At 45.1% G+C, this 72,089-nt stretch overlaps 3 protein-coding genes across 8 annotated transcripts in view; 1 reads left to right on the forward strand and 2 right to left on the reverse strand.

The window, feature by feature from the left end:
- Positions 1-13,344: 13,344 nt before the first annotated feature.
- Positions 13,345-19,875, reverse strand: TXNL4A (thioredoxin like 4A). 2 transcript variants are annotated; one of them, XM_083187801.1, is made up of 5 exons: positions 19,651-19,875; positions 19,276-19,462; positions 18,310-18,483; positions 17,713-17,816; positions 13,345-13,803 (listed from the first exon to the last, which is right to left on the reverse strand). In XM_083187801.1, the coding sequence occupies exons 3-5, from the start codon at positions 18,460-18,462 to the stop codon at positions 13,632-13,634; spliced, it is 429 nt and encodes a 142-aa protein (XP_083043927.1). In that variant the 5' UTR covers positions 18,463-18,483; positions 19,276-19,462; positions 19,651-19,875; the 3' UTR covers positions 13,345-13,631. The 2 variants fall into 2 exon arrangements, with proteins under 2 accessions (XP_083043927.1, XP_083043926.1); XM_083187800.1 differs by lacking the exons at positions 19,276-19,462; positions 19,651-19,875 and adding an exon at positions 18,980-19,126.
- LOC146080462 (glyoxylate/hydroxypyruvate reductase B-like) lies at positions 19,156-48,503 on the forward strand. Of its 4 annotated transcripts, none has more exons than XM_083187797.1 (6): positions 19,156-20,000; positions 34,023-34,417; positions 37,921-38,095; positions 40,478-40,653; positions 42,706-42,802; positions 46,025-48,503. In XM_083187797.1, the coding sequence occupies exons 2-6, from the start codon at positions 34,042-34,044 to the stop codon at positions 46,179-46,181; spliced, it is 981 nt and encodes a 326-aa protein (XP_083043923.1). In that variant the 5' UTR covers positions 19,156-20,000; positions 34,023-34,041; the 3' UTR covers positions 46,182-48,503. The 4 variants fall into 4 exon arrangements, with proteins under 4 accessions (XP_083043923.1, XP_083043924.1, XP_083043922.1 ...); XM_083187798.1 differs by having other exon boundaries at positions 19,156-19,361; XM_083187796.1 differs by lacking the exon at positions 19,156-20,000 and adding an exon at positions 25,478-25,670.
- Positions 48,504-66,403: 17,900 nt separating this feature from the next.
- The window catches only part of LOC146079521 (glyoxylate/hydroxypyruvate reductase B-like), a 36,103-nt gene continuing 30,417 nt past the window's right edge, over positions 66,404-72,089 (reverse strand). For both annotated transcript variants that reach the window (XM_083186261.1, XM_083186262.1), the window contains exons 4-6: positions 70,248-70,426; positions 67,612-67,708; positions 66,404-66,735 (exon numbers count right to left, since the gene is read on the reverse strand). In XM_083186261.1, the coding sequence (XP_083042387.1) occupies positions 66,579-66,735; positions 67,612-67,708; positions 70,248-70,426 (433 nt within the window). In that variant the 3' untranslated portion in view covers positions 66,404-66,578. The remainder of the gene's footprint in view (positions 66,736-67,611; positions 67,709-70,247; positions 70,427-72,089) is intronic.

Consider the following 72,089-nt stretch of genomic DNA (forward strand, 5'->3'; position numbering starts at 1 on the left):
GTGGCCACTTCTACCCCTAAGGAGAATGAGTTGGATAACGTAACATCGCTTGTGCTGTGTGTGAGCGAGGGTGTCAGAGTAACAAATCCCTGAGATCAGCTAATCTTGGCCCAGGTGGAAGAGCTGATGTGCTCAACTGCAGTGTGAGCTCAAGATATTGATGCTGCCGATACTTGAGTGTGTCTTAGAACCTTATTCCGGTTGTCTCACAAGGCTGCGAATTTTGCAGTCCGCCAGAGGCTGCATGCCACCCGCACTGCCGCTCATCCCCCCTCTGCACACCGCAATCCCCCACACAGCTGTGAATGGATGATTTGCATAATTATCCATTTGCAGCCTTGGGTGCAGGGGAGGAATCATTCGATGGTCATTGACCATCGATCGATTTCTCCAGCGCTCGCAGATCTGAGACACCTCTGTGGTGTCTCAGATCTCCGAGTGCCCTGTGTGGGAAACAGGTGGGCAGCTGACATCCCCTGAATGGCCAACGCTGGGCTTTCCCGTGGGCTATGCCTTCACCACCCCATGCCCGCCGCCCGCACTGCTAGGTGTGAGAGGGATGGCGAACATGCAGTTCGCCGTGCCCGCTCGCACGAGCATCTGCACATGCACAGAAATGAGCCTGCGCATGAGCAGACGCTGAACATCAGTCCCTCCTGCGAAGACAGAGAGTGAGAGACATAGGCTACAGAGAGTTGTGAATTTCAACTTACGCATGGCACTCAGAGAGACTGCAAATGCAGAGCTGCAATGAGCTGGATGTGATACACATACATCCATGCAGAGGGGAGGAGAAAGAGCAGAGACAAATTACTGCATTACCCTGGGTGACGAAAATCCCAGCCCTGGCCAATGGCATACTTATAATGCAGGATGAAATAAAGTGAGTGGGTACATTGTGTTGCAATTAAATAATGAGACTGATGATATCATTTATGTTTAATTATATGAAGTATATTTTAACTCTATTTACTTTCTGTGTACTCCCCTTCCACATCCACACACTGCTGTATTCTTATTTTCCATTGGTGAAAGCTCTGCTGTAGCTCATTATTTGTCAGCTGTCTCAACAGTTCTGTTGTTTTCTTCTTTACCTTTGAGCATTGGTGAACCCAATGTGGCCAATAGTAATGACTAGATCGCCAAAGGTACCAATGCCCGAAAAAGTGGCATTTCATCTGAAAAACTGCAGTGGTCTTGTGGGAGTCCCCCCCGACATCATGAAGTGACGTGGCCTAGAAGAAAGCCCACCCCCCTCCAAAGTTAGAACACACCAGGGGCATGCCCAGCATCCCAGAGATGCTAGACTGTCTCCAGAGACATGCACCTGCAATGTGAACTCCTTCTCAGTGAATGTCACAATGCAGGACAATGGGCCTTATTCTAGTTCACTCTCTCTGACAAAATGCTTCTTAGATGGACAAAACCATGTGCACTGCAGGGGGGCAGATGTAAAATGTGCAGAGAGAATTATTTGGGTGGGTTATTTTGTTTCTGTGCAGGGAAAATACTGACTGCTTTATTTTTACACTGCAATATAGATCTCACTTTGAAGTAAAACCCCACCCAAATCTAATTCTCTCTGCACAAGTAACATCTGCCCCCCCCCCCCCCTGCCGTGCACATGGTTTTGTCCATCTAAGAAGGATTTTGTCAGAGAGAGTGAACTAGAATAAGGCCCAATGTGACACGGTAGCACCCGGCTCCTAACACCCCCCCCACACACACACACACACACACACACACACTTACGCACACCAGCCTTGTGACAGCTGTGCCCTTGATTACAGATTTGACTCTTGAGAAAATAAATAAGTCACACGGCGCTAGGTCTGGTGAGTATGGATACAATTCTAGCACTGCTGTCTGTTTCTCAGCCAAAAACTGCTTCAGAGACAGAGAGAGAGAGAGCTGTGTGGGCTGGTGCATTGTCCTGATAGAGAATGAGCCGATTTTTCTCCAACTCTGGGAAGTCAGTGTTTGGGGGTGACACCTGATGTTTTTTGGGAGTGTCCAAATAAAAGCAGGTGTGCCCAGGCATTTTAAGGGAGGGTCTGTGCTGTCAGTGCCATCCACAATCAGCCTGTATTTGTTTCACACTTATGGGGCATACACACGGGGCAATTTTAGCCCATTTTCATATGATCTGACTAGTGGCGGGATGTTGTAACATCCGCAGCCCCCCTTCTCCGGGCATCGCATTATTAATAACGGCATATGCTGTAACGGCATATGCGATAAGAGCTGTCCCTTGCGATGCGGTGCCGGCACTGGACTTCTAGGTCTGTGACCCGGGAGTCCATCTGCGCATGTGCAGAGTGACGTGCCGGCCGCAGGGCATGCTGGGAGGGATCCGTGACGGATCCCTCAAACAGCGCTGCGGTAGGAAGCCCATAGGCTTCTGCAGGGAATTGCCAGCTTTTGCTGACAATTCCCTCTGCAGCGCTGCGGAGGCACAGTACAGCATACAGAAATGCGGTAAAAACCCCGATAACGGGGTTTTTACTGCATGTCTGTGATAGAGAATCGCTCCCTAGATGAGAAAATGACTCTCCATCACTCCATGTATAGGGGCCATAGCAACAGTGATGCGTGGGCGTGGCCCTGCGTGTTACTATTGCAGGGTTATTAACCCCTTACCGACGCAGCCTGTTTTTGCCTTCCTGACAGAGGCCTTTTTTTTAAATCTGACATGTATCACTTAAGTGGGGATAACTTTTTTTGCTTTTACTTATCCCAGTGATTTTGAGATTGTTTTCCCGTGACACATTGTAATTTTAAATTAGTGGTAAATTTTGCTATTTGCAAAATGTAAAATTTTCTGCTTGTGAGACAAATAATCATACCACTCAAAATAGTTAATAACTAACATAAACCATATCTAAACTTTATTATTACATCATTATTTCAACCTCCTTTAATTTTTTTGGACACTAGGGGGCAGCAGAGTCTAAATTTTACACATCACACATTAAACGTTGCTTTTGGCTGTTCACGTTTGAACAGCCAATCGCAGCGATCGCCCATGACGGGGGGCATCGCTGCCCCCCCTGGGCAATGAGGGAGGATGTCTGCTGTCAGGGACATCAGACATCGTCCCTCTGTCACCGTGTCTGTAGACGCGGTGACAATTCAAAGGCATGACGTACATTTATGCCATGTGTCGGGAAGTACATCCCGACCATGACGTAAATGTACGTCAAATGTCGGGAAGGGGTTAAGATCCTGCATGTAGGATAAATCTAGTCAGATCGCCAGTCAGGGCAAGTGTTCTCACTGGAGTACACTGGCCCTGACAGATCGCTCAGCACAGTGACCCCATGTGTGGGCCCCATAACATTTGCACAGAATGGAAAAATAATTGTGTATGTGTGTGTGTATGTATGTATATATAAAAACCTGCATTGCATTGATTTGTAACAGTTATGGGGCGGGATTCTCTAATAACCCCCAGTGCACATCGCTGGCATTCGCATTGTTAATAATCGCATATGCAGTAACATAAGCGATTATTAACTCAAATGCGATGGCCTGCGATGTGCTGTGGGTCTCCCCTCCCTGCCTGCACCCTTACACGGCTGTAAGGGCTCCGTTTCCTCCTCCCTGCACTCGGAAGTGGTGCAGGCAGGAGGAGATCACTGGTCCGGGCAGCACAGCAGGAGGCTGCCCGGACACAGGTGAGGGGGGTGCGTCGCAAATCAGCGGGGGGTACGCGGGGCGGCGGGGGACGCGAAGGGAAGCCCATAGGCTTCCATGGGGTTATGCCATCTAGAACTGGCGTAACCCCCCGCAGTGAAGCCCCGGCGGAGGGACTTTGCTGCATATGAAAATGCCGTAACAACCCCAAAAACTGGGTTTTTACGGCACTTTTAGTTTGGTGAATCTCGCCCATGGTTTTAGTAGGCAGACCATATTTTCAATCATATAATATCAGTTACATCCTTCCTATTCTGTTTTTTTTTTTTTTTTTTTTTACAACCGCAAGTTTCCAGGGATGTTGCACAAATATAACATTTCTAGAACAAATATACTTAGGGTATTACAATATCATGGTACTTGGTATAAAGTTACATCATTGTCCACAGAGAACTTGCCAGAGGCATTGGAGTGCAGGCAGTTAGAATGGACACATTAGTAGCATAGCTCTGTGCACATTCCTCAGTGACTGTCTGTGTGTAACAATGAGGTATGGAGTTCCTGGCCCGGGTGTGACCGGCCTCCTCCTGGCAGCTCCGCATTGCTGCTGCCGACGTTGCCTAGGCAGTTGGACGCAGCATTGTTCCTGTGTTTGCAGACGCGGCACAGCTGATAAGGGAGTGGGAGCTGCTGGTTTGGCAGCCAGTGTCCCTGCTCATCGGGTAACAGGTAACTGCACCATGGCAGACAGCGATCCCAAGACGCCACAGGACCTCTCTGATTTTGTAAGTGTGTTGTCATGATCTCTTATACTATTCATTACACTGTGTGTTTTATCAAATAACAGGGTTACATAAAGTGTGTATCAATTGGTCATTGATAAAATATAAATTGGCCTTCAGTATTCTATGAGAATGATCAGCAGATTGTTAGTCACGATTTGCATGTGGCACTTCAGCTGTAGTCAGCTGAACAATTCCTTTAAACAAACAAACCCTGTCACCTGAATTTTCCTAATTGGCCTGTGGGCATGTTTGCCAACTTGATGGCATTTGCAAGAACCAGCAGTATAACTGGGCAAAGGGTCTAGCAATGTTTCCTAATTCTGTCCCCTGTGATCTCTGTAACCCAATTCAGTAATTTAAAGTAACATTAAAATAACTTTGACACACTTAGAAATCATCATCCACATTTATACAGCCGAAATTAATACAACTTTCAAGGTCAAAGTTGTAAGCATTAACATGATTATCTGATTCTAGTTAGGAATATAACTGAAATTAATACATCAATAGCAAATGTTTTCATAGGGAAACCATAGAGAATATGCACTTTTATTATTGCATATTGTTCATTATGTAGCTGTTCTGTAGTTTGGGATGATCCTTTGACCCTTTTTGATAGATTATCTATCTGTTGTGAGCTTTATTACTACAGGATTGATGTATGTTGTTTTTCTTAGGGATCTTTAAAGCTCTGACAGTGATCTTTGTTGCTTGCCTTGCAGGCTGAGAGTCTATTAAAGAACCTTCAGGAGAAATTCCAGACCATGTCAGATCAGTTAACACAGAGAAATATCCTTTTGCATGACAATGTTAATCATTATTATATCTACAGTATACACCCGGGGATTTATTTTATTGTAAAGAATATTCTTTTGTAATACAGGTAAAATACTGATTATCCGGCATCGTTGGGTCCAATACTGAGACAGATTACCAATTTTGCTGGATTATCCCCCAGCTTGTCTCCTGCTCGTACGGGGTCCAATCCTCTGCAATGTGACTCCCCCCCAACAACCTCCTGTCCCTCTAAGCCACGGGTGTCAAACACAAGGCCCCACAGACCTCGTCATGTGGCCCGCGCAGCCGCCGCCAGCCTTCACCTTTTATTCTCTTTTTTGAGAGTTTTTTTTTGCACTGCCGGCGGCCATGTTCCTGTGGTCTTTTAAGATGTCTGCGGCCACAGGAACATGGCCGCCGGCCGCCGGCCTCCACGGCTACGTGGAGGAGGGCCCGGCAGCCTGTTCCCTCTTATCGAGGCAGTGGCAGACGCTGGGTGGGGACGTCATGACGATGACGCCTCCCACCCACGCGTCTGCAGAGAGGAAGGAAGGCAGGCCGAGTCGGGGGGCCGCAGCAGGACAGGCCGCGGTGCAGAGAGTGGAATTGAAATTACTGGAGCCGCAGCAGTAAAGGAGCCTGAGGGATAAAATACAGTAAGTTACATACAAAAAAACAATATATCTGGTGGTGGTGTCATGGCATTAATTTTATATTATACAGGGGGAGCAGCCTGTGGTGTCATTATTATTGTACATCATTATGCCATGACACCACAGGCTGCTCCCCCTGTATAATAATAATAACATGACACCACAGGCTGCTACCCCTGTATAATATAAAAGTAATGCCATGACACCACAGGCTGCTCCTTCTGTATAATAATAATGCAATGACACCACAGGCTGCTCCCCCTGTATAATAATTTGTGTCATGGCATTACTATTGTTATATTATACAGCGGGAGCAGCCTGTGGTGTCATTGCATTACTATTGTTATATTATACAGCGGGAGCAGCCTGTGCTGTCATTGCATTATTATTATACAGCGGGAGCAGCCTGTGCTGTCATTGCATTATTATTATACAGCGGGAGCAGCCTGTGGTGTCTTGCATTATTATTATACAGCGGGAGCAGCCTGTGGTGTAATTGCATTATTATTATACAGCGGCCCTTTGAGGGTGACCAAACTGCTGATGCGGCCCCCCGATGAATTTGAGTTTGACAACCCTGCTGTAAGCCCTCCCACAACCCCTTCTACATCTAAAGGTGCATACACATGGGGGAGATATATTGCTCAGCAATATATCATATCTTCCAACATGACCCTCTCCAGGAGGGACACAATGCTCTGTTCCTGTACTTCCCTAGTAATGCTATGATTACCATCACCTGTTTTAAACAGGTTAATTGATAAGAAAGGTGCTTCTACACAAGTGATGGTAATCCTAAATTAAGAAAGAAGTACAGGAACAGAGCATTGTGTCTCTCCTGGAGCGGGTCATGTTGGGAGGTATGATATATTGCTCAGTGTCTCCTTTTCATTAGCGACCAGAGATGGTGCCGCAGAGGTAAACAGCTGGTTGCAGGAGCAAGCTCCTGCGACCAGCGATTAGAAAGGGGCTGAAAACGATTTATCGCCGGTGAACACTCCAATCGCTGGCAATATGGTCGCCAGCGATCATATTCCCAGCGATTGCAGCCCCTATCGCAGCCGTGTGTACACGGATTAACACCCGCCATATCCTACCTCCACCCTGGCACCTGATGTGTCCAGATTAAAGGAGATTCCAGACCATCAGGTGCTGGAAATTCGTTTTTCTACTTGTATCATGAATCACAGTAGCTCTGATCCCACAATACATAGAAGATGTCTACATTTTATTGTTTTATACATTCTTTGGTGCCAATATCATGGGCACATTTTGTTAATGATGGAATGCAGTCATCTGTCAATAGGTTGACCACTATTGATAGACAGGCAAAAGCACTGGCGTAACTAAGCCACCGCAGCCCCCGCCGTGGTGGGGAGGCGCAGAGTAACTATGGGCGCCGGGGGGGCTGCGGTGCTATAGTTACCCGCTGCGCTGCTGCCCGGCCGCATCTTCGGTCACTGTCCCATCACTCGCTCCCGGTGCCGGCTCCTGCTGATAATGAAAAGTGACACTTAGAAAATGGCTGCCCCCGTATTGCAGACAGTTTTGGCAGCCATTTTCTAAGAGTCACTTTTCATTATCAGCAGGAGCCGGCGCCGGGAGCGAGTGACGGGACAGTGACCACAGACAGATGCGGCCGGGCAGCAGCGCAGCGGAGACTGGAACAGCGGGAGACTGGACGGGACAGTGACCGCAGATGCGGCTCTGTCAGGTATGGAGGCGGGGACGCCGAAATTTTTTGGGCGGGGGGGCGCAAATTATATAGTTACGCCACTGGGCAAAAGGTTGAATCATGAAAAAGGTTGACATAAGCAATAGTTTGACACGAAATAGGTAGACATGAGTTTAAAAAAAAAAAAAAATTTTAAAAGGTGGTTTACCATAATTTACTATCCATGTGGGTATAGAGTGAGGTTATAATAGTTTGCCGAGCATTGTGTTGACACCCAAAAAACATTTAAAACTCATGTCATCCTTTTCCATGTTGACCTATTGTGTGTGTTGACCTATTGCTTGTGTCGACCTTTTGACCATGGCAACCTAATACATGTCGTCCTTTTGCCTGTCGACCCATACCTGTTAATGACAGAGCATGTTCTATGTTTTTTAAGTTCTATAGAATAAGAGCACAGCATGTCCACTTTCAAAAACATAGTAAGCATACAAGAATATCAATATACTTCTGGTAACTGCGGTGTCTCATCTGCTGTTCCATAGCTCCTCTGGGTGTTGGGGAAATAATCTCCATTCATCGTGGCAATAACAGGAACCAGTCACAGGTAATGGTATAGTCAGATATTTCTAACACATGGAACTGAAATTTTAATTATGAACAGTTTCTTATATAGCGCAGACATATTCCGCAGCGCTTTACAGAGTATAGTTGAACATTCACATCAGTCCCTGCCCCAGTGGAGCTTACAATCTATATTCCCTACCACATATACACGCACACAGACATTCTAGGGTTCATTTTTTTGTTGTTGGAAGCCAATTAACCTACCAGTATATTTTTGGAATGTGGGAGGAAACCGGAGTACCCGGAGGAAACCCACGCAAGCACGGGGAGAATATACAAACTCCGCACAGTCAGGGCCATGGTGGGTATCGAACCCTTGACGTCAGCGCTGTGAGACAGTAATGCTAACCATTACACCGTCCGTACTGCACAAATCAAAATCATTAGTTGTACATAGATAACCATGAGAAGGTCTATGGCCACCTCCACCCTTAAGGCCCCCATACACTAGCCGATTTTGGTCAGATTTCAGCCAGATCAGTCAGATCTGGCCGAAATCGGACCAAAATCGCCTAGTTTTGATGTCCCCTCAGATCCGATGCGCGGTCCCGTGCGCATCGGATCTGCGTCGGGTGGTCGGACCTGCTGCACGTCCGACCACCCGACTTGGGACCTAGTGGGGCGGCGCTGCGGTGGAGGGAGCAGGGGGGGCTGGGGACGCGGCGCGGCTGCGGGGGACACAGGCGGCATAGAGCCGGGCAGGGGGAGCCGGCCGGGAGCTGTCAGTAACGAATAAAAAAAAAAAAGCCCATACAATGAATGGGCGGCCTGTGATTGGCTGAGCGCTCTCTCAGCCAGTCAGCAATTGGCTGAGAGAGCGCTCAGCAGCCAATCACAGGCTGCCCATTCATTGTATGGGCTTTTTTTTTTTTATCCATTACCGACAGCTCCCGGCCGGCTCCCCCTGCCCGGCTCTATGCCGCCTGTGTCCCCCGCAGCGTCCCCAGCCCCCCCTGCTCCCTCTACCGCCTCGCACAGACGCTGTCCCCCGCAGCGGGGGACACAGACGTGTCCCCCGCAGCGTCCCCAGCCCCCCAGCTCCCACCTCTGTAGCCCCCCCCCCCCTGCTCCCCGGGTTTTTTTACATGTGATAAATCGAGACGATTTATCACATGTAAAAAATGGCACATCAAGTGCCAATCTAATCAAGCTCCCCCGGGGAGCAGCCGGGGAAGTTCAGGGGGAAGTCGGGGGCGACTTGTCCTAAGGACAAGTCGCCCTAGTGTATGGGGGCTTTTATATCTGCCAGTCACTTCTTACATTGCACGCAGAAAATTAAATGTGTATGTACTGCAACAGGAACTCTAAAGAAGGATTGCAAGTTGAGAGTAAAGCAACTAAATTTGTTCTGGGACAATGCATGTTGCTGTAAAGAGGATACATTATGCGTGGTAAATACTGGTTACTTTTGCATGTAGCCCGCAAATTTTGAACTTGAGTTTGGACTCACCCTATCAAAATCTAGGAGGTATATTTATTAAAGCTTCTAAAAATGAAAAGTGATATTGACAAGGCATAAGGCAATAGAGAAACAATATAATTAGAATGGTTGCTATGGGCAACATCACCTATTTTTCAATTTAAGAAGCTGCAGTAAATTTACCCCTAGGTCTCTCTGCAGGTTACATCTGCCCACCTGCAGTGCAACATGTTTTTACCAAAGTGCAGTTATTTGCTCTTTTTGCTTTGTTCCCACCTCAGCATAAGCCTTATTGCGTCCACAATGCAATTCTTTGAAATGGTGACTTACAGAAATTCTATGAAGAGAACACATAATAACATGGTAATACAACACATAGTTGTGACAGATCCACATAGAGGCCTTTATTTTCCTTAACATATTACTGGAAGAAATGGGCTCAAATATTGATGGACTGCAAAAGGATGTCAGTGACCTGATGACACAAGCAGGCATAGAAAATACAGATGACGTGGTGGTAAGAATACTTTCGTTATTAGCAATATCATACAGAGGCGATTAAATATATAGATGTATTGTGTAATAGTGTAACTTTAACAACCTCATACAAGCAACCCCCCACCTCAAACGTGTGTATAATCTGTGACATATCACCCTAGTTTTGGGATCACAATATTGTAACCTAGGTTTTAAAAAGGACAAATGTAACACAAAAACTTGCCCAGGTAAAAATGACTGTACGATCGGCATGGGCATCTTCAATGCATGGGAGTATAGTCTCTAGAACGTGCTTAGCCCTTACATTGCAAGATGGTAACTGGGCGGTAGATAGTACACAGACCGGCAGTAAGTCAACAAGTGGAAAAGATTGACCGTTAAATGATAGACATGGACTTCAGTCAAAAGGGTTTAGGGTTTTACCCATTTTCTGGCTTTTAGGAGCAAATACATGATCCCATACTTTACCAGATTGTTGCTCCAACCAGAATGATTGCACAGAATCTTAGTTTATATCCAGCTTTAGGGCTCATCGATGAGCGATAAAGTGGATATAGATAAAGTACCAGTAGTTTTTCTCCTTTCAAGTCTTAGCACATAGACCCCAGGTTGGGAACCACTGTTGCTGAGCTAAAAAAAAAAAAATTGCTACCACTTACACCCAACTCCATCAAAATCAGGTGAAAAGTGCCTAAATTGTATAAACGTATGGGCACCTTTAGTACTTATTCCAGAAATTATGTTTGATTCTTCAAAGCAACGAAAAATATCCCCACACTGAAATGAAGAATTAAATGCTAACATATATTTTGTTTTTGTTTCAGCACTGACTTTAAATGTGGACACCGCTCAAGAGGAACAGCGGATTTGTTTGTTGTATTTAAGAGTTTTCTACGTTAAAACATTTCTATATAATGTAATGGTGTCCTAAATCTCCACATTGCCATGCAAACAATAGATCAGTTAGAAGGCCTACAGATATTTTGCCTAAGGGCCCTTTCTCACACTCACACACACACACCGGATCTGAGCGGCCGGCAATAAAAAAATATGTTTTATTTTGCCAGTCAGTCAAAACCGGGATGTGTGAAAGGGCCCTTGGGGTGCTACCAGTGTTAAATACATTACACAAAATGGTTCTTAAAACATAGCTGTAATGTATAATAAAACATTTAGACAGTGGGACATCTCAGTTTTAATGACTTTCATTTTTCACACTTTATTCTTTGTGTTTATTATTTCACTGAAAACATTAATAAAAGATTATATTTTCATTTGTGAGCCATGGATGACACTTTATTTAGTATAATAGGACATAAATCCTTTGAATTGTCAATAGGCAGCACCCTGTAGTAATTGACATATTACAATTTTGTAACATTTGATTGATTGTATAAAATCCATGTACAGCCATGGTCAAAAGTTTTGAGAATGACAAACATAAGTTTTCATAATTTCCATTGCAGTTTGTTTATGGCAATTTACATATCCTGCAGAATACCATAAAGAACAATCAGATGACTTGCAATGTCCCTCTTTGCCGTGACAATGAACTTAGGGGCAGATGTATCATAGCAGCGCTTATCGCGCCGCTATGATACTTCCTGCTTCGCCTCAATAGCGAGGCGAAGCAGGAAGGGACATCGACAAGATGTATTAACATCTTGTCTGCCGAAGCGGGGGAGCGCTAACTCCCCCCTTCGGCGATGTCCCTTTCTGAAGATAGCGCATCAGTTAATACTGATGCGCTATCTCCTGTCCCCCGGCCGGCAGCACTGGGCATGCGCGGGATCTCGCTGTTCACGCGAGATCCCCAGCGCAGCCCACAGCTGACAGCAGGGACAGCGCTGTCCCTGCTGTTTAGATAGGGCTTCGCCAGCCTGATGCTGGCGAAGCCAAATCCGGCTTCGTGCGGAACGGTCAGCGATGCTGACCGTTCATACATTCGGCCTGCTATCATTTTGATAGCAGCGCCGATATGGACAGGGGCGCATAGCGCCCCTGTCCAATACCGCACGCTAGCTCCATCATACATGGGGGAGAAGCGGTATCAGTGCACATAACGTGCGCTGAAACTTTTCTCCCCCATAACGACGGATAATACATCTGCCCCAGTATCCCAAAACCATTTCAACTGCATTCCAGCCCTGTAAAAACAGGACCAGCTGACACCCTGTCAGTGATTCATTAGTACAGGTGAGTGTGTTGATGAGGACACGGCTGAAGATCAGTCGGTCATGCTGAGAGGGTGACCTGGCACTTTTGCTGAGCAACCTGCCTCAGCACACATCGCGGGTGTACCACAATGCTTTGTGCTGAGCAGGGCTTTGCCTAGATTAAAATTTTTAGTAGGCTTTACCTGCGGGTGGGGGGAGGGGGGGGGGGGGGGGGGAGGGGTATGGACATGTGGGACCGCGTATCGCTGTAGGGCATACCCACGGAATGATCAGTGCTCCATTTCTAATCAATCCCGGCCCTGATTCTGGTTACAGTTATTTTTCTACCAGTTATATGAACCTATTGCATAGACCAATCCAGTGACACTACATCATTTGTAAGTGATGTAAACAAGAATAAATATCCATACAATGCATGAACATATCCAGTTATGTTTTCCCCGATATGTTGACAGATGCGTTAACCAGATGTATAGTTGTTTATGTTCTCAAAGCAGTTGGTTTTGCCTTGTGTTGTGAAACCACGGCTTATATTTCAGTTTCCAATGTGCTAATCGCACAACCAAATGGTTTAGCATGCTTAGTAGATTGCTTTTTGTGCTACCAGTTAATGCGGCAGATGTTCTAAGCCTTAAGATGGATACACACCAAGCAATTTATACGGCAGATGTTCTAATTAGCCATAAGATGGACACGCACCAGGCAATATATATAGTTTGATTCTGCAGACCAACATATCAGACATTGGGTCGTCAAATTGGCTGTGCAGCAAGCCCAAAAGGATGACCCGGCAAATGATGGCATGAATTGGAATGCGGACATGAATTATATATTGTTTAGTGTGTGTGGATTGTTACATTGGCAGATCTGCTGGCTGGGCACACACACACATCATTAAGTGTGTACCCAGTTTAGAAGTGACAACGTGGAGAGAAACTACCAATCAGCTCATAAGTCATTTTTCAAACAGTGTATTGTGGCAGTTAGGGGCTGAATAGCTGGTACTTTCTCTCTCTCTCTCTCTCTACAGCTTAGTACTTAACCCCCTAAAACTGTCTTTGGTAATTGTTTAATTGACAAGAACTGACATACACCATTTTCATAGACAACTACAAAATTCCATATTTAATAACATACACACTACAGATGAGACAATTCTTACATAAATAAGGTGGTTAAGGCTTGAACCCTTGCTTTTGGAGTCACTCAGATCAGGAAGCTTGTAAAGCTCATAACATGTCTTATGTGTCCAAAGGTATGAACTGTAAAATTGTTCACGCCCGCTGAACTAACAGCTCGTGATGTCACAGTACGGCTTACAGCCCAAGTGGATGTATGCAAGATATATAAAAACAGGCACGTTGTCATCACTCCACAAGACCATCAGTATCTGTACTTTGTGGAGTAGTCCTTAGGAGACACCACTAAACCTCTGCCTTTTCTGGCACCTCTGTAAACAGTTTCCACAATATCAATCATCTCCTGCTTGTCTTCCATTGCCCAGTTTATCTTGTTATTGTTACCAGTGCCCAAATCAATCATAATATGCTTGTTCCTGTGGGAAGAAGAGAAAAGACTTTAAATACAATCTTGAGCAGTACTCATGGTGTGTACACAGTGTCAGATGTGCCATGCAATGCAATCAGATCGCATCGCACGGCATGCATGCAATGGCATACAATTTTGACTATATAGTGCAGATCTGCATTATATAGTCAATGCAACCAAGACTTTCTGCCGTGCGATACGGGAGTGCACATCAGAATCGTAAGGGTTAAAACCATTGTCGATGCCGACACAATGTTGACTATATCGTCAACATCGGAAGGCAAATTGTACCGTTGTACAATTGACATTGTTATGTAATCAATCTAGCAGTCAAAGATTGAGATCATAAAAAAAACACAGTACAAGCTCACAAATAACTACACCAAATAAAATTGAAATGAAAGTGCACAGTTTCATACCGAAAATGGTGGTAAAACATTACTCTGTATTGTCTCACTGTAACTGAACTCTCTACATTAGGCATGTCAAAACTATGGCCCTCCAGCTGTTGTGAAACTACACATCCCAGAATGCCTTGCCATAGTTTTAGCATTAACCAATCGCAAACTGTGGCAAGGCATGATGGGATGTGTAGTTTAACAACAGCTGGTGGGCCAGTTTGTACATGCCTGCTCTACATGAAAATGGCCCAAGCAGGAAAAGTCTGAATGTAATTGTTCCCCTCTATATTAATAAACAGAAGTGCAAAAACTGTATACTGTAATCCACAGAAGACAAATGCTTTGGCAGAATACTATCAAATTCCACTCTCATCACCCACCTGCATGTTTGCCCAGCATCAGTGATTTTACTTTAAATAGACAGCTTATTTCCACTGCTGAATATGTAATTGGAGGTTTCTCATACAGTCACACAATTCATTCAACTTAATAGAGGCAGTTATAATGTTTACAAAACCAGGAAGTGCTCATGCAAACACAGCAAAGGTGATACATCTTATTACTATAATTATATACACAATAAAAACAATGCATATTTTATGTTCACCTACTCGAATTATAATCGTGCAGGTAGTGGAAGCAGCTCATTTTTGAACACGTGCTGGTGAGAAAATAAATAACCGCTTCCGTGAAGTAAATTATGACTAGCTTCTAAAAGACTTTTCTCATTGCTACCCTTCTGATAATGGAATACTAAAGGTCCCCATACACCAGAACTATATTGTACCCATTCGTACAATCTTGATTGGTTGTATGACAGATTGTGTGCACACAATCGTGCAATACGCGGTCCCGCTGGTTGGGGGTTTGGTCCTCTGATCAGACATGCTACATCAGATGGGATTAGGAGCCGATTGCATGTGCTTTTAAGTACATGCAATCGGTCGATTGATGGCTCATACAACCAGTGTCATTTGAGTGGCAGTTTAGGTGCATACAATAGATTGTGAGAGGACCGGTCGTATGCAGCAGCTGGATTGTATGACGGATCGTATAAGGGATTGTGAGTACATTGTGTGTCTGAAAATCACCAAGGACTGCCGGGGAGTTGCAGGGAAAGTTAGACACAATCATGATTGTAAGACAGGTCTTTCTGATGCATGGCCACCGTTACACACTAATGGTTCAGAGGTGTCCTCACACACTACAGATGCACTAAAACAGCCCTTTCTTGGCACACCAAGTCCAGTTTTACTGCTAGCGCCAGGCACCTTTTACAGGTTTCTCATCTGAAAGCTTTGTTTCAATGTGATGAGACTAGGATTTAATATATATGTATACCAAATCCTATGTGGGACTAAGGGCCAGATGTACTAAGCTTTAAAAGTGATAAACTGTCAGCCAATCAGTTCTTTACTGCCATGTCACAGGCGGTGTTTAAAAAAAAACAAAAAAACAAAAAAACAGGTAGGAGCTGATTGGTTGGTGGTTTAGCACTCAATTTTATCACTTTTCAAGGCTTAGTACATAATTGTTATATGAAGTGCAACAATGCAGTGGACACATTTTTTTTTACTATGGCAAGTACCATTGTGCTTTGCATACAGACTCAATAGCACACAGATATACAAATGTCACATAAATGAATCAGTGCAGACTCCTTATACATGATACAGGGTGAGATGTATCAAGCTTCAAAAAGTGAGAAAGTAGAGTGAAAACAGACAGCCCATCAGCTCCTACCTGTTATTTTTCAAACCCAGTGGTGACATGGCAGGTACTGTAGGAGCTGATTGGCTGACTGTTTATCACTCTTCATTTTAAATCACTTTTAAAAGCTTGATACATCTGTCGCATTGTCATAAGGTCAATACCAACATTTTGACAGTTATGGAGACATGCTCACAATGTAGACATCTGAAATGTTGAAGTGCAAAATCCTGACATCAGGGTTAGGAATAAGGAAGGGAGAGAGGGAGAAGGCTACTCAGCAGAACTCATATCTCTGCTGGAACAGCTGCACGTGTCTGCCAGGACCTGGATGCAGCCAATGGAGATACTGCTGAGAACAGTTGAGTCACCCCTATACCACCAGGGTCTGTTTAAATAATGAGAATGTCTGCATAACCAAGCACAATCACATAAATCAAACAGTTGGTCAGATTGCTGTTGCCTAAGATCACCAACAACTATTGCAAGCACCCATCTAGAATTCCAGACATAACTTTGTGGGCCCCACAGCAACATTTTTAACAGACTTTTCCCAATGCTTCTAATGAGACACCTATCCACAGCAGTTAATTGTATGCCCCATAATAGTGCCCTAACTCATTTTGTGAACCAAAGAAGTGCCTTGGTTAATGTTATGTCCCATAGTACTGCATTAGTGCGTGTTATGTCACATTCTAGGGCTGCCAGTAAACATTATGTTGCACAGAACCCTTAACTCACTTTATGAAATAAAGTGCCCCCAGTTAATATTATGCCACACTACAGTGCCTCCACTTCATATTGTGCCACATTACAATTCCACAAATAATACTACTATATCATTATAATGCCCTCCAGTTCAAGTCCAAAAGCAAAAGTTTTGAAGGGCCACTATATGCTGAAAAAAAAAGTATACAACATGTAACTTTGACAGGGAAGGTTGATCCCCTCATCTGTGAGCCCCACAGCAGCTGCACTCCCTGCACCTATGGTAGCTACGCCTTGCATCCATTCAAGTCTCACAACCATCCTCCATACTGCCACAAGGCTCACCTGTCTTATTTGACAACCATTTTATTTATATCTGGACTGGTTGCCAAATTCACCAGAACCCAAACCAGATGACTTACCATCAAGTCCTCAATAACATTACCCTTATATATAAAAAAAGATCTCGAAAAAAATCACCATTCCAATACTGAAAAAAAACATTACTGCACTTGAAAATGAGGTCATTTAAAATAAAAAAAAAAAAAAAAAAAAAAAAAATTACTTCAATATGCAATTTCATGGAAATGTCTTATCCACTATAATTTGCAAAATTTACATACAGTAATAACAATTACTAGTAATGGGGTTTTCTGTATACAAGCCGCATTATGCTAGAATACAGAATGGCCTGACTGACAAACTGCCGTTGCCATAAAGGTTCAGGTGATCATTTTGGTGTCATTTTAAATGCATACATACAATAAATTTAAAGTACTAATTTTATGGACAGCGCTACACGGGCTTATGCACACGCATAGTTTTACCCTTGTGAATGTCAACCGCAAATACAAAGTTCCCATACAAATCAAAGTGTGCTTTATTTATACTGTATTTATTGACACTTATATGTGATTTTTGTAGTTCTTTTGAGTAAAGACCTCTAATAAACTATTTTTTGTTTACTTGCCATCTTCAGTGATATAGAAGCCACATGATTATACACAGGCCCAGGAGCCTGATTTAGAGATGGAAGCAGATTGTACAGCAGCAAAGAAGCAGCTGCTGTACACAAATAGTTAGTGTGGGATGCTTACCTGAAGAAGAACATCACAGTACATGGATCATATAACTCGTACATTTTGTTAAAATCGGGTACTTCTGTTATGTCCACTAGATATATCACAGCAAAGTTTTTTACCTGAAAGAAGAAAACAAACAAAAAATACAATTTAGATTCTTTTGCACTTTGCTTATATTTTCAGTTCTGTGGATACACAGAAGCTGCACTGCACATGTGCAGATCTGGGGCTGTGATGACGCTACTAGTGCCTCAAACACTGCAGCGCGAGTAACATGCTGCTGCTGACGACAATAAGCAGCAATCCAAGAAATGGGAGTGTGTCAGCTGTACGAAAACCAGTATTGCAAAAATAAAATAAAGCAGGGGTAAACATTAAGCACTAAAAATACTAATAATCAGAATAATTATAATAAATGCTACAATTTAACATGGTCGACTTACTCAAGGTCAACATTGAGAGATCAACAAAACTTAAGGTCGACATGTGTTTTTTACGTTGTCTATGTCAACATGGACACCATATAAATGCATTGCGATGCAGCCCATAACGGGTGCGATCATCGCACCGTGTATGGGCACCTTAATTGTTGCATCCTCAAGCCAGGCTCACCTTTTCGGCTATACAGTACAAAACTTCATCCATCTTCATACATGTTGGATCCCAGTCATGTCCAAAGCGGATAACTAACACACGATCTTCCTCGGAAAGGATGGCCTGGTCAACCTGCCAGCCATTGTGCAAGTGAGGAAGCATGTACGACATTTTGGCACGTTTATGTTAATCCTAATAAATGGGAGAAGACAAAGAAAATGCATCAAACCTTACAAGATTGTATGTACCCCATAGTGCCACATTCAGCAATATTAACCTATAATAATTTTTCCCACAGAAACGTTCACCAGTTTCACAGAATACCCATGCTCTGGTTATAGATGTTTCCACCTGATGAGAAGCTTTCTTGGAATTAAATCACTCAGCATATGGGGATACTTCACCACTAAGTGGGAGACCTTAACACACAGTATAAGCCATTCAAATGACCAAACATAAGGTTCAATTGTGTATAACTAAAAGTGCTACTAGTAACCTGGGAAGAAGTTATTTGTTGAAGACAAATCACCGAGCAACAGGAATAACAATGGGTTATATATATACCAGCACATGCTGGCGTTAGGGACCGCTGAGCGACGTCCCCTGATGGAGGGAAAGCGCTAATGTACTCGCAGGCTACGTTCTTGATACAATGCGGCATAAACCTCCAACACCTAACACAACTTACCCACACACAGCAAGAGAAAATTAGCTCGCCCGCCGTCCAGCCTGAGGGATACCGAAAAGAATGGGAATCTGGTAAAGCGACGGCGCACAGGAAACTACGACAACTTCCAGGATTTGAAAGAATCCGCCGCCGCCATGTTTGACTAGGGCAACTGAAACACCACGCCCTCTTCCTGACAGAAATATTATCAACTCTATTATACAGACTACAATCACTCACAGTCCCGCTACATTGCAAACATAACAATATTTTATGAAACTCCTATAAGAACATTGCTTACTAGACATGGGACTCACCTAATCAAAGGTGGCGGAAACATCATCCGGCGCACTGGAAGCAGCTACTACATAGTGACATAGGGCCATTAGAGAGTGAGATACTGGTAAGAAGAGACCCAGAACATCAGCTACTACCATTTCGGTAGTGTCTAGATCCCCTTCATTTTTTGACAATTTTCCCATCATGTCCTGGGTCCACGTATACCTGGAGGGGGAATATTATAAATCTCAAACACAGCCTGTATTATCATATGGAAGCTAGAAGCTGACTGGAAATTACTTTATCACTCGCCACTTTATCTCTCTCTCTCTCTCTCTTTTCAAGTCCTAGTACATAGTCATCATAAAGAGATAACCTGATATACATTGTAGCATGGTGCCAGCGTGTCTTGCCTTATGCCGTGTTACATTTGTGGCCCCGCAAGTTCGCACTGGATGGTAAAACATGTACAGTAGTCCCACAGTCGCTGAGCCACCACCTCTGCGTTCCAAAGCCTGTCATATGCAGCAATCAATTTCAGGGATGAATAAGAATTGAACGACGCAGTACTGCCAGCAGCAGCATATAGTACATTGTTGTGCATTGCCGCTACCTATAGGGTTATGTGCCTGACTGGTGGCAAGCCCTGGCAGGGAAGACGCTGGCACCACACGCTATGCTGGCATGGCGCATGCCCAGTGATGTCAGGGGGGAGGATAAGGCTGAGAGTGTGCGGGTGAAGTCTGTATACCAGCCTGAGAGGGTGAGTGTGACACAGCTGCAGGATTAAATTATAGTTGTGTGTGTTTTATGACAATGGATTGTATGTATTTAATCTTGGAAAAAGATAAAGTGCCAGCCTATCAGCGCCTAACTGCCATGTGACCGGCTGTTTGACAAACTAACAGCTAGCTAAGAGCTGATTGGTTGGTATTTTATCTCTCTCCAGGTCTTAGTACATTTGTCTTAATGTGTCTATGGATGTATGCTGTGCATTGAGTACAGATTACTCATGTAGTCTATGTAAATTAAGAAAACTCAATCTGAAATGTGGGGCAGTGTTGCAGTTACATGGCAACAATCACTGCCACAGGCATTCCCAGTGAATGAAGTGAACCATGGACTTGCTGATATAGCTAGAAGCAGGTTATAGCCAGACAGATTTAGCTGCTGCAAACCGACCTCTCAATTCCAGGTAAAGAATATTCTCTTCTATAATGATGTTCTCTAAAGGAAGAATAGATACCTGTAATTCTTTATGCTCTACATACAGATATTGACCCAAACAGATGTGGTTATAAAAAGTGTTGTAATATACAGCAACCACATTGCCTCGCATTATATAAATGACTAAATTAATATGCCAATCTATAAAATGGATCAATTGGGTAGTACAATAGTTTAGTTAATGTTTTTAATTATATTGATTGAGAATTAACATAGATTTATCTAGCAGCAAATGTCAATCACAATAAACGATTAAAATAGCAGAAATAAAATAATTTTAAAAATACACATGTAATACTGTTAGTGGTCTTCTCCAAAAAAGCTGCTTGTATGGACTGCTGCAATTGGGATACCACCACCTGCTCAAAACTTGGATATAAGGATCGCACTATCGTGAGAATGCCTCTGTGACTGAGGATTACAACATTCCCTCCAGTGAAACCTAATCCTGCAAGGTTTATGGACTCCCTCAAATTAATATCTACAGCTTGGATACACACCAGGGACCTTGATATTATAGGATCACAAATCCACACTCACCTACCATTGGGACTCCAATACTAAATATAAAACCTCCTTTGTCCTCACTAACCGTATTAAATGTGTATTTTTTTAATTAATCAATATAATTAAAAATATTAACTAAACTATTGTACTACCCTTTCTTTTTCCTTTTCTGTGTATTTGTATTGGGGACGAGACACCTCTTAGTGGCCCTTATTCTGATCTCGGCGGTACGGCCCGCGTGCGGCCGTACCGCCGATGTTTTCACTCTGCACATGCGCAGAGGTCACTCTGCGCATGTGCAGGCGAAATCGCCGCACAAAAAATGTATACGCCGCAAAGGGGGCGTATAGGGGCGTGAGGGGCTTAATAGCCTCATTACCCTATGCATACGCCCAGCGTTTCATGGGCGTTCCCATGCAAACGCGGGGCGTATGCATGGTAATGAGGCTATGACGCCAGTGATGGGGGCGGAAAGCTGACATCGCCGGATGTCAGCTCTCCGCCCCCATACAAGCTTTCACACGGACGATTGTCCGTGTGGTCTAAGCTTGCGGGAGCTGGTGGAGCGTGCGGCCCTGCCTTCGATGGTCGCCGACCATCGAATGCAGGGGGCAGCTCCCACCATGGTGGAGGCGTACGCCCCACCATTTTCATGCGGATCGCCAGCCGTCCGCGTACGGACGGCCGTGGCGATCCGTATTGTAGGCGGGGATTGGTTTGTGCGGCCGGAGCAACGTATGCGGCTCCGGCCGCACAGATCAGAATAAGGGCCAGTGTGAGCCGCTTGACCATACGTCTCAGTGAGGCGCCTGTTTTTTCCAGCTTTGCTGGGAAATAATTGTTTTCTTGGACTAAATTAATATGGTTAGGTGTTATAGCTTACAGCACCTAGGTCATGATGATCATAACAAGTTTAGGATCAATTTTAGGTTCCAACTGTAATATATAAAGGAAATAGAGTAAAGTAGGTAAAATGTGACAAGCTTTTGTTTCCTTTTGCAACATATTATACCAGTCAGTGTTCACGTATGTTTGTTTACAAAGAAGCAAACTGATTTGTTTCCTCAATATTTTTTCTTAATTGATCAAACACATGAAGACTAGTGGCAGATGTATCAAGCTTTAAAAGTGATACAATGAAGAGTGATAAACAGCCAGCCAATCAGCTCCTACCTGCCATGTCACGGGCTGTGTTTGAAAAATGTCAGGCAGAAGCTGATTGGCTGGCTGTTTATCACTCTCCACTTTATCACTTTTTGTAGCTTAATACATCTGGCCCTTAATAATTCATCATAAGGTGCCCATACACGTCCCGATACTGTCATACTTTTTGTGCTAATATAGCATCGTATCGCATTGCATGCGTTGTGCATGCGATGCGATAAAAAGACAGTACAAAAAGTATGTGCAGCACATACTTTTTGTACTATGCGTTGAGATGCTGCTGGAGCGCGCACCTCAAAGCATACATCGCATCAGCAGTATCGTGATGTGTATGGGCACCTATAGTGTAATTTTCAGATCAGGGGTTCCAGTTGGATAACCGTATAAAAAACATTGGGATAAATCAGGGTTGCCTACTTTTCTATTCTCCACTTTCAGCAGCAAATTGGGGGAGGGGCTTGAGTGTGATGTCATAAAACCCCGCCCCATGACATAAAATAACCAGATTTGCAGATCTCCCAGGGCTAAAATGATGCGATTATGACATTTTAGCCCTGCTCCCTCCTGGGAGATGGTATTAAAACGCTGCAGCCGCGGGAGGACGCTGGGTACTTGTGTATTATCACGGCGCCCCCGATATTAAGTCGCATGACTTTTAATAACATCGCATGCCATACGCCGGATGTACACTGATTTCAAATTGTATAAGCCCCCTATACGATTTTAAATTGTATAAGCACCCTAATGGGTGCTTACAATGTTAAATGCACCCCCACGCCACCCCCAGTGTGAACGCCAACCCGAAGCGTGGCGAGCGGCGGCGGTACGCGTCCTCCGACCTTTTCATACCCCCACTATCCACTTCGGTGTGGAGTTATTTTTATATAGTGTGGCGAGCACAGCGAGCCCGAAGCGTGGCGAGCAAACGCGTATTACTTTACATGTATTCCGCGTCCCCTCGCGGGGCTCGGTGGCTCGCTGCGCTCGCCACACTATATAAAATCAACTCCGCGCCGACGTGGATAGTGGGGGTATTAAAAGGTCGGAGGACGCATACCGCCGCCCCTCGCGGGCTCGCTGCGTTCGCCACGCTTCGGGTTCACGTTCATAGTGGGGGTGGCGTGGGGGTGCATTTAACATTGTAAGCCCCCATTAGGGTGCTTATACAATTTAAAATCGCATCACATCGCATTGTATAGCATTGTATGCCATATACAATGCTATACAATTTTAACATTGTATGATATCGGGGGAAATCTCGTCGCATATCATACCATCGCATGCCTTATGGTCTGCGATGGGCGCCGTGATAGTACACAAGTACCTGACGCTGTGATCGGGGAGAATCCGGGAGGGTTGCCTAACTTTCCTTCCGGGGGGCCGGGAGGGGGACCTGATTTTCAGGAGCCTCCTGGCCATTGCGGGAGGGAATACACTAAATACCCCAAAAAACGTTTTTTTGCTCCCGATGTTTTACTGGAGGTAATTGGATACCCTCCCAAGTATACAAGCAAATCTGGGTTAGTGGCAAGCTTTTATATCACTTTAAAATAGTGATAGCTTTTAATGTAGTAGAAATAATACAGTTCTTATACACCTTTTTATATGCTTCAAGTTCCATTGGATAAAATTCTCAATCATTTTTAAATACACCAGCCCAGAGCTGGCCCTAGGCATAGGCAGCATGCTTAGGGACACCTGGGCAGACTGGACATGTAAGTGTTGGCTCTTGCTGTCAGAAGTCCCATCGCCAGTGGCTGTCCTCCAATGGAATGTACAAGCTTTCTGCCACTGCTTCACCATTGCACAGAAAATCTGCAGAGCCCAGTGCCAATCCTAAAGCTCATCATGTGACTCTGGCATGACCTATGCTGAGAGCTTGTTAAAGAGGTTTTGGATTTGATACCTGGTGACATACAAGGGGGAGAGACTTGATGGCTGTGACATACAAGGGGGAGAGACTTGATGGCTGGTGACATACAAGGGGGAGATACTTGATAACTGGTGACATACAAGGGGGATATACTTGATGGCTGGAGACCTACAAGGGGGAGATACTTGATGGCTGGAGACCTACAAGGGGGAGATACTTGATGGCTGGAGACCTACAAGGGGGAGATACTTGATGGCTGGTGACCTACAAGGGGGAGATACTTGATGGCTGGAGCCCTGCAAGGGGGGAGAGACTTGATGGCTGAAGAAATAATTGTTGAAGACATACAATGGGATAGAGACTTGTTGGCTGGAGACACAACGGGAAGAGAAAATTTATTGCAAGATGTATTATAATGTGTAATGATTAAACACTACACCTGCATTTTTTTCTCTTTGTGTGTGGCTCAGCAATGTAGTACCTCGCATTTGACGCATTACATGTAGTTAGGGTGTGCAGTCAACTGCTACTTTCCCATATAACCTACATTGTGTATTTTTTGTACATGTGAGGGTATGAGACACCCTCAACCCAGGGTAGAATCCCACTGACCTCTCCTTGAGGGTTGTAAATAGGCATTTGCTGACTGCACATTGAACAGTGCTCTAACAGCAGGTAAGACCTGCATAGTTTTATATAGTATGTCAGTTGTGGGGTAGATTTTGCGAGCCCCTGAACTGATGTAACACTATTAATATATAGTAGCTGCTCCCACTTACCTCACATGCCTTAACACTTAAGTTGCTATTCTTTGAGGGTGAGGTACCTTGCACTGGGCTGTTTGGGTTGTTGTGTAGTGTTCCATGCCCTACACTTGAAACTCTAGAATTATAGGGAGTTTGGGACTAACCCTTGTGAATAAGCCAGTAATTTTGGCCATGGAATACTCTATTTAATGTCAAAATGTTTTGCAAAATACAGTGTTGGACCACCTTTTGCCCTTAACACTGCATGGATTCTTCTTGGCATGGACTCTAAGACGTTGGTAGGTGGTATGAGGAATTTGAGACCATATCCAATGAACTGCACTTTCCAATTCCTTAAGATTTGATGGTACTGGATCAGGGGCGGGCTGGGCCGGGGGGCAGGGTGCCATGTGACCCCCGGGCCGCTCACCCAGTCACTGGCGGCGGGCCGCGCTGGATCCACCTCCTCCAGCCCTCCTGCGCTGGCAGTGGCTGCAAGAACACGGCCGCGGCTACAGGAAAATGGCCGCCGGCCCCCTGCACTGAGTACATGTCCTCAGTGCGGGAGGCCGGCGGCCATCTTCCTGTAGCCGCGGCCGTGTTATGGAAGCCGCGCGCAGGGGGCGGGGCCTTGCCGGTAACATCAAAGCCTGCCACCGCAGGGTTGTGGAAAGTAGTGGCCGAGCTGCTGCCACAGTCAGGACGTGTGTGGATGGGAGGAGCAGGGGAGTCAGCAGCAGCCAGAGCTTCTGAGGTTGGCCCCGCCCACCACACTCCGTGCATCAGCCTGCCTGCTGCTCTCCCTGCTATGTCCTCCTGTCACTGGCTGCCCTATGCTGCTCCCCCCTCACCACACATATTGCTCCCACCACCCTGCAGGGTCCCTGCAATCTCCTGGAAGGAGTAACACAGGCAGGTGAGTGTGCTGGGGAGTGTGGGTGTAATATGAGGGCATCACACAAGCACATTGTGTAATGTGTGTGTGTGGGGAGGGGGGGCTGTGTATAAAATGCATTGTGTAATGTGTTTGTGTGGGGGGAGGGGGGCTGTGTATATAATGCATTGTGTAATGTGTTTGTGTGGGGGGAGGGGGGGCTGTGTATATAATGCATTGTGTAATGTGTTTGTGTGGGGGGAGGGGGGCTGTGTATATAATGCATTGTGTAATGTGTTTGTGTGGGGGGAGGGCTGTGTATATAATGTAATGTGTTTGTGTGGGGTAGGGTTACCACCCGTCCGGGATTACTCCGGACAGTCCGGTAATTAAGACCGGCGTCCGGAGTCCGGGCGGGTGGCTTTCCCGGACTATACATAGTCCGGGAATAACCCGCCCGCCGCCGCCGCCGCCCCCCCCTCGTCTCCCCGCTCCCCCGCTGCCCTGCTCCCGTCCCCTCAAGTCTCCCCCGCTGTGTATGCGGGAGAGACGCGCTGCTGCGGTGCTGCATATGCTGCTGGACCGCTAGCCAATGGCCGCTCGCGGTCCAGCAGCCACCAGTTGATTGGCTGCTGGACCGCGAACGGCCATTGGCTAGCGGTCCAGCAGCGGGAGTTAGAAATGTTAAAATCTATCATACAGCACAGCAGCAGCACGTCTCTTCCGCGAATACAGCGGGGGAGACGTGAGGGGACGGGCAGGCAGGCACAGGCACACTGACAAGCCTGTCTGCCTCCCGCAGGCGGGGGAGGGGGTTTCTATCCCCCTCGGCAACGAGCACACTGGCACAGATCAATCCCCCTCGGCAACGAGCACACTGGCACAGATCAATCCCCCTCGGCAACGAGCACACTGGCACAGATCAATCCCCCTCGGCAACGAGCACACTGGCACAGATCAATCCCCCTCGGCAACGAGCACAGAGGCACAGATCAATCCCCCTCGGCAACGAGCACACTGGCACAGATCAATCCCCCTCGGCAACGAGCACACTGGCACAGATCAATCCCCCTCGGCAACGAGCACACTGGCACAGATCTATCCCCCTCGGCAACGAGCAGAGGCACAGATCTATCCCCCTCGGCAACGAGCACAGAGGCACAGATCTATCCCCCTCGGCAACGAGCAAATTCAGTCCACCTTGGCATCGGCATGAAGCCCCTGGCATTGAGCATATAGGTAAGTGGCACTTATGTGTCAAATGTGTATGGTGTGTTATACAGTATGTCATGGGCATTGCTTAGTGTTATATAGTATGACATGGGCATTGCTTAGTGTTATATAGTATGACATGGGCATTGCGGTGTTATATAGTATGACATGGGCATTGCGGTGCTATATAGTATGTCAAGGGCATTGCGTAGTGTTATATAGTATGTAATGGGCATTGCAGTGTTATATAGTATGTAATGGGCATTGCGGTGTTATATAGTATGTCATGGGCATTGCGGTGCTATATAGTATGTCAAGGGCATTGCGTAGTGTTATATAGTATGTAATGGGCATTGCAGTGTTATATAGTATGTAATGGGCATTGCGGTGTTATATAGTATATCATGGGCATTACGGTGTGTTATATAGTATGTAATGGGCATTGCAGTGTTATATAGTATGTAATGGGCATTACGGTGTGTTATATAGTATGTAATGGGCATTACGGTGTGTTATATAGTATGTCATGGGCATCATGTGTGGGCTTATGAGTAATCGGAATTACAAAGTTCATTAAAACGTGCAATGGGCATTACGGTGTGTGGCATAAAATGTAATGGCCATTATGGCATGTGGTATACTATATAATGGGTGTGCGGTGTGTCAGCATTATGACAAAAATTTTGCTGCGCGCCTTCGGCGCGCACTGTCCATGTTTGCCATCCTGTGCAAAAATTTGGTTGAGTCCTGGCATAATGTGTAATGGCCATTGCAGTACATGGAATAATACATCGTGATTGGCATCACGATGTGTGGCATAACTTGTAATGGCCATTGTGGCATGTGGTATACTATATAATGGGTGTGCGGTGTGTCGGCATTATGTCAAAAATTTTGCTGCGCGCCTTCGGCGCGCACTGTCCGTGTTGTCCATCCTTTGCAAAATAATTGTTGAGTCCTGGCATAATGTGTAATGGCCATTGCAGTACATGGCATATTACGTAATTGGCATCACGATGTGTGGCATAACTTGTAATGGCCATTATGGCATGTCGTATACTATATAATGGGTTTGCGGTGTGTCGGGATTATGTCAAAAATTTGACGCGCGCCTTCGGCGCGCACTGTCCATGTTCTCTATCCTGTGCAAAAATTCTGTTGAGTCCTAGCATAATGTGTAATGGCCATTGCGGTATATGGCATAACACGGAATTAGCATCACGATGTGTGGCATAACTTGTAATGGCCATTAATGTATGTGATATAACATGTAACTGGAATTATGGTATGCAAAATCAAGAATGAAATGGAAGCAAAGGTTTAAAAAAAATCAACATAAGGCGGGTCTGGGGGCGGGTCTGGGGGTGGGGCTGGGATGGGTCAGTGGGTGTGTCAAGGGGCGGGCCAATGTCCGGGAATCTCTCAACAAAAAGGTGGTAACCCTAGTGTGGGGGGAGGGGGGCAGTGTATATAATGCATTGTGTAATGTGTTTGTGTGGGGGGAGGGGGGGGCTGTGTATATAATGCATTGTATAATGTGTTTGTGTGGGGGGAGGGGGGGCTGTGTATATAATGCATTGTATAATGTGTTTGTGTGGGGGGAGGGGGGCTGTGTATATAATGCATTGTGTAATGTGTTTGTGTGGGGGGAGGGGGGGGGGCTGTGTATATAATGTAATGTGTTTGTGTGGGGGGAGGGGGGCAGTGTATATAATGCATTGTGTAATGTGTTTGTGTGGGGGGAGGGGGGGGCTGTGTATATAATGCATTGTATAATGTGTTTGTGTGGGGGGAGGGGGGGCTGTGTATATAATGCATTGTATAATGTGTTTGTGTGGGGGGAGGGGGGCTGTGTATATAATGCATTGTGTAATGTGTTTGTGGGGGGGGAGGGGGGGCTGTGTATATAATGCATTGTGTAATGTGTTTGTGTGGGGGGAGGGGGCTGTGTACTGTATATAATGCAATAATGAGTGGACTGTTTATAATGGAATATGGGTTGAGCTGCTGTGTATAATGTAATATTGGGGTGTGTATAATGTAATAATGTGCTGTGTGTTATATGGCGTGGCTGTGTATAATAGACTATGGGCTTGATTCAGACCTGTTCACTAGGTTGCATATATTTGCAGCCTAGCGAGCAGGTAGACGCGATCCAACATCACGCCAATCCCCCCCCCCCCCCCCTGCGTGCGAATCCCCGCATTAGCATGAGAGTGGATGTGTACTTTTACACATCCCCTCGCATGTGGCCACACGGGAGAGAAATCATTCGATGGTCGCTCCCCATCGAATGATTTCTTTTCCCCTTCGCTGATTAAACAGTCTACTGACTGACTGACTGACTTTTATCCTGGCTGAATTCATCCGCCTGCCATAGACATGCTTGCGTTCACAGGGGTACGTCCAGCGTTTTTATTGGCGCACCCATAAAACGCTGGGCTTTTCCCTGCTAGTGCCCTGTGTCCTCCAATACTGGAGCGAATGCCCCAGTGAGTGTGAAAGTCAGCGAAGGCATTTTACCAGGGAAGTTGCACATGCGCATATTCGCGCATGTGCAGACCCCGCCTCAATGGTGCTGCATTTTATTAGCGCCTGGAATCTCCCTGAAACTAGTTTTCAAAAGTAGGCAAGTATGGTCGGTAGTAGCCTCCCCGGTGGGCAGGAGGGGCATGTACTGCACTCTCCCCTGCCCCCCCTCCCCCCAGCAGCACAATGGTGAGTTGCTGGTGGGAAATTCGGGCACTGTGGGGCATATGTGTTTCTGGCACTGTGGGGGCATATCTGGCACTGTGGGGGCATATTGTGTATTTGGCACTGTGGGGGCAAATCTGGCACTGTGGACATCACATTGTGTGGTGTAATGGGCATCATGGTATGGGGCGTAATGGGCATTACGGTGTGGGGAGCATTGGGTAATTGCCATCACAGTATGGGGTGTAATGGGCATCAAGGTGTGCGGCATAATGTGTAATTAGCATCACAATGTGCAATCTGCAGGTACACAATACAATCATGGTACAGGTCACAAGCCTAATTTTTCAGCATACCGCCGGCGCGCAACAAGCATTCCGTCTTCCAGAGAGTTGGGGGGGGGGGGGGGGGGCGGCGGTGGTGGTGGTGGTGGTATGGGCCAGTGCTCTGGACTTGCCCCCTAGGCTAAAAGTTGCCAGCCAGCCCCTGTACTGGATCCAGCTGCCCGATGGTCCGTTTGATCTCATCTCACAGATTCTCATTTGGATTGAGATCTGGTGATTGTGCAGGCTAACTAAGCAAGGTAAAGGCTCTGTCATGCTCTTCGAACCATCTGTGGACTATGCCAGCTTTATGACAGGGAGCATCGTCCTGCTGGAAGTATCAATCCCCGGAAGGGTGGGATACGGTCATATTGTCTACAGCATTTAGGTCTACAAGCATTAGGTCTACACCACTAGGTCGACCTGCATTATGGGCGACCTGCATTTAGGTAGACATGCATTTAGGTCGACATGACTTAGGTCGACAGGGTCATTAGGTCGACTTTTATAAGGTCGGCAGGATCATTAGGTCGACATGGGGAAGGTCAACAGGCAAAAGGTCGACATGGGGTCATTTGACTGTTTTATGAGTCGACATTTGCTGACAGGCAGTATTTCATGCCCTACCATCCTCTAGGGCAGTGGTTCCCAACCTTTTTTGTCTCCCATACCCCTTGATTAGGCTTTTCATTTATGAGTACCCCCTCGTGAAATTTTTAGGGGGCGTGGTCTAAAAAGGGGTGTGGCTTAACAGGGGCAAGTCATACTGGCAATGACGAGAAAAAAAAAAGTGCAACCACTTGACCACAATATAAGCTCAGCCCATTCTGCGGACAGCATATAAAATAACAGAACCTTGTCAAATCTCTATTACTGAAGCAACAGACATTCCAACGGATCACGTTAGCCTTCCAATAGTGCCAGATACACATATGCCCCCAAAAGTGCCAGATACACATATGCTCCAATGGTGCCAGGTATGCCCGCACAGTGCCAGAAACGGGAATGCCACCACGGTGCCAGGTATGACCCCATGGTACTGGGTATGTGCCCACAGTGCCAACAATGCCCCTACAGTGCCAGCAACAAGTATACCCCCATAGTGCCAGCAACAAGTATGCCCCACAGTGCCAGCATAGCCCCACAGTGCCAGTAACAAGTATGCCCCACAGTGCCAGCAATGCCCCACAGTGCCAGCAACAAGTATGCCCCACAGTGCCAGCAATGCCCCACAGTGCCAGCAACAAGTATGCCCCACAGTGCCAGCAATGCCCCACAGTGCTAGCAATGCCCCACAATGCCAGTAACAAGTATGCCCCCACAGTGCCAACAATGCCCCACAGTGCCAGCAATGCCCCACAATGCCAGTAACAAGTATGCCCCCACAGTGCCAACAATGCCCCACAGTGCCAGCAATGCCCCACAGTGCCAGTAACAAGTATGCCCCACGCCTGAGAAAAGACAAAATCCCTCCCCCCTACCCCCTCTCCCCAAGGCCACAGCAGAAGCACATAGTCAGCAAAATTTGTTACTTACATAAATGTAGTCAATCCGACCTCCTGGGCCCTGGCTGAGCTGGCTCCAGGCTACCAAGCAGCGTGTGGAGTGGGTCTGCTGGCTGTCCGCACTGCAATGTCAGCCTGCCTGCGCATAACCGCGCGGGTACCTCCCTCCTCTGTCCCCTGCTTGGCTAGTCTGGATCAGAGGAAGGGGGAGGCACTACCCGGCAGTCACCACTCGCATGTCGCACACACAGTGACATAGCTCCGCCTCCACGCCGGGTCCACTCTGCTCTGAGTGGTCTCCCCGGATGAGGCTCCCTCTATGCCCGCCTCTGCTCCTTCATTCAGCCGCCCAGACCAGTCCCCGCCCTGTGCGCCGCTCGGCGCTCACAGACAGTCACAGCCGCCTGTCAGTCTACATATCAATGTGACAGGCGGCTGTGACTGAGCGCCGAGCGGGGCACATAATAAAACAGTCTCTCAAGTCCGGCGCCCGACCACAGCCACTGGCTCGTCCCCCTGTAAAAACGGCCCTGCGCGGACGCCATTACAGGCCGGGCCGCGGCGTACCCCCTAGCGTGTGGACGCGTACCCCCAGGGGTACGCGTACCACAGGTTGGGAACCGCTGCTCTAGGGTGTGGTGGGAGAATAAAATAGTGTGCCGAGCGTAGCGAGGGGACGCGGTGCTATGTTGACTGTGTCGACGCTTGAAAAATGTAAAAAAAAATGGGAAAAAAAACATGTCGACTTTTTCACTGTTGACCTAATGACCCTGTCAACATTATACCTGTCGACCTAATGACCCTGTTGACCTAACACCTGTCGACCTAACACATGTAGACCTAATGACCCTGTCGACCTAACCCATGTCGACCTTCAGTCAGGTCAACCTAAATGCAAGTCGACCTAATGGTGTAGACCTAAATGCAGTCTGACAAATGATCCCATTCCGGCAGGGTACACCATTAACATAACAGGATGTCCTTGATCTGCGCTAAAACTCAAATACCCTTGGCCATTCAGACGTTGTTCCACGGGAATCAAAGGACCCATACAACGCCAAGAAAACATCCCCCAAACCATAATATTGCCTCCACCAGCATGAAGTGTTGTGGCAATGCAGTTGGGGTCCATGGGGTTTCATGCTGTTTTCTCCATATTCGCACCTTGCCATCTGCATGGTGTAATTGAAAACCCGATTCATCGGACCACACAACCCTTTTCCAGTCATCTACTGTCCAATCCTTGTGCTCCTTTGCGAACTGGAGTCATCTGCTTTTGTTCAAGGCAGACAGTAGAGGCTTTCGAACAGGTCTTTGGCTTCCATAGCCTATACGGTGTAATGTGCGGCAAACAGTTCGTTCAGAGACCTTCACAGTTGCTCCTTGATTAAGATTCCCCGCAATTTGACGTACTGTTGCTCTTCTGTTGGACTGGACAACTCTGGCAACTCTCCTTTCAGATCGAACATTCAGTAGCCTGTGACGACCACAAGCCTGACGTTGAGACCTGGTTTTCTGCTTGGTAGTCCACTAAACATTAATAACTGCTGCTCTCGAACACTTCACAAGTGCAGCCATTGTTTGATACTGGTTCCGAAGGTTCGAGTGCCTACAATAATCCTGCGTTCAAACTCAGTTAAATCATGTTTTTTGGCCATTTCTTCACAAGCAACACAGTGCAACTGATGCTTCACTTGTCCTGCTTTCCCTTTTTATAGCTATCTCGCCCTCTAACCGTAACAACATGAAGTTATGGCCGATCAGTGTATAAGTGCCAAGTGTTCATAATAATTTGGCCACTCAGTATATATTCTAATGTAATTAGCAATGATTGAATATTGTACCTGCATTTTTTCTCTTTGTGTGTCACCCACTGTTACAAGGCCAAGGCCATTCAGAGAGGCCACGTCTCCTCTCGGGCACGCGCACACTGAAGGTTCCCGCATTTCAGAGTGGGGCACCAGTCAGATTCTTGCTTTGGTCATCAAATAGGTCAGCCATGTGTATACTACTGTTACAGATATGTGTGTATTTTATGTTTTGAGTAAATGATGTTAGTAGCAGCACCTGTTTAAACTTATTTTGCTAGATTCCTTTGCTTATTTTACATCAAAATGAGGTTGCCTAATGGTAAAAATCCAAATTTCTTTTTGTGTTTAATAAATTTAATTCTTCTACGATCCCTATGGGTAAAAGGCCTAAAAAGCCTCCAGATTCTCTGGTGTTAATCTTTTGATAAGTGGCACTAAGCAGTGGAAAGCCTATTTTTCACCAGCTTTGCTGGAAAATATACTCTTCGCTGTTTCATAAATTAAGTCCATGTTATTACAAGAAAATTTACTTCAGATGCAATAATACATTTTTGTTGGACTTTCATAAAGAGCATGTATAGTGGTTGATTCAATTACATGCAAGTCACACATGGGCGTAAGTGTATTTAATCCTGCATTTACTGTACCACCGGACTTGCAGATTTTTGTTTGCAACCCCATAGGGCTTCATACAAATATCCATAAGTATGGGGTGAGAACATCACCAGCTGGGCTAGTTCATTGCAATGGTAACTCTTCTAACTTAATTGACCCCTTTAAAGTTGTAGACAGAAATGTATGTAGCTCAGACAAATAGTAAATAATCCATTCTTACTGTATTCATTTCAGTCCCCAAGTAACCAACATAATGGAGAAAGAACTGCCTGGTGCCCTGGTAGAGGAGATTGGAGGCTTGTATGGAGTCATGGAAGATCATGTGGAATTTCTGAAGCAACACTTTACATTGATCACTATGAAAGAGCTAAATGAGAATCGACAATTAGAAGAAAGTATTGTGTGTATGTTCAATTGGGGGAATAAACCAGATGTTAACAGTGCACTTCTGAAACGTCTTCCTCGACTCAAAATAATTGCCAGTGCGGGAGCAGGAGTTGACCACCTTGACCTAAAGTTGATTTCAAGCTTTGGTGTAAAAGTGTCCAACACGCCTTATGCTGTCACCAGTTCTACAGCTGACTTGGCTATGACATTGCTGCTTGTGTCTGCCAGGAGCTTTCTGGAAGGTAATATAAAATAGTGTAGCTGTGTTTTACACCCCACATACAGTAATTGCTTCTCTTCTAGTTGGGTAAATGATGGCAGCAGGCACAGACTCACATAATAATCTTTAAGGGAGGTGTTCAGTTATCAGCGGAGTGCAGACATGATGCGCAATTGTGAGTAACCGATAATTATGGTACAGCAACCTTGCATAATTATCCCAAAATATTCCTTGGTACTTGTGGAGTATCACGGCTCCCATCGTATGGCATCGTATGCCATATGTAGTGGCATACAATGGCATACGATGCGTTACGTTTTTTACCGATTTTTGAGCATTTTTGCTAAAAAATCGTATGCCATCGCATCCCCATCGTATGGCATCGTATGCCATATGTAGTGGCATACGATGCAATATGATTTTTACCGATTTTTAAGCATTTTTGCTCAAAAATCGTATGCGATCGCATCAGATGCCATACGATGGCATCCGATGCGATGCGATGGCACCCGATTTTGCACTGAAATGCATCAGAATGCATTGAAATGTGTATTAAACTAGTGAAATGCCCCCAAATGCCATTTTTCATAGTGCACCACCCCCACTATCAACGTCAACCTGAAGCGTGGCGAGCGCAGCGAGCCCGCGAGGGGCGGCGGTACGCGTCCTACGACCTTTTCATACCCCCACTATCCACGTCGGCGTGGAGTTGAGAATAGAATAGTGTGGCGAGCGCAGCAAGCCACCGAGCCCGAAGCGTGGCGAGCGGACGCGGATACCTGTGAAGCCCGCGAGGGGACGCGTATAGCTGTGAAGGTATCCGCGTCCCCTCGCGGGGCTCGCCGCGCTTCGGGCTCGGTGGCTCGCTGCGCTCGCCACACTATTCTATTCTCAACTCCACGCCGACGTGGATAGTGGGGGTATGAAAAGGTCGTAGGACGCGTACCGCCGCCCCTCGCGGGCTCGCTGCGCTCGCCACGCTTCGGGTTCACGTTGATAGTGGGGGTGGTGCACTATGAAAAATGGCATTTGGGGGCATTTCACAAGTTTAATACACATTTCAATGCATTCTGATGCATTTCAGTGCAAAATCGGGTGCCATCGCATCGCATGCGATTTGATCGCATGCAATGCGATTTTTAGCATACAATCAGCATACGATGAAGGTCGTGGGAGCCGTGATACTCCACAAGTACCTATCCCTTTTAGAGGATTACACACTGGACATAATCCTACCCCTTCGCGGGTAACCAGTCAATAGTTGAACTTCACCTTGTAAATATACTGTGATTTGCCTCTTTTATTTATTTTTTTAGGTTTATTGATCTGTTTCTTATCTGAAATATTCTGAATTGTGCTATAGGCTATTTCACTGTTTCCTGATGGGTGAGGAGTAATTGGCAATAAACTGCTTGCTAGGCTGTGTATATATGGAGACCAGCAAGCAATTTAATGCGGTGCCACCCAGGCAAACGTATCCCTCTACACCAGCAGTTCTCAAACTGTGGGTCCTGACCCCAAAGTGGGTCCCAACCTTCTCAGCATGGGGTCACTATTTCATGTTGCTGACCATCAGGTTGATGAGTTTTCTAATCTCAGTTAGTAATTCAAGGAGTCTGAAAAATATGTTGAATTTTCTGTTATTTTAGACTTCTCCCATCATTTTGTGCCTCCACAATGCTGCCATGTATGTGCTGTCTGCTGACTACACATATGATGTGATGATCTTCTGTAGTAACTTGCTGGGGTCCTGTAATTATTTTTATTGTCTGATGGGGTCCCAGAGCAAAATAGTTTGAGGACCCCTGTTCTACACAGCCAGAATCCCCGGCACAGAGGAAAAAATCATTCAACGGTTGCTCACTATCAAATGACTTTTCCTCTGTTTGCAGCAGAAAAGTAGCCCAGGACTCACTTTTCTGCTGCACGTTGTTGTCCAAATTAGGGGCGGGCAATGACGTCACATCTGCCCACCCCGAGCAGGCAGGGGAATGCCGGCATTCCCTGGGGCCCGTCCAGTGTTTCTATGGATGAAACCATTTGTGAGCATGCCCATGAAAAGATGGGTGTCCACCCCGGAATGCCCCCTGCCTGTCAATCAGACAGCGAGCGCCCCAGGGAATTAACGTGCCGAAGGCACTCACAGCAGGGGTCTGTACATGTGCATTACCGCCTATGCACATGCGCAGTCCCCCACCATCTGAGACGGGAACGAATTCAGACCTGTGCGAGCATGTCTGAATCAGCCCCAAATGTCTAGTCCAGTGGTTTCCAAACTGTGTGCCGTGGCTCCCTGGGGTGCCGTGGGACACTTGCAGGGGTGCCACGGGTTGTGGGTCCAGGACCAATTCAAATGATTTATGATCAATTATTTATGGACAAAACCAGAGCTGGTGGCTGCCAATAATAAAATATGTGTACAATCAGAAGTCTGGTGTATATGTTATCATCAGCTCTTGTTCCCTTGGAAATGTGTTTTCCTTCCTATACCAACCTTCCTCACAATGGAATGGAGGATAACAATAAATTGTACAATGTTAATCATGAATCTTTTCTATATATAACTATAGCATTATTTATATTGACAGGACAGATAAACAATATACCGTGTAATATAAAACCAGAACAGGACCCCCCCATACTCCCTTTATTATACATGTTTGTTTCTCTGTGACCTCCATTCACTAAATGGACTTAACACCCTACATGAGCACACAACTATTGCTTATCCCCATCACGTCACTTCAAGTCAAAGCTGGTTTCAGTGCCACCAAAGCAGCCCCAGCCTCAGCCTCCACCACCTCCCGCACCACGATCTGCTGCCCACTGTCTCTTCTATTCCCTCCACCACACGTAGCAGAAGCAGAATAAACCAAATAAGTTGTAATGACTAAAAAAAAAATCGCCTGGCCTCAGTGTGGGCTAGATGTACTAAACTTCAAAAGTGATAAAATAGAGAGTGATAAACAACCAACCAATCAGCTCCTGCCTGACATTTTTCAAACCCAGCCTGTGACATGGAAGTTAGGAGCTAATTGGCTGACTATTTATCACTCCACTTTATCACTTTTGAAGCTTAGCACATCTGGCCCTAGGCCAGTGGCCTAGCAGGGCGATTATGTTGGGGCCTGCCCCCCAACAAATACCTCATGTGCCTAGTTGGAAATCTACCACTGGTTTGGATATTAATGCAGACATTGTTTATTAATCACTACAGCTGTCTGCAAGTGTGTAATAAATAATCACTGGGGAATTGGTACGCCTCTGTAATATCTCTGCAGCTGCTGTATAAGGGGGACATCTGTCTCTTATAATAAAACAATATAGAACTTTCCTGTCTTCCCATACTCTTTTTGGTCGTCTTATTTATAATATATTTATTATACACCACATTATAAACAATAAAAAAAAATAAAAATTATAAAGAGTTTAAAATGGCTTAATGATGTGGAAATGTTAAATTTGATTCTGAAAAAGATGAAAGCCTTACTCTTTATTAAAGTGTTCTCTTTTACTTTTTTATAGCGCACCAGATCGCAGTGTCTCCGAACACAGATCATTTCCATGTTAACTGGGTAGCTGGAGGAGATATAACAGGGACTACTCTTGGAATTGTGGGAATGGGAAGGATTGGATACAAAATTGCACAACGAGCTAAAGCATTTGAAATGAAGATTTTGTATTACAACAGACATCGAAGGTGCGAAAAGCAAATGGTCATTGATTGTTGCAAGGAACTATAAATAGAGGTCTAGTTCAGAGCATCTAGCTTAGGCCCAGATATCGCTCAGAACGACCCTTAGAAATTCTAAACAATATCTTTAACTTTCTCGTCTGGAGGCTCTTATTCAGATCTGATCACAGTACAAATTTGTTCTCAAAATGGGCAAAACCATGTGCACTGCAGGTGGGGCAAATGTAACATGTGCAGAGAGAGTTAGATTTGGGTGAGTTATTTTGTTTCTGTGCAGGGTAATTACTGACTGCATAATTTTTACACTGCAATTTAGATTTCAGTTTCAACACACCCACCCAAATTGAACTCTCTCTGCACATGTAACATCTGCCCCACCTGCAGTGCACATGGTTTTGCCCATTTTGAGAACAAATTTGTACTGTGATCAGATCTGAATAAGGGCAAAAGAGTGTACAGACGAGGGAGGACCTCATTAATGAGGGCTAAGCTGCAACATGGCCTCCCCCCAGGTATCGGCAACAGCGTCTGCACTTGCCAGGGCTGCGTCTAGTCTCCCCCCCCCCCCCACACCCCACACACACCAATATCGCTGGGTACACACATCACCTAGTGCAATGATTTTCAACCTTTTTACCTTGTGGCACACTAAATAAGTTTTAAAAATTGCCAAGGCACACCATGAGATCCCCACAAGGCAAAACACATTGGACCCCACAGGTAAAAACCAAACCTATTGGCCCCCATATAAAAAAAAAACAATCACAGTGGTCCCTACAGGCAACAACAATAAAATACATTGGCCCTTGTAAAGAATAGACAAATAAATAAAAGTTGAACTGGTGGTGAGTGTAAACTGGTTTCGGCATCTGTAGATCTGGGGGCACACTTGAGAACACCTCAAGGCACACTACTGTGCCAGGGCACAGTGGTTGAAAAACACTGACCTAGTGTGTAACCAGCTGAACCTTACTCCACTCCGCCAAGAAATATATCTGCAATGAATGGTCAAAAGTCTTACCAGACATTAAAGTTGACATGCTTAAATGAGCCCCATATTGGCATATGCTCAGCAAAATACTCTGTTAAACAGTAATATTCTTCTAAATGATTATTAGCCAAAAGAAAATTAATCTCTCCATTGTATCATTGACTGATTAACAAAGGAAATTAGTTTATCAGTAACTTTTTGACTGAGATAATGTTGTGATTTAACTATGTCATCTAACCTTGATCCCTTCAGTCTTCTTAAATATGTATTATTGTATTTATAAAGCTTATGTACAAAAGTTGTTACTATGAGATTGCTTGCTTGCTTTTTGAACACTTTATACTTTTCTGAGCCACCGTTCTTAATACTAAATGCAGTATAGGTAAAGGTTATAAAAGGATCCAGTTAGCATACAGGGATAATGCATTATGGTAATACAAAGCAGCCATACTGTTGTACGTAGGTTTCCTTAGCTATAGTGGATACTTTAATATCTGGTGTATTTGAGATGTATCTATTGCAATAAAAGGGAGCGCTTCTGTTCATAGATAAACATAATTGTTTTTATTAATATTACACCATCAAGTAAAAAAGAGGGCTAAAAAACACATAAGTATTCACACACACTCAAGCACCTTGATCCAATCAATATATTGGGCAGATTTCTAGTAACATGTCCGTGATACTTGGGTACCCAATATAGGTCTCCTTTTAAAGGTTGCGTTTAGATTTAAATAGTTAAGGATACCTCAGAGCTCAGGGACACCACTTGTGATAATGTCCAGATATCCAGATGAATATGCAAATTTGCAATGGCTTATCCCCCAATATATTAGACTCCTTGTAATCCCCACATTTATTTATGTCACCACAGTTAATGTTTATATGATATCTCACCCTTCTCCTGGATTTGAAATCTTTAGTTGCAAGGACAGACTGGCCGCGCTGGTATGCGTGAAGTAATCGCCGCTGCACTTGGTGGGATGTTTGTATTTGAGATGTAGGCTGTAAAATAAGCAATATTCATTTGCTTTTATGAGCTGTTGGATCAAATGTGGGTGTGAGAATCAGAAAGAGAGATTTGGGGAGAGTTTTTCCCTTTTTTTAAGCAGCAATTAATTACTTTGCAAAATCACCCTGGGTTTTCAGTGTAAATGATTGCTGCTTTAAAAAACATGGCGAAACTCTCCCCAAATCTCTCACTTTCTGATTCTCACACCCTATTACATTTGGCCTGTGGTGTCTGTTTGATTCCTGTACATATGATGCATGTATTTTAGTGTTAGTAAAGGTGAAAAAAATCTCATTACTTTTATGACTGCAGTGAAATGGCCAATAACTTTTATGAAACACTGCAGAAATTAACTATTGAAGTTGCCATTTAATATTTCTTACAGGCTGGAAGAAGAAAAGTCTCTTGGAGCTTCATACTGTGAAAGCCTGGATGATTTGTTGCAGCAGTCAGATTATGTGATGCTTGTGGTGAACCTAACTCCAGCAACAGAGAAAATGATTGGGAAAAGAGAATTTAAACTGATGAAACCCTCAGCAACTTTGATAAATATAAGCCGAGGTTTGTAGCATATAATAGAACTTGTTCTCCATCTTGTATGCAAAGTGTATTGTTCTTGAATAGTAATGATTTAGGTGGTTAATTATCAAATAATGGGGCAGATCTATTAAGCTAAAGTAAAGTGATGAAGTGGCCAATAGGCTGTGTTTGAAAAAATGACAATCAGGAGCTGATTGGCTGATGTGTTATCACCTTCGACTTTATTACCACTTTATCACTTTACCAGGCTTGATATATCTGCCCCAGTATTTGCAGCATATCCCCCCCAAAACAAAACAAAATATTCAGTATCCCCCAAATGCACAATGGAGGGACGGTAGCAGATCTCTCCATATCGGCTGCTCTCTCCATTTCCGACGGCGGGTGCTGCCACCATTTTGATGGAAGCATTTTGGAGTTTGGCTCCCGCAGTCCATTGCAACCTATAGGCCACACTTTGCCAAAAATGAAAGCATGTGGTCAGTAGACATTGCATGTGCAAAAGTCCCACTAGAGGTATGAAGAGATTGCTGCCCACTAGAGGTATGAAGAGAGTGCTGCCCACTAGAGGTATGAAGAGAGTGCTGCCCACTAGAGGTATGAAGAGAGTGCTGCCCACTAGAGGTATGAAGAGAGTGCTGCCCACTAGAGGTATGAAGAGAGTGCTGCCCAATAGAGCTATGAAGAGAGTGCTGCCCACTAGAGGTATGAAGAGAGTGCTGCCCACTAGAGGTATGAAGAGAGTGCTGCCCACTAGAGGTATGAAGAGAGTGCTGCCCACTAGACGTATGAAGAGAGTGCTGCGCACTAGAGCTATGAAGAGAGTGCTGTCCAATAGAGGTATGAAGAGAGTGCTGCCCACTAGAGGTATGAAGAGAGTGCTGCCCACTAGAGGTATGAAGCGAGTGCTGCCCACTAGAGGTATGAAGAGAGTGCTGCCCACTAGAGGTATGAAGAGAGTGCTGCCCACTAGAGGTATGAAGAGAGTGCTGCCCACTAGAGGTATGAAGAGAGTGCTGCCCACTAGAGGTATGAAGAGAGTGCTGCCCACTAGAGGTATGAAGAGAGTGCTGCCCACTAGAGGTATGAAGAGAGCACGTTGCAGGTATGGGCTTCTTTCACAGGCACCGTGCCTGCATGTGGTATGTGATGCTCTGCAGTGCATAAATAGGAATTGGCACAAAATGACAATTATCCTATCTTAAACCCTGTTTTCGAACAGTTTATTCCCTTCTTGTACTAGAGGGATGATTTGTCTGTGATACTGTTACAGGCATTGGGAGGCATTATTATCCCTTATTTGTAAGATGTCACATGCACTATACAAAGGAGACAGACAAAGCGACTAGTAGAATATGTGAAAATTGATGCAGACATTGGCCCTTATTCAGATCTGATTGCAATACAAATTTATTCTCAAAATGGGCAAAACAATGTGCACTGCAGTTGGGGCAGATGTAACATGCATAGAGTTAGATTTATGTGAGTTATTTTGTTTCTGTGCAGGGTAAATACTGGCTGCATTATTTTTACACTGCAATTTAGATTTCAGTTTCAACACACCCCACAGAAATGTAACTCTCTCTGCACAGGTTACATCTGCCCCACCTGCAGTGCACATGGATTTGCCCATTTTGAGAACAAATTTGTATTGCGATCAGATCTGAATAAGGGCCATTGTGGTACTTTCCTATTGTTTGTTCCGTACATTTATGACATGTGTAGGTTTGTACCCTGCTGTGATGGTCTTACCTTATACTGTATTCACTTTTACAATGAGCAATTTTACCAGTGGTTCCCAAACCTTTGCATACAACAGTAGGCAGAAGGCTGCTCATTTTTACCCTTGCAAAATATGGATGGTGTGTGCCGCAAAGTAATTTTTAGTGCCCATTTTCAGCATCATTATAGATAGTTTACCCACATAACTCAGTCCCTGGTTATTTTACTCTGTTATAATGGTGAAACCAAATGACTAAACCATGAAAACCCTGAGCTTCTTATTCCCTATCTTAGTAACTGTCGGTGATGGTGAGAGAAAGGTACATAGTAACATCATCTTCTTGCACACAGGACTGGTCGTGGATCAGGATGCTTTGGTAGAAGCCCTGCAAGTGGGAGAAATTAAAGCAGCTGCCTTAGATGTTACATACCCTGAACCACTGCCCAGGTAAATTCTGCTGCTCATGTAAGTGTCTGTGCTAGCTCCTAGGAAACTTCTAGACTACATCAAAATATAGTTTTAACACTCCAATTAGCAGCCTTCTATTGTGTACTGTATGTCCTACATGGACACTTTAAAGGTGCGTACACACGGATAGATTTAGCAAACGATCCAATCTCGATTTGGTGTCAAATAGTGAACGATTGTACAAACGATTGCACATGAACGATCGATCTTTAACGATGGTGGATGGGAGTGGGAGCCAGTCAATCAGCTTTACCAAATCGTTCATCGTGCATGCACACGAAACAATCTGTACACATCGCTAACGATTGGTCTATGATCTTTCTGAATGCAACAAAGGTCATCGATCTCTACCAAGGACCGGCGGGTACGCTCATCGTCATCTATATTGTTCGTACACACAGAACAATTTGAGTGATTGGTGCTTTCAATCGGTCAGGAACACCCAGGTCTTTTGCCAAATCTATCCGTGTATATGTACCTTTATAGGTGGGCATATACTAGGGCAATTTATCTGAGGCTTGATATTGCATCAGATTTCCCTTGAACTCTCCAGCAGCTTCCTGGGAGTCCTGTATGTCAGATTTTATCCTTTAGTGTTTATTTCGCATCAGATATGTTGCATGCAATTTATCAACCCGTGACAAATCGCATACAATTTATCTTACTGCTACACTTGTACCATACAATTTATCTGATGGGCTGTTCTACAGTGTGTTGGGGGGCTGGCCTAAATAGTGCTATTTAAAGCTATGTAGAAGAAGCTAGTAGCTACCCTATATATGGGGACTATTCAGACGCGTTTGGTCAATCTGAAAATTTACCGTCTGACCGATTATCAGCGTCGCATGCGCACAAAGCCAGCGAAAACACAGGCATTGCCCGGGCATTGGGAGGGAGGGACACTGATGTCAGGGCCATTACAGCGCCGTATTCTCCATTTGTATTTTCGTCCGATCCCGGTTGTACCCGTTCGCACCGGGGATTAGCCGTAATCAGCCTTTTTAATAAGTCTCCGCCCTACTGTTGAATTTGGCCGGTAATTCAGCAGAAAATACAGCTGGAAAATACTCCTCATTTTCCAGGCGTATTTGGTTGAAGCCTGTACGGGTCTGTCAGATCAGTCACACCTATGCAGGCTTCTCGGTATAATAAAATATAAAATAAATAAATAAAAACGGCGTGCGGTCCCCCTCGCGGCTATAACCAGCCCTGGGCTCATTGAGCCGGTCCTGGTTACAGAAATACTGCTGGGATCTCCCTGTATTTCTATAACCAGCACCGGGTTCTTGGCCCGGTCCTGGTTCCCAAAATATGGGGGACAAAAGGACTAGGGGTCCCCCATATCTTGGAAACCAGCATCGGGCTCAAAGTGGTGTCCTGCCACAGCCGGGTGACACTTTTTACATCCCGCAGTCAAAGCATGAGCTCCCTGGCTGGTCAGCCCGGGCTGGGTCCCTGGGGTAGTGGGCACGCCCCCAATAAAGGGGTCCCTCCCTGCCTGGGCTGAAGCCTGGGGTTGTCCCCACCATCCCTGGGCTGTGGGTAGTGGGCTGAAAGTATTGGTGGACAGTGGAAGCAGCAGCCTCGGGAGTATTTTCTTCTGTCAGAGGCTAATGCTGCTGCTGGGTAGAAGGAGGGGGAGGGATACGGGGCAGGGAGCGAGGAGAGGAGGCTGCTGGAGTCCTCGCAGCTGCTGCCGAGTGGGAGGAGCCTGGACAGAGCCGGGAGAGGAGGCGAGCCCTGCAATGTTTTGCATCGGCATGTGCTCCTGAAGACCCAGCGGGTGGTGACGGATTTCTCCGGCGGCAGATACGACCTAGGAGGTGCGATGCAATGCGCACAGGAACGTGTGTCACATCGCACCTCTTGTCATGTACATGCAATCTTGGCACTCTACATCTGAAATCTCATGTAAATTGCCCATATTGCATGTAAATCGCCCCCATGTGTATTGGGGCCTTAGATTGCTATACTGTAGCAGAGATATTGATAGCAAACATAGAGGTATCATTGCCAGACCTGGAGCTCCTTCAGATCAGTCTCCTGCATCATCCTGTACATGATGCTCTGCATCTGGCAGTCAAAACAAATGCTCTCCAAGTAGCTTTGCTATAGGACTGTGCTGTGCATCTGTTAGGAAGGCTCTGTCAGTGAAAGGATGGGCGACTCACCTTACACAAAGGGACTCACTGCCTCATTGCTTCCAGTAATCTGCCATAGTAGAGGAGATCTTTCCTGATTAGACTGTAGGATTGGGCTCTGCATCTCTTCTGCCCACTGACTATTACTATAGTGCTTTACGTTAACTCCCCAAAACAGTCTCTTCCTGTCATTTACTTTGCGATGAAAAGCTCAGTGAGATCAGCTCTGTGAAAATTGGCCATTCGGGCAAACATGAACTAGGCCCATTGTGACCTTTACAAAACTGAAAACCAATGTGCTTTTCTGTAGCATTAACCTTTATACTTGCTATTCATTGTAACATTTATGGACTTCTAGTACTGTATCATAACTTCCCTACATACACTTGAGGTTATATGTATCAAAGCTTGGAGAGAAATAAAGTAGAGAGCTATAAAGTATCAACAAAATATCTCTCGTCATGTTACATGCTGTGTTTGAAAAATGACAGTGTGTACAACAAGAAGGTGAGAACAGCCTAGTGACACACATTACTGTCAATAACAGATAGTTACTTCATTAGTAATGTCCATTACTTTTGCTTGACCTGAAATTAAAGTAGCTTTCTTATTTTTTTTTTATTTTATTATGATTTTTTTCAACTGATCCTTTCCTGTATTAGTTAAAAACTCAAAAATTATACCTTTTAATAAAAATAAAAAAACTTTCTAGAAAAGTTACCCTGGGTCCATCATTTGGGAAGTGCACTGCTTTTATCAGTAAATCCAAGTCAAATTCCTAGTACACGCAGGTATACATGGCCAATAAAGTTGATTCTGGGTACAATTGGTTCAGCCACTGACTAAACAATCCACACTGTACATATGATTTGTTATGTTAATTCTGAGAGCTGATCAATGGTTTTCGATATCCCATAGTTACTTAATATACTGTAGGTTAACATTCAAAGCTAATACTGGCAACGAGGAAATACTTCTATCACAATGGTAATGTTGACTTTTGTTTTTTGGTTTCTCCTTTTTTTTATTTTCCTCTACAATGGAAATCACCTTTCTTCAGAGATCACCCACTGCTTAAACTGAGCAATGTTATTTTAGCTCCTCACATGGGCACTGCGACGCGTGACACCTTACGCCTTATGATGGAAGATATGGTCCAAAGTATGATGAATGCTATAAATGGTCTTCCAATTTCTAATGAAGTTCTTGACAACTAACTTAAGATATTGCAGTCTTGGGGACTAGGACCCCTTACTGTACCTGTAGATATTCAGTTTATAGTATGTTGAATGGTCTTTGATACTAATAGTAATACTCTGAGTGTGCCTTGAAGACCGAGGTTGCGGTTGCCTTCTGTATACAGAGCAGAGCAGAACAGAACCGGTACTATAAAAAAGGTGCAGCTGACTGATGCTAGAAGATTCTTGTGCAATTTGGTGTACCAAGAGAGGCTGTTTGGTGTGACTGCATCAATGGTGTATGCGGAGATACCTGCATGTAGTAATTCAGAAACTTGTAAAGGATTTGCAAACTATTTAGCACCACTGTACATAGGGAGTAATTCTGGTTGACTCGCAAAGCTGCAAATTTTGCATTTTTGCAGGTCATTTAAATGCCACCTGCCGCCCGCACAAATGCCCGACCCCCCCTTACACACTGATTTCCCAGGGGCAAAATCATTCTAGGGTTGCCCGCCATTCTATGATTTTCAAACGCTCGCAGATCTAAGACACCTCTCTTGTGTCTTAGATCTGCAGGTGCCTGTACGGGAAGCACCGGTGCTTTAGAGTGGGAATGCCCATGAAACACTGGGCGTTCCCATGGCCGCAACCACGGCCCGCTTCCCCACGGCCCCCCAACCGCACTGCTGTGTCTGAGCAGCTGGCGAAGAATCAATTTGCCATGACCGCACACACAAAGAGATAACCTCCACAGAGCCTGAGGCATAGACGGACCCCGTAGTTGAGCGGTTTCGGGGGTGGTGGGGGTTCTGCTACCGCACATCCAGAAAAATACATAGAAACCCTTACAGCACATTTGCAAACGCAAGTGTCTGATTTGTTCACGAACACTTGAGAAGGAGTGTGTGATACCTGGGCAGTTCAGGTGGAGACTAGGAGGTGCCCTTAAGTGAATGTAAAAATGGTCCGTTTTATGGCGTGTTCCCATTAGCAAACCCAATACTCAGAGGCAATGTTGAGTTGGATGTGAGAAGAATAGGTAGTGTAGACCCTAGGCTACCACACATGTTGATGGAGTGACAGATCTTTGAGTATTTAAAAACGTTGTCCCAATCACACCAACCACAGAGCTTGAAAGTGGATGCCTCGGCAAGTGTCTGATTTTGTTCACTCACACTTGAGAAGGGGTTTGTTATACCTGGGCTGGAGTACACCCCAGGGCCAAGGGAAGGCTGAGAGAAGCATTTGCATATTTACATAGACACTACTGAGAACAGCTGCAATTATGGATGAATTCCCAACCATCTCTGAATTACCAAAATGTGTTGGGACTCTGACTGTCAGGGTGCTGCTGTCGGGTTTTATGACCATCGGCATCCTGACTGGTGGAATCCCATACCCAACCCTTTAATATAACAAGAAGGTGATATTCAGCTATTTACAATCACCACACCTGTCCTCTGTAGAATGTTTGATGCATTTCCCCCTATGTGCTGCAAGGAAGCATTAAGACAGGCATGTCCAACGTTGGCCCTCCAGATGTTGTGAAACTACACATCCCAGCATGCTTTGCCACAGTTTTGCTATTTGAGAATGCTAAAACTATTGCAAAGAATGCTGGGATGTGTAGGTTTACAGCATCTGGAGGGCCAACGTTGGACATGACTGCATTAAGATGTGTTAATTAAGACACCTATAACACTACGGTAAAGCAAAGACAAAGTAGAAAGTGTTGTCTGTGCCTTTAGCTAATGTTGATTTTTGACATCCATGCAAACAAGCTGTTATTATCAACCATCTGTCATTCAACTATTGTGTAACAGGCACTTAACTGGAGACTTAAATTATTAGAAGACCTAATTTATTTTATGTGTTAAACAAACCTGTATCCCATCCTATAAACCTGTATTTGTTTGCAAAGTATTTCCTTTCATTTGTTTCAGTCATTTCACAATTTACAAAGCCCCTTTATATGTGCATAACGTCACAATTTCCTTATGCACATCACTTAGAAACTAAACTTACATCCAGACTGTATTTTATGGACATCAGAACATTTGTCATTCCAATAAATGATAAGAGCTATTTGACTATATTTCTGCATTTTGATATAAAGTATGGTTTATGTGCATTGGACATTTTATTTTTCACTTGTGCAGTGGTTCTCAAACTTGGTTCTCAGGACCCCACACAGTTCACATTTTCTAGGTGACCCTCCGGGAGAACTGTGTATCACCAACTGTCACATTTTAAAAATCCACAGGTGACCTGGAAAACATGAACTGTGTGGGATCCTGAGGACCGAGTTTGAGAATCTGCACTAGTCTAATCCTAATGAAATAAAGACTGTCTCTCTGATTTTTGAACAAAGAGCCTTATTCATGTTGGATCTCATAAGTGTTCCAACCCACAGTTTCCCACGCATGTACACGACGGGTCCTGCTATTGCATCGCTATAATGCAAACGCCTCTGCCTGATTGACAGGCAGGGTACTTGTGTAGTTTCACGGCGCCAGCATGGCTCGCCACGCTATCTAAAATCAACTCCATGCCAACGTGGATAGTGGGGGTATGAACTATCCACGTTGGCATGGAGTTAAGTTACTTTATTTTAGATAGTTTGGCGAGCGTACCCAACCCGGAAGTAGCACGGAGCCATGCTGGCGCCGTGAATGACAAGAACCACAGGCAGAAGCATTTATGGGGAGGGTAGAGATGAGGTGAGTCCAAGCACTGCGTCTGCAACACCGTTTTTGCAAAGCCCCTTACTCCTGTAAGCCTGCATAAGGTCAGACTTATACCCCTTTTACACCGCCGAAAAATCCGTATCAACTGCGGGTCAGACCTGGATCATCGGCGGTGTAAATGAGGTCGAACCTTGTCCATTTACATGGGACTTCGACTCCTGACCTGTGTTGGACCCAGCTAGGACCTGGGTCGAGGCCGCTGTAAATGGCCACAGCACGAGTCGGGACGTGGAGGCAGCGGGGTCCGGCAGTGCAGGGGGTCCATCCAGCATCTGGGAAGTTGCCGGTGGCGTCTCTCCAGCGTATTGGAAGTAACCGGCGAGGGTCCCTACGGTGGATGGGAACTAGTGCTACTAGTTCCCATCCACCGCAGGGAACCCGCAGGTTCCTTCCCATACACTGGAGGGACCCCGTCGGCGACTTCCTATACGCTGGATGGTCCGCCTGCACTGCCGTACCCCGCTGCCTGGAGGCTGGACCCTGCACTGGGGAGTGATGATGTGCAGGGGGGTGATGATGTGCAGGGGGAGTGATGATGTGCAGGGGGGTGATGATGAGCAGGGGGGTGATGATGTGCAGGGGGGTGATGATGAGCAGGGGGAGTGATGATGAGCAGGGGGAGTGATGATGTGCAGGGGGAGTGATGATGTGCAGGGGGAGTGATGATGTGCAGGGGGAGTGATGATGTGCAGGGGGGTGATGATGTGCAGGGGGGTGAAGTGATGCTGCAGGGAGAGGGGGGGGGGAGATTTGTTGCTGCTGCTGCTGCTGCAGGCCATTTGTAATGACATCCACAAGGAAAGGCAGGGATGATCCAGGTCCAGTGTAACTGGTGCAGAACCTAGTCGAACCCAGCTCAAATTGCTGTGTAAATGAGGTATGAAGCAGGGTCCGACCCTGGAAACACCCGTGTTCAAAGACCAGGGTCCGACCAGGGTTTTTGATGTAAAAGTGGTATTAGTCTGCAACATTCTTCCAAAACTGCGAGCAGCTAAGTATATAGGAACAAACATGAATTAGGGATAGTACTTCGATGGGGCCGGGGATGGTCGCATCACGTGGAGCTCCGATCTCCCATCCACGGAGCTCCACCATCCCCGGCATCCGGAGCAGCATGGCGATGGAAGCGGCGGCGGGCAGAGGAGGCGGTCGGAGGGAGTAGAGCGGAGGAGGCGATCTGAGGGAGGAGACGGTGAGGAAGCGAGCGCTGTGACCAGAGGCGGACGGCGCTGTGCTCCCCCCGCAGCACCATCGGGCAGCACTGCGGGGCCCCCCGGCAGCACCATTGGGCAGCACTGCGGGCCCCCCGGTAGCACCATCGGGCAGCACTGCGGCCCCCCCCGGCAGCACCATCGGGCAGCACTGCGCCCCCCCCCCCGGCAGCACCATCGGGCAGCACTGCGGGCCCCCCAGGCAACACCATCGGGCAGCACTGCGGGCCCCCCAGGCAACACCATCGGGCAGCACTGCGGGCCCCCCCGGCAACACCATCGGGCAGCACCATCGGGCAGCAGTGCGGCCCCCCCCCGGCAGCACCATCGGGCAGAACTGTGGCCTCCCCCCCCCCCTGGCAGCACCATCAGGCAGCACTGCGGCCTCCCCCCCTGGCAGCACCATCAGATCACCCTGCACTTGGGGAAATGCCAGAACAATGCAGGTGGGGGAAGGGCAGGACCTGCATCACACCAGCTATCATCCGGCCAGGTCAGGGGGCACATTGACCATGGGGGCCCCGGCATGACACCCAGAGGCCAGCAGGCTCACCCCCCCCCCCCCTCCCGACCGTGGACAGGATTCCCCCCCCCCCTGCAGGCACCAGCTCAGCGGCAGAGACACTCTCCTGGCCTCATTGATTGACTCTCCCCCCTCCCCCTGCAACCCGCCCTGACCCCCACGCTGGCCCTCCGTACAGGAAGATGGCGCCGCAAATGGCTGCCTAGGAACTGTGCACTCAGCCATAAGTAACCCTGTGTCTCCCGTGTGATAACTGTAGTGTCTCTGCTATAACTGTTACCTACCTGGCTGCTGCAACGACCAGTGGCGCCACTGATGGCAGCCTAGGCGCTATGCAGCTCGGCAGGTATATGTTCTTTGTGTGATAACTGTACTGTCCCCGCTTATGTCGCTACCTACCTGGCTGCTGCAATGACCACTGGCGCCGCTGATGGCTGCCTAGGCGCTGTGCAGCTCAGCAGGTATGTGTTCCCTGTGTGTAAACTACTGTCTCTATTTGTATTGTTACCTACCTGGCTCTTGCAGTGACCAGTGGTGCCGCTGATGGCTGCCTAGGCACTGTGAAGCACAACGGGTATGTGTTCGACATATGTAATGTCTTAATGCAATGTATGTAATGTCCCCGCCCCCCCACACCCCCTCCCTCCCTGGTTGATGCTGCACTGTAATCCGCAAAAAATTCCTAGTGTGCGCAAGCATACATGGCCAATAAAGTTGATTCTGATTCTGATTAGGACTTCGTCTGTTTTCAATGTCAATTTGACAGTTGGATTTCAAACCTTAACTGTCAGAAAGGTCATGTATTGTCGAAAAATGCCAGCGAATTCAACATTCCAATGGCATTTTTGACAGTGCAGTCGAATCTGCATGCCTTCATACCAATATTTCTGACTGTCGGAAATGTAGTCTTCTGCTGAAGGGTTCCACTCAATGTAAAGGCTGTTATAAATGATGGCTATTGATGTGAGCTGAAAATTTTTACCATTAATAAGATGTGATCTATTAAGAAGTATGAAATAATTTACACTTATAAACAACATAAGAACATCACTTATAACTTGATTTATAGAACACAATTGGAGCTGTGCAGGGGTCCATACAAACACAAACAATATGCATAGGCCATAGATTTGCATGCAGGATAAGCGGTGTAGTTTTATAAAGGATAAGACCCTGATCATAACAGTACAAGACAAAGAAAGTGGAAAATGCGGTAATAAATAAAATGAAAAAAACTGTGTCCACAATATTAAGTAATTGATTGACTTCCTGCGGACTGCCAACAACAAAGGCTAAACCACGATGTAGTGGTACTTGGTGAAGATAAGAGGTCCGGTAGACTCTGTGGGGGGAGAAATTTACAAAAATGTTTCCGTATTCTTAATATGAATGAATATGGCTTTTTTAGCCATATGCAAATTCGTGTTCCAGGGGATAATTTACAAAGCAGTCAAATACGACTGCTTTGTAAACCCCCGATGGCGTATTCATTCGTATTAATTCGTATTAGCGGCCATATATACGAATTTGTATAGGACACCTGCCCAGGCTGACCGGTCAGAGGGATGGATGTTTTGGCCGGGGGGACTTGTATAAAAAATCTCCCCCCCCCCCGGCTGTGGCATTACCCTGCTGGCTGGTTGGGCCTGGGGCAGGTTGTTAAAATACGGGGGACCCCTAGTCATTTTGTCCCTCGTATTTTGGGAACCAGCCTGGGCCCTGGAGCCTGGGGCTGGTTTTTAAAAATCAGCGGAGCCCTATGTCAGTGGTTTCCTGATTTTTTAGAACCAGCCCTGGCTTTTTCAGCCTGGTGCTGATTACGGCCGTGGGGGGGGACCCCACGCCATTTTTAAAATTTATTTATTTTTCTATTTTTTACACACTGCAGCCTGCACGGATCTGACTGATCCGTGCAGGCTGAAGCATAATACGCCTGAAAAATGAAGTGTATTTTCCAAGCGTATTTGGCCGGCAATTAGCGGCCGTATCCCGCTAATTAACGAATACGGACGGTTAGTAAATTAGGAATCACCATTCTTTTGAATGGTGAATCCTATTCGTATTCTGTCAATGGTTTATACATTCGTGTTTGTAAATACAAATACAAATGTGCCATAAATACTAATATGCGGAATTTTGGCATAGTAAATGCCACAAATACGAATACGCCTAAAAAATTTGTATTCTACTATGAAAATACGATAAAAATTTTTTACGATTTTACCTTAGTAAATTTCCCCGTGTCTTAACACTACCAGCATAAATTCTGGACAGACAGTGGAGGTTATCTTGGTTCACACGCAGCGCTGCGAAGTTAGAAGATGCCCTGAAATCGCCCCATTTGAAGGCCCCATAAGCCTTGGAGAGTGATAAAGTGGACAGAGATACCAGCCAATCAGCTCCTAACTGTCATGTTACAGGCTGTGTTTGAAAAATAACAGGAGCTGCTGTATTGATACTTTTCTCTGTCCACTTTATCTCTCTTCAAGGCTAAGTAATTAGACCCCATAAACACACATTTACCCCTAGAATCTGAGTGCCCCCCCCCCCCCCCCCCAATGCCTTTAAGTTCATTGTTGACCTTTTGCTTTATTGTATATTTTTGCTACTACTGCTGTTAATTATCTTTTTATTTTTCCTTATCTGGTACAATGGGGAGTTAATAAAGGTTTATATTTAAAATAATTTTATTTACTTTTCTAATAGGAATCATCCACTCCTGAAACTGAGCAATGCTATTGTAACGCCTCACATGGGTAGTGCAACCTCCAGTGCCAGGCGCGTTATGATGGAAGATATGGTACAAAGTATGATGAGTGGTATAAGCGAGCAGCCTATTGTCAATGAAGTTATTGCCAAATAACATGGGGATCTTTTGAAGACTTCTAATGTTCATCGTCTTAAATTCTGAAGTAGAAAACTCAAAGAAGTTTATCCCCACGGTACTTCTTTTATCTTGCTGTACTTTAATTCTAGGCACTCCAGTTAGCATACACTTGTATCCTTACCTCCCGGTATACTGCACTCCAACAATAGAGCTATTTTAAATGTGATCACTTCAATAGCAATAACATTTTGCTGACTTAAAATTGTAAAAAAGGAATTTTGATACTCTGCGCTGCTGGAATTAAATTTATATATATAGATCTGCTGATCAAGATTGAATCCGGACACACTGTAGAGATTTTAGAATTTAAAATTGTAATTTACATTAGAAATGTTGGTCTTTTGGATTGTAATATATTAAATTGCTGAAAACATATGGTGCTTATTTTAAGGGGCATCATGAAAGATAAAGGTATTTGTATTTACAGTTGTGTCCTCCATCAAAATGATGAAAATAGTTGCTGCACGTTCGTACAGCATTACATGCATTACTTGCCCAGCAGGCCATAAAGCCTCCTGCATGCTAAAACTTCACCTTTAACAGCCACTTTTCCCTGGTGGATTAGGTCCAAACAAGGAACAAGAATACACTAATGTGTGCGACTGACCCCGGACCACTGTGGCAGATGGTGCACACTAGCAACACTGTACTGCAGATATTAGCGCAAGTACAGGGTAGTGGACCACAATGGCCGAGGTGCAGTGTAATGGTCGCTGATAGTGCCTAAGTGCAGCATAGAGAAAGTACACTGTTACCATCAACCGGACCGAACTGTGGAGCTGCGCAATTGCAATGCACAGACATATAAAGCCAGACTGCAGGAATAGCTGTAACAAGCAGCTAATACCAATAACACACTGACAAACAAACACAAAATCCACAAGAGCGCAATAGACGTTAGAGCGACACAGATGGGACAAACAGATGCAGGAACCAGATTTAGGAGCAGTTCCTAAACTCCTTTACAGACAGGACACGGGTATAATCCCAGGATACAAACAGAAGCTCCAATGCTGTAAGTATCAGCTGGGAAAAAGAGGACCAAACACAGCACAGGTAAATGAAGAATAAAGCAAATTCTGGGAAACAAGATCCAGGTAGGTGAACACAGAGCTGGACAGGATCAGGGTATACAGGCAAGGACTGAGTCAGGATAAAGGATAACACAGGCTCGGTCAATATGCACCCAGACAGGATCAAGGTTTGTCAGTATATAACCAACATCGAGTCTAGGGCAGGCTGGGCAATAAAGGCCTCCTGATACATGAACTTACTACAGCTGGGTAGCCAGAGACAAGATAATGGCCTAATTATGTGACAGGTGAGACTGCCCACATACATGAGTCAGGAGGCGGTTACACAGACCCACCAGAGGTTGCTCATAACACTATGCTCGTGCATAGGAATCACATGCAAGACAAGGAAGGACCCATCTGTACTTCTCGAATGGAAAGTCAGTGCTTATCATTACGGATTATACGCAATTTTTTAATTCCATGGGTTAGATGTAATAGGGTGCGAGTTAAAGTGCAAGGATAAACTTACTGCGAGTACAGTATGATGTGAGTTTGGCTTGTAAATTGCACTGTAATAGCTTGTGAGTTGGGAAGTTTGAGGCTACCTGAGATACCTGCAGGTTTATTTAAATATTATCAGAAACAAATAGTATGGATCTTGGAGCCAGCCCTGGTTCTAAAATATGGGAAACAAATCCAGAAGGAGGCCTACATATTTTTAGAACCAGCATTGAGCACCACTAGCAAAGAGGGTGGTGTAATGCCACAGCCAAGGTATTATTATTATTGGAAAACAGAACATTTCAGGTAAAGGTACACTTAAAGCTGCCTTGTGGTGGATACAATCAGTGTGGTGACCCTAACACCACCAAATTGTACAACAAAGAAAAAAGGTTGGATGTTACCTCCACTGGCACTATGGATATGGAATGATATGTCCCTAAATACCGGGATACGATCCTCTTCTCCAAATAACAGAAACAAATGGTATATATGATAAATACCGTACATCCCTCCTTATATCATGAACGTTCCTCTTCTCCGCCTTTACGTATCACATTAGAATCCCCAATAAGGTCCCCTGCATCAAAACAAATATCTGCTGTCCTCAAATGATGGTATGTGGTCAGTCACAGTGGGCCCCAATAAATGATGAAATGGTATATAGTGTAACACCATTTAAAACAACATGTACAATACAAGAAATATAACAATACAAGTACTGGGAGGTGGATGGAAGAATAGGCTTTTACCATAGATGGTGGAGAACTTGAATGCAATTCAGTGGTGTGGGAGTCAGGAGAGTACGTTGGCCTGCGAGCCAATAGAGGGCTCTGTCGGTCATGGAACCAATAGTGTATTCTTTGGCCTGGGAGCCGGGAGCAATGTTTGACTATCGGTCTGGAAATGTATTCTTTGGCCGGGGATGCTGGTACTTCGGCTTGGAAACTGGGGATGCAGGTATAATTGTAGCAATCGACCTGAGAACCTTTTCTAGGAATATCTGGATGTGGCACAGGGTACTTCAATAGGAAGCTTCAGGTGGAATAAGCTGGAACGCAGCTGGGGAGTTAACCAGGATGCTAATCAGTGCAGCAACAGTTCACAGGTGCAGACTAACGCTGAAGCAAGGGTTTGCCTGGTGCCTAGGAACTCTGACATTGGAGCCAAGCACACAGGGTACAGAACAGTTGTTCAAGGCAATTTGATATTGCTGGGGGCCTCACTTACATTGCCCATGCTTGTCTGTGATTGGCTGTAAGTCGCAGCATCAATGTGATCAAGTGCTAAGGTCAGAGTTTGCAGGTAACCTATTGGAGCAAACATGTCAGCTGATGGTCTTCAACATGGAGGAGCCTAGAATATAGATAACCTGAAGTAACCTGTGAGTAATCAGCCAGGAATGTGATGCTGCTGAGAAAACAGAAGACAGGTTTGTGACACTAGTCATCCGAGTGCAGATATTCCTTTGAAAGTGTGGATTCTACCTCAAAAAAGGGGTCACCCCTCTCCAGGGCCCTTAAGCGGTGTGTGCTGAGTTGATAGCAATCAGTGTTAGTTAAAATAATAATGTCTTTTACAGACTGTAGGTCCTAGCACAATAACACCCATTCCCCCCCTCCCCCGCATTCCGGTGCTTGGAGATCCACAAGTACTAGCATGTGGGACATTAAGGTCCTGCTGGTAAATATAGTTCCCCTGTAAAATAAATATTAAAATAAAAAAGACAAACAACATAGAAAGTATAACTTTAACATACTCACATACTATATACTCACCTTTTACCTGATGTGTTTAGTTCTCTCCTCCAAGTAAAATGCACTACATGGGAGGATTCCATACACACCTATCCAAGGGAGCAGCCCACTGATTGACCGTGAGTGACCTGTCAATCAACAGCAACATGGCTGTTGATTGATATCACATTTTTTATTTTTTTTTAAATGGGACACTTTTGAGCACTCCCTCCAAATATAAATGGGGGAGGGTGTCACGATTACTAGGCTTCTCTCTGTGTGCATATGCAGGATGTTCCTGAATTGAAGGTTGAGATGAGGGCAGGTGAAGTGAAATATGATCTAAAAGGGTAAGGTGTTGGATTACAAGATGATCAGACAGAATGCTTGTAAATGCAGGAAACAAATACTTGAATGACAAGTTACAGAATAATAAATAGTTGGATACTGGATTCTGCAATTCACAGTCACTGGTAAGATAAGTATTCAAACGGGCAGCTGCATAAATGGGTAACTGGAGCCAGGCAATAAAGTACAGCTGTGTTTGAATTCAGGTAATATAAACAGCCTTATATAAAAGTCCAGAGCTCTGACAATGATAGAAGATGATTAACACGGTTCTGAATATAACCAGATGAGTCCATATTGAACACTATGACAGGAATACCAGGATATCCTGATTACCAGGCAATGCATCAGAAGAATGCAGACAGTACTGTAACTCAGGAATGCTGCATAGGTTGTTGTAGCACAGCCAGCAACTTAGGGATGTATATCTCCCAACTTTTGAAGCTCACGGTTCTCCCCCATTGATGGCAAAAGTATTCAACATCGGCCTTTAACCATCTATGATTTTGAATCATCGATGGTCGATGGCCATCCCTACTCTGTACAGATGCCGTGCATGTGTGCTTGGCATCTGTATAATGATCAAGCATAGCAACAGTAATCATTGGGTTCCCCATCTGCCCCCCCTCACCCGGACCACTGCTGCAGATGGTGCACGCTAGCCTCACTGTATGGCAGATGTCCCTCCCAGGACAGTGGGGAAGTCTGCAATTAGCGGGACTGTGCCACTGTAATTGGGACTGTCAGGATAGCTGGAGCATTGCCAGGGAAACCACTGTGTAACAGTCACATAGAAAGACTAAATGATTTACACAGGAATAAGTATGATTAGAACATAAATAGGCTCCCTGGTGAAGGCCGTAGCTGCTCATAATCAGGTATTCCACCTGCAAGATCACAGAGTGGAATCTGCTAGTCAGACCACAGGCAGAGAGTGACACCTACAGGCAGGGAGGATAAAGCATACAGGGAAACACATTTCCAAATAATTCAGACCTAAATATCAGAGGGACACAAACATGTATTTCACCACCAGAATCAGTTTGTTTATGATATAAATTGTATATTTCGGAGGGACTGATCCTTTATATTACTGCACAAAGGAGGTAATATCTCTTTGGGCATGTCTTAACCTGTCTGAAATTGTGATGAAATGTCAAACTGAAGGTCATACTAATGGTCCCGCTGGGTGAGGCAGAAATTATGTTGGCTCTGGAGGAAAATGTGCATTGTGAACCAAAGGAAGAAAAGGTAAAAGAGGAGAAAATAAACCCGAGTCATATTGCAGACAGTGCCAACACTCTACAGTAGAGATTGTTAGATATTCCATGTAGATGCGCCAGACAGGAAAGTACATAAACTGGTGCCTGAACAGCAGTGTTTTCAACATTAACCATTTGTTTAAACCGCTCTCCCCAAGCCCATTTCAGGACTCTGGAAAACATGACTGCCTGATAATAACTTGAAAATGAAGGCTCTGGAGACCACCCTTTATTTGGGTCAATATATGATATTGCGCCCTCATCTGGGCCTCTTGCATTCCCAAATAAATTGACATACTAACTTATGTAGATATGATAAAAGAGGAAGGGGGCTTTAATCGAAACTGGTTGTAAGATGAACAAAAACCCAATTAAACTAGGTTATTTTAACCCAACCAGGAGAATGTATGAGAGGCCCAAAAATCCATGAGATATATCTACCGTACTGGAGAGGGAACAGCTGATTTTGATTCTAGCTGTTGAAGGGATATATAGCCAAAATCTTATTTAGACAAGATTCTGTATAATAGAAAGGGGGTAGGGTGGTAACCTGTGCGCACTATTTTACTCTAGGAATATTTGCAGCCCTCTGTTGCCAAATATAAGAGTAACACCGACTCTTAGATGGATATGGAAAAAGGGGGTATCGGTCAACAGGCTAGGCGCAAGATATTTCCAAAGTGGATATGATAAAGATCTGGACCCACAGTTGGGAATTTTTACCAGAACAAAGATTTATTGTACATAAAATTTACAATTAAAAGTGCAAATGCAAAAGACAGGTGATTTAAAGTGCAAGTGCAACAGCAGTACATTTGATGATTTCCAAAGTGAAAATGCATAAATATTTCAAAGTGCATTAACAATGGATACGACGGGGAAATCTGATGTCTTATCTCACCATTCCAGGGAAGTGCGGTGGGCTAGGTGCTATAGATGGTGGGTCCCGGGTAGCAGGAATGAAAGCACCACCGCACAGGCTTTGGATGGGGATACACAGGTATAACAGCAGAGTCCTCCCGTCAGAGCGTTGGCATCCTCATAACATGTTTCGGAATCAGGTTCCTTCTTCAGATGTGGATGCCAACACACTGAAGGACAGGGTTTTTATACCCTAGGTAATTGGCTAATCCAAATCACCTGTACAGCACACCTCCGTTTTTCAGGAAGTGACGTTTTTTTTTTTTTGTTTTTTTTTTAAAAAGTGCACTACAGAATCTTTTCCCTGTTTGTGCATGGAATACAAGTCCTCCGCATTTTAGTTCCGCTTAGATGTAAACATGAATGGACAGAACATCAGAGGATGTTTGCGCAGCGTCTGTTATCGTTCAAACCGGAAGTCGCGTCACCGGATGTGACGTTTGCGTTCCAAGACGCTTCCTGTTTGCGTTCCACTGCGACTTATTTCGCTCACGGATGACAATACATAATTTCCACACTAAAAATTGGCGATTCTTGTTTATATTGACACCGGTGACCTTGCATCCTTCAATATGATTTATTCGTGTGAGGAATCTTTCAGCTTTAATTGGATGTTTCTTGTGAATCTCAAGTCTCCATTTTGAAAGCTGGCAGGTCAGCAGATTTGAGCAAAACGTCCTACCTCAGCACAGAAGGCATATTTTTTAATTTGGTTGTACTAAACCTCCAGAGACCCGTGATTTAAGTCAACCAGAACCAAAATAAGCTTCTTCCCACTAACTGTTCACCAACTGAACAATGTCCAACATGGCTAATATGTAGGGCCTAATGCACACAGATGCAATGTACACTGTGACCCCGTATTTGACATGTATGTAGTGTATGCTATGTATTGCCCCTGTGGTGTTACTTGGCAATGCATTGTTACCGCAAAAAAATCCTAGTATATGCAAGTATACCTGGCCAATAATGTTGATTCCGATTCTGGGAGGAAAGGAAGCAAGGTCCCTCTGAGAGCAGCACATGCAGGAAGATTCTATTCCTGTAGCAGCACAGTGGGCTTTCCCCAAGTTTCTTTATCCTTTTAAAATGTTCCACATATTATTGTCTGTGACAGCCAAAAATGTTTTAAATGCAGCTTTTCGAAACTTAATGTGGATGAGAGAAAAGCTAAAATAAGCCAATTAATTTGCTGAAAACAAATACTGAAGAAAGGATCAATGTTAGCATCATTCTTCTCTATAATGCAAAGATTAAAGCTTTACTTGTGTTAGTAAAAATCAGTTTTTCTTTTAATTATTATTTCTTTGGTTACCAAACTTTCTTGACTCACAACATCCTACTACTCTAGGATGCCGTGAGTCAATAAAGTTTGGTAACCACAGAAATCAGCATTTTTGCCACAGATTTTAATGTTAAAGATTTAAAAAAAAATATTAAATTACTGTATATACTCGAGTATAAGTCGACCCGAATATAAGCCGAGGCACCTAATTTTACAACAAAAAACTGGGAAAAACTTATTGACTCAAGTGGGATCCTCACTCGAGTATAAGCCGAGGGGGGCTTTTTCAGCATAAAAAATGTTCTGAAAAAGTAGGCTTATACTCGAGTATATATGGTAAGTAAATTGTGCCTACAGTACCTGTCATTCTTAGGGTCAGTTATGTGATATATACTTTTGTGCTTCTAATTGCCCACATATTTTATGGATGGCAGCCACAAAGACTGGTTTTGCCTATTATTTTGACCATAAATAATTTAATTTGGTCCTGGGCCACCAACCCGAGCACCCCTGAAGAGCCTTGCAGTGCCCCAGGGTTCCTAGGCACACAGATTAAGAACCACTGTCTTCTTGTATCACTGGACTATTGGGGCTTAAATTTAAAAAATACATCTGTTTTGTTTATTTTGTGGATTTTTTGGGGATTTTAATACTTTGGGTAAAGTATCAGAGGCTTCTATCAACACTTGCCATAGATAATATTAATACAAATTAAACTTAAGTTCATCAACTGACTATGATTAGATTACCCCATATTTCCTTAGGGTCTTTTGGTCTGCTAATGATTATAGTTATTATTAATATGAAGGTTACAGAGTGAAATAAGCACATGCCACATCTAGCAGATGGTGTCTGTGGCGCTAGGGAATGCAGTGATGTAATGTAACCCTGCAGCCACCACGCTGGAGGAATGCCAACCTCCACAAGTATGAATAGAGTAGCAATAAAAAGCGTGGGGTGCTCAAAAGTACACTAAAGGTGCCCATACACGTCCCGATGCGGGCGGGCGTTTTGAGCTTAAATAGCACGCATCGCATGCCTTGTGCATGCAATGCGATGTGATGAAAAGCAAGTACAAAAAGTATGTGCAGCACATACTTTTTGTACTGTGCGATGAGGTGCCGCGGGAGCACGCACCTCAAAGCACAGATCGCACCGCCCGCATCGGGACGTGTATGGGCACCTTAATAACCAATTTATAATAAATGTATTTCAAACATACAGACATATAACACAATATGATAATCAAGTGGGTCATAATATTGTAATTAAATAATCAACACTTAATTGATGCCTCCCGTGATGCATCCCCCCCAAAAAGTGACAGTGCTAGCAGCAGCACATTGCTCATAAAGGCTGCTAGCAGGGATACACTCCGGGGAAAATTTACTAAGATGTGAAATACACTTCACAGGTCATGTTGCTATGGGCAACCCTCTAGAACAGGCATTCCCAACCATGGTCCTCAAGGCACACCAACAGTGCAGGTTTTAGTGATATCCAGGCTTCAGCACGGATGGTTTAATCAGAATCCCTCAGATTCTATTTAAGTCACCTGTGCTCAAGTCTGGATATCTACAAAACCTGTACTGTTGGTGTGCCTTGAGGACCGTGGTTGGGAATGCCTGCTCTAGAATATAGTAGACAGGATCTGATTGGTTGCCCATAGCAACATGACCTGTAAAGTGTATTTCACATCTTAGTCAATTTCCCCCTCCATGTCGGCTGAATCCTCAAGCCGGGCTTAGAAGGCAGGCAGCTGGAAGGAGGCGCTACGCCAGACACAGAGGCAGTGCTCCCAAATCAACCAACAGCCGCCGCTGTAGTAGGGAGCACTATTCCTTTGGTATGTGATCCAAAGCGACCTTTGTATCGCTGTTTTAATGATAAAAATCAATTTCTGTTGCAGACAGACATTCTGCACTATGGAGCGCTCCTTTCTGCATTTTCTCTAGATTCAAATTCCTGTGGGATCAGGATCACCTGTGGGTGAAGGATTGAGAGCTGCCGGTGATCAGGTCACTTAGTGCATTATAAGAGAGAAAAGAAAGACTGTCTCCTTCATTAAAATCGGTTAAAGCTGGGACCTGTAGTTCCACAGCGGAGGACTTGTGAGAAATAATCTTATCGCACTGTCATTTTTTGTAATATATATATATATATATTAATTGTTATTGCTCTGCATTAGAACTTTGTATATTTTAATTATCTTATGTATGTCTTTTTTTTTTGTGTGATGCACAATTTGTCATTTATTCACAGATTTGTGGTTGCATTAAATATAATATATAAACCCTACAAAAAAACAAACAGATAATAAGATATAAACAAATGCTGCTTATTCCTCATTCACTATTTCTTTATTCATAGACCTATTATTGGAGTGTAAGTAATACAGTAATGTTACAGGTACATTCAGTTAAAAGTTAAATGAAGTACAGTAATAAACAACTTTCTGTGCATTTAAATCCTATTTAATTATTTTCTATATACGCAAATTTTTCCATTTCAGTTATTTTTGTATAGTAGTGTTTGTATTCTTTATAATTGTTGTACAATTTCCCACATAACTCTGTAAATATGGCACTGCAATTTCATGTATAGTATGAAAATATAAGACTTTTTTATTTCATAAGTAATTAGTGGTCATTTATTTATAGTTTGTTTAATACATATGCTTTAAACTGTAAACCGTTGTACCTGCCACTTTGCCTCTCTGAGTGGCGATTGCCTGAGGACATAAGCACACCTGGATATGACAATGATGACAAGCAACAGGTTACCATGACTCTGAAAGGCAGTTGAAAGTTTAACCAAATGCATTGTTTTTGTCTGTTACTTACTGAGTGACCAATTTATCTAAATTGTACTGTGTGTTTCTAAGGTTACTCATATCATTTGCTGAGTATAGACTAAACTACACCGCCCAGTATGGTACAATTGATACACATATGCATGGCCATTGTATTGCATACTTGCCTACTTTTGAAAATGAGTTTCAGGGAGATTATATTGTAGTCGAATTTTGCACAGGTTGAGGGGGCGTGTCATGCTCCACCCAAAGGGCCTGTCTAGTTCCATACTGTATATTGAGATATTGTGAAAAGAAATTGTGAACATGGAACCTATAAGCGTGGGTGTATACTGCTACATCTGAGAGGAATCTTTTAAAATGACATATCCAAATGTAGATGAGCCCCAAAGCAGTTGTAAAGCCGCCCATACATGTTGCGTTTCCCGGTGGTGCGATGTGTGCTTTGAGGTGCGCTCTCCCGCGGCACCTCATCGCACAGTACAAAAAGTATGTGCTGCACATACTTTTTGTACTTGCTTTTCATCACATTGCATCGCATTGCATGCACAAGGCATGCAATGCGATGTGATGGATGCTATTTAAGCCCACAACGCACGCCGGGATCGCAGCGTGTATGGGCAGCATAAGAGCTACTATACAGTACATGGTAAAGTGCAGGGAAATGGTGCTGATGATTCAATGTAAATGTACAGTATCTTTCTCTCATTCCTTTTTCCCCAAAACATTTAACAATGTAATCTGGGTTAGGTGAAATGAGGGAGATTGCTAGACCAATGAGAGATAGGGGGAGATTGCTGCTATTTCAGGGAGTCTCCTGCAGAATGCAGGATAGTAGGCAACTATGTTGTATTGGTGACATTCTTTGTATATTTATTTGTGAATATTTCTTTTGGACTTTGGAACTCAAAGTAAGCTGAGGCACCCCATAATTACTTTTATAGTAATGAGAGAATTACTATGCAAGGAATGCTTTAATTTAGTGGTGGCTCCAACTTAGATTTGGCAGCATTTGCTGCTACCCCAATGCCCTAAAAGGGAACATATTCTGCCCCGGGTCCCAGCAAATGCACACTGAATCCGGCAGATGCAAGGGCTAGCACATGCACACTCACCATTACACCTACTACGGCCTATAGAAGCTGAATTGGGCTGCACAATAAGACAGGGATTGGCTACCTCTAATAAGCCAGGTCTCTACTTATCGCAGCTTGGGCGGTCAGTCCAGGAGGGAGGAAACAACTCCCAACTCACTGTGACTGGCAGGCAGGACTTCCAATAGCTGATTCTGATTTTTATTTTAGTTTACAGATAGACTGACAGTGCACCTAGGGGCAGATGCAGTGGCTTAACTAGAGCAACGCAGTCCAAGTGGTGGAAGAGGGGAGCCGCAGGGTCTCTGCAGATTTCATGTGGTCTGGCCTTTTGCATGGAATCTGCTAAAAAATAGCCCTCCTAAAATGGCAACCACCGTGTTGGAGACAGATGCTATAAGTCCTGCTGGACCTCTAGTGTCTGTCATGGGAGAGCACCACGTACATCGCTACCAGGAAGTGCTAGATTTTGGGAGTGCTGGTGTGCTGTAAACATGTAACCCCTGACAATGAGCATGTAACTCCTGGCAGGGTAAACCCTTGGTAATTATCAAGAAATCCCTGGCAATGAGCAAGTAACCCCTTGCAAAGTGCAAGAAACCCCTGGTAATGAGCATGCAACCCCCAGCAAAAAGCATGTAACCCTTGGTAATGAGTATGTAACCCCTGGCAATGAGCATGTAACTTCCGGCAATGGGCAAAAAACTCCTGGCAACGACCATGAAACCTCTGGAATTGAGCAAGAAACCCCTGGCAAAAAGTACGTAACCCCTGGATACAAGCATATAGGTAAAAAAATATCCAAATTGAGTAATGGGGGAAGCCAGAAACTTTTCTGGCTGGGGAGCACAACATTTCTAGTTATGCCACTGGTCAGATGTATTAAAATGCACTTTTTGTTTTTAAAATATTGTTTCCCGCTTCACCGCATTATTACGGTGAAGTAGGTAATTTTAATGGTTTAATGTATTAAGCTTTCTGGTGCCGATAAGGGAGTGCAGTGATGTGTTGATCTGCATTATTTCTCTGTTTTATCTGTGCCTGCTGTTGTATTCATAGGTGAATCTAAAAGGTGGTCAAGGGGTGCACCGGACCACCCATTAGACTGCCGTCTGCTGCCGCACACACAATTTAAAGAAATGACAGCCGGGCAGAAAGAGCTGTGCTGTGCTCGCGGTCCGGCAGCCAATCAGGAGTGGCATTGGTGGTATTGGTGTCCACTCCTGATTGGCTGCCTGACTGCAAGCTCCTATTGGCTCGCGGTCCAGCAGGAGAATTGAAGATATCGACGGACCTGCTGCTTTGCTTAAACTATACAGCCGGACAGCGCACAGCTCTTTCTGGACAGTTGTCATTTCTTTAAATTGTGTGCGCCCGGTGTCACTCTCCCCTGGTAATGAGCAATGTCACTTCCCTCTGGCAATGAGCAATCCCCCTCCCCCTGGCAATGAGCAATCCACCAAATTCAGTATTTGGATCTGAGACCACCCATTACCATATTTCTAGATTCGCCTATGGTTGTATCCAATGCTATCTTCCCCCTATCTTCCAGTAGCCTAACAATACCCCATCACAGCCTAACGCCCTTCCTTCTTAGTGCCTAACCTTACCCCTAGCACCCACAGTCTAAGTCTACCCCCCTTCTTAGTGCCTAACCTTACCCCTAGCCCTAACCCTCCCTTCTTAGTGCCTAACCTTACCCCTAACCCTCCCTTCTTAGTGCCTAACCTTACCCCTAGCCCTAACCCTTCCTTCTTAGTGCCTAACCTTACCCCTAGCCCCCACAGTCTAGCCTTAACCCTCCCTTCTTAGAGCCTAACCTTACCCCCTAGCCCCCATAGTCTTCTAAACTTATCCCTCCCTCTAGTGCCTATAAATAACTCTCCCCCCCCCCCCCCCCCCCGGAAGTCTGACTTTAACCAACCCTGGCATACTTATGATCGAGATGAGGACAGATGGGATTCCAGCATTAGCTTTGTAAGCAATTTTGAGATCCCAGTGCCGGCATTCCGATTACCAGCTTCCCAAACACCGGTATGCTGACCCAATACCTTATAATAACCCTAAACCATATATGCCTTACATTGTAATTATGGGGCTGCCACTAAATCTGATATGGGCAGGCCTCTTACAATGTCAGCTGCATTTCTTGCAACCTTTTCCGCAACTTTCCTTCTTGTTTTATCTGTTGCATTTCCTATATGAGGAGTCAAAATAATATTCTTCACTGTCAACAAGGGATGATTTCTGCAGAGAAAAAAGAACATAGTTATAAATAAATAACACTTCAATAGCAAATAGTCATTTTTAAAAAATTGTAATACCATCCTGAATATTCCTTATCCTGCATATTGCATCAACTGTGAAGATGAAACGTTATTTTGGGCTACTCAGGGCTGTACCTAGGGGTGTGCCATCCACAATCCAGGGCATGCAGCCTATAAAACCACGAAGGAGCTGCTACAGAGCTTCCAAAGGAGGCATGCCTCTTACTTCTCCAGGTGTCCCTCCCCTTTATTGTAACATTATAAGGTCCTCTTTTCCATGTCAGGGCTTTATGCAATAGAGTTCATGTAATGTTGGACTAAAATGTGCCCAAAGTGCGCTGATTATTCAAAGTAAATATGTAAATGTATGGGGGGGGGGGGGGGGGCTAGTAATGTAGTTTTGTAATTTAGACCACATTACTTTTCAGCTATTTAAAAAAAAAAATATTATTATGAGCATTTATAGGGGATTATTTATCGAAGCTGTTCCATCCTGTAAACATGCGGTAATGACCAACTGGGTCCAAATACAGAAGTGAAATAACCCTGTTATGGTCCTGGGTCTGTTTTGCTCATTATGTGACAGCTAACTCTATCATTTCACTTCTGTATTTGGACCCAGTTGGTCATTACCGCATGTTTACAGGATGGAACAGCTTCGATAAATAATCCCCTATAAATGCTCATAATAATATTTTTTTTTTTAAATAGCTGAAAAGTAATGTGGTCTAAATTACAAAACTACATTACTAGCCCCCCCCCCCCCATACATTTACATATTTACTTTGAATAATCAGCGCACTTTGGGCACATTTTAGTCCAACATTACATGAACTCTATTGCATAAAGGTCTTACCTTGGCAAAGGTTCTGGATAAGTGACATCTAGAGCAGCAGCCTTGATGATTCCCTGATTAAGGGCATCTACCAAGCTATCTTGATCAATTACTTGACCTGCAATAAAGAGTTTGAAAAGAATTCTCAATCATGGAACAGAATCATACATGAAATAGAAGTATTCTCTTATATATGTTTGTTTACGGTTTACCATTTTTGGTCATGATTGATTTCAAAATAGGGAGTACATTAAACAACATCATCTATGGATAGCTGCAGCTTAATTCAGTCTGCCGTCGCTAGCTCCATAGATGTGGGTTCACATGAAACCCTGGCTGAAACCCGGTAACCATTTTGTTAACCTGCTCGTTGATTGAGTCTGGCCTGCTCGTATTGTACAGTATGTCATTCATACTGTGGCAGCATTCTGTGTTTAACTAGAGTAGCATAATGAGACAAATGTCCAGCAGTGACCTTACACAAGGGTGACCTACTGTAAAGTATGCCATTTTGTTAACCCTGGTCTGGCTTACAGTATGTACAGAAATTCTCTCACTTATCCCGATAACCCGTTATAAATAGCGTAATGAGACGCACGTCTATGCAATAGTATTTTCTGAGAAAAATTTCAATTTAACATACTGTACAGTATAGTATTCTACAGCAAAGTAGTTCTTGCGCTATAGTACATTTTAATGGAGACTTCATGCATGCGCAATGTGGATTCTTTCGCAATAGCATTGCATTAGACACAAAGGCGTGTGCAGCACATTTTATTAGGGGGTGCACTGTCAAAGTGGTGTGCTCAGCAGCACCTATTGGGCATGTCTAACACCGCCATTGGGTCTGTCTAACACCGCCAATCAGGCGTGTCTACCATCAGCAATTCGCACTCGCTACAATATAAAACGCCTCTCAGCCACACCATAATCTCCTACCTATTTCAGTTTTAATATTTTAATTACTCTGTGTAACAGTACATGCAAATACAGTCAAAATTATATCTGGATGACACAGATATGTAGTGATATGACAATGGTGTAATACAAATAATTATGCAAAACACACATGATTGATGGGCGTTTATTTTAATGGAATACAGGTCTAAAAAGCAAATGTCTTTGGTAAAAGGTATTGCTGGTATTACTAGCAGCAATAAGTGTGGGAGTGGGGACTAGGGTGACCAACTCATCCCTTTAATCCGGGACACATATTATACCCCTTTTACACCGCCGAAAAAATCCGGGTCAGCTGCGGGTCAGACCCGGATCATCGTCGGTGTAAATGGGGTATATCCGTGTCCATTTACACGGGTCCTCTACCCAGGTCCTGACCTGGGTAGAACCCGGATAGGACCCATGTAAATGGCGGTGTAAATGGTCCCGCTGCGGGTGCAGGCACCCGCAGCGGGTCCACAGCGTGCAGCGCTGGGGAAGGTGTGCCCAGCTGCTGCGGGAGGAGGGGGGGGTCCCTGCGGCTGCTGAGGGGAGGGGGGGTACCTGTCCTGTCAGCCTGCGGTCGGAGCTCAGCGGAGGGGATGATGTGCGCTGCTGCTGTACCATGCCCCGGCAGCCGGTCCCTGCGGCGAATGGACAGTCAGTGTCAGTGGTCCCTCCAGCGCATAGGAACTAGTACTAGTTCCCATGCGCCAGAGGGACCCCCGCCACTGACTGTACATTCGCCGCAGGAACTTCGCGGCTGCGGGGAGTGGTACAGCAGCGGCGCACATCATCTCCTCCGCTGAGTGAGCTCCGACCTCAGGCTGACAGGTACCCCCCTCCCCTCAGCAGCCGCAAGGACCCCCCTCCTTCCAGCACCCGGGGACAGCACTCCCCATCTACCCCCTAAAAAACACTGAACCTGGGTCAGCCTTGCCTTAAATATTATATATATAGACCCTTCATACTCCAGCATTCAAAGACCAGGGTCCGACCAGGGTTTTTGGTGTAAAAGGGGTATAAATTACACAGGTTCTGTGGCTGGCTTTCACCTGGTATTAAACTGCCACAGAACCTGTGTAATTAATATGTGTCCCGGATTAAAGGGATGAGTTGACAACCCTAGTGGGGGCACAGCATTTGGGGGTGCCTGTGCACCCTTAACACTCAATGTGCGCACGCCTATGATAAGACATCTGACGTATGCGCAGTGGTGATTTTCAAAAGCAACATCTGGTGTATAATCGCTGGTATTGCACTCATCTGGTAATGCCATATGTCACACACCATGCTGTGAGACTTATTGCATTGGCATGCAACTAGGCGTGCTGCAACGCGTTGTCGGGGTGAGTGCCATAGGCAGTGTACATGAGGGTGGCTCTATCTGTAGGCAGGCCCGGTGACAGGGGGGTCTAGAGGGACAACTGTGACAGGCCTCACGATTCTGGGGGGCTCCAGAGGCAGACTCGGGCGTAGGGAGTGTGTCTCTGATGGAGAGCGAGCTCCAGGCACTGAAAGTTTGAAAAGGCGTCCAGTGGCTGTTGGAAGGAGGCTATTATCCACTGCTAGGACTGGCTGGATAGTAAAGCTAGCGATGACTACACCTCCGCAGCCCCACTAGCTCTCGCCTCATTCTAGGCCAAAGAAATCAGCACGAAAGCAGCACGGCATGTATATTTATATATAAATGTATATTTAGATTAAATTTAATTATGTACCTCTACTGATGTTGATGAGGGTGGCTGTGGGCTTCATCAATTGAAGCTGTTCTCTTCCAATCAATTTGTGGGTGTCTGGTGTCAACTTGACAACGACCATAACAAAATCAGCTTGCTGAAGTAGATCGCTCATGGTAGTGCAGTACTCAGCATCTACAGCCTTTTCTTCTTCCAGACTCCTGTTTCATACATTATTTAAGTACATTTGTGTGAACATTATACATAATATAGGTAGCATATGCATGTGAAAAACATGTATAGACTAATATTGTGTAGGTAAAATTATTTTAATAAACACTTCCTACTTTGGGAATACACATACATAAAAAATAAAAATGTTATCACAATGGTCAATAATAGTTAAGATATATTATCCTAAGACTAGAATAGCCCACTGGGTATTTAGCACTGGGTATTTATAAACAGTAACATGCTTCAAACGACGAATTTAGGGGTCAGGCTGCCCCTAGGCACAACATTTTTTGGCCGCCCCCCTCCAGATTTTAACATTCATTATAAAGTTACAGTTACATACGCTGATGCTGACACACAAACTCTGATACTCGGAAGCTGACACACAGAAATACGCTAACACAAACACCCTGAAATACGCATGGAAGCTGACACACAAATGCTGACACACAGGCAGACAGATGCTGACACAACCACCGGCACATGGGCAGATGCTGAAACACGGATACATGGAGGCTGACACACAGACAGACATTGACAGACTGGCATCCGCTGTTACATGGACACAGAAATGCTGAAACACACACAAAAAGATGCTAACACACAGGAAATGACAGACGAATGCTGACATACTGACAGATGCTGACACACATACAGAAACTAACTCACAGGCACACAGACAGACATTGATTTACTGACACTGACACACACTAACCCCGACACACTGATGCTGACACATAGATGTTGACACATAGACATACACTGACACATGGATACTGACACAGATACACTAACCCAGCCACACGCTGATACCTACACACAGGCAGATGTTCACACACTAACCACTACACATGCTGACACACTGATGCCGACACACACAGATGCAAACAAATGGACATACCAATTCTGACACAAAGACTGATGTTGAAACAGAACAAATGCTGACTCAGTCAAGGACACTGACACAGTCAAAGGCACGCTGACACAGTCACTTAAAATTTTGTCTCCCTTCACAAGTCAGTCACAGCTGCTGTTACAGGGATACATCTTGCAGATGAGAAGAGATCAGGGGGGTCCCCAGACACAACCAAGGGTGGTGGTGGGGGTTTCCTGGGCTCAGCTGATGGGTGCATGTTTTTTTTTGGGGGGGGGGGGGGGGGAGGAAGAGCTGCTGCCGGAAGCAGCCAACCTGTAGGGGCAGTGAACAGTGAAGCTAACTCTGCTGGGTGGGGGCTTTGGTGCAAGCCACCGCCGACGGAGACAGCTCCATGTGAGCCAGGAGGGGGGGCAGGAGGAGGAGAGGCTGCTGGATATAGCCACTGGATGGATTGAGGGCACAAGGGTGTGAAGGAGGAGGCTCTGCTGGGTATGAAGGAGGGGAGGCTTCAGTGCCTGACATAGCCCCGTGTGAGTGCGGGGGACGGGGCAAAGCTGCTGCCGGTCCGGACGAAGCCAGGGGATGGATTGAGCTCTGCCGGCTATGGAGGAGGGGGTTGGGAAGAGAGAGGAGTGTGCTGGACGCAGCCCCATGTGAGCCGGGTGAGGAGAGAGGAGGTGCGGCTGCCGGACACAGCCGCCAGAGACGGGCCAAGATAGCTCCGCCAGGTGCGTGAGGCATTTACACTGAAGCCGGAGCAGACACGCCCGCCC

This window comes from Crinia signifera, chromosome 5, assembly GCF_055691185.1.
Source record: "Crinia signifera chromosome 5, ASM5569118v1, whole genome shotgun sequence".
Classification (NCBI taxonomy): domain Eukaryota; kingdom Metazoa; phylum Chordata; class Amphibia; order Anura; family Myobatrachidae; genus Crinia; species Crinia signifera.

Coding starts and splice junctions, on each gene's coding strand:
- TXNL4A (XM_083187801.1), bottom strand. CDS start 18,462: ATGTCGTACATGCTTCCTCACTTGCACAATGGCTGGCAGGTTGACCAG. Junction 17,817..18,309: donor TGTACTGTATAGCCGAAAAG/GTGAGCCTGGCT, acceptor TTCTTCTTTCAG/GTAAAAAACTTTGCTGTGAT. Junction 13,804..17,712: donor ACTGTGATGTTCTTCTTCAG/GTAAGCATCCCA, acceptor TTCTTCCCACAG/GAACAAGCATATTATGATTG.
- LOC146080462 (XM_083187796.1), top strand. CDS start 25,588: ATGCTGCTCCCCCCTCACCACACATATTGCTCCCACCACCCTGCAGGG. Junction 34,418..37,920: donor TGCCAGGAGCTTTCTGGAAG/GTAATATAAAAT, acceptor ACTTTTTTATAG/CGCACCAGATCGCAGTGTCT. Junction 38,096..40,477: donor TATTACAACAGACATCGAAG/GTGCGAAAAGCA, acceptor TATTTCTTACAG/GCTGGAAGAAGAAAAGTCTC.